The sequence below is a fragment of the Phodopus roborovskii genome, unplaced genomic scaffold, assembly GCF_943737965.1.
Source record: "Phodopus roborovskii unplaced genomic scaffold, PHOROB, whole genome shotgun sequence".
NCBI lineage: Eukaryota > Metazoa > Chordata > Mammalia > Rodentia > Cricetidae > Phodopus > Phodopus roborovskii.
This window is the reverse complement of record NW_026126585.1, coordinates 18,564,488-18,635,563: the sequence shown is the minus strand read 5'-3', so window position 1 is coordinate 18,635,563 and position 71,076 is coordinate 18,564,488. Positions and strand designations below refer to the sequence as shown.

At 52.9% G+C, this 71,076-nt stretch overlaps 2 protein-coding genes across 2 annotated transcripts; both read right to left on the bottom strand.

Moving 5' to 3' along the window:
* Positions 1–36,285: 36,285 nt before the first annotated feature.
* LOC127236434 (pleckstrin homology-like domain family A member 3) lies at positions 36,286–36,840 on the bottom strand. The gene has a single exon (XM_051204064.1). The coding sequence runs from the start codon at positions 36,727–36,729 to the stop codon at positions 36,346–36,348; it is 384 nt and encodes a 127-aa protein (XP_051060021.1). The 5' UTR covers positions 36,730–36,840; the 3' UTR covers positions 36,286–36,345.
* Positions 36,841–51,238: 14,398 nt separating this feature from the next.
* Positions 51,239–69,511, bottom strand: LOC127236408 (cysteine and glycine-rich protein 1-like). The gene is given in 6 exon segments (XM_051204026.1): positions 51,239–51,349; positions 51,709–51,802; positions 54,766–54,894; positions 56,075–56,247; positions 60,584–60,696; positions 69,353–69,511. Coding segments are annotated over 5 exon segments (585 nt in total). The 5' UTR covers position 60,696; positions 69,353–69,511; the 3' UTR covers positions 51,239–51,272.
* Between the last annotated feature and the right edge of the window lie 1,565 nt (positions 69,512–71,076).

The window sequence follows — 71,076 nt, the reverse complement described above, 5'->3', positions numbered from 1 at the left end:
ATAAAATGAGGACACGGATAAGCACCCTATGTGAAAAGCCTAAAACAGGCACATGCTTTAGCGCTCGAGAGTGGTAATACAGCTATATTTTGAGTGCTCTTTGCTGCCAGAGACATATGCTACATGTTTCCAAAATAAGGGAAGTACGTCTATGTGGACATCAAGCAGCTCTGCAAGTCGCCTTCACCCACATAAATCCCGAAGATATGAAACGCTGTGTGTCTTTCTAATCAGAGAGGCAGAGAGCCAAATTCTTTTATTTATTTATTTATTTTTGCCTTCCTTTCTTCTTCTGCTTTCTTTAGGTAATGCTTTCTCTATCTTAGCCCTGGCTGTCCTGGAACTTGATCTGTACCTCAAACCAGACATCCACCTGTCTCTGCCTCCCATGTGTGCTGGGATAAAGGCGTGATACTGCCACCCAGGGACGGACAGTCTTGAGTGACTAGATGATAAGTTTTAATAACTCTTTGTAAGTCCCTGCCAAGGCCAGTACGGTCGATCATATGTGTAATCTCAACACTCTCGGGGGCTAAGACAGGAGGCTCACACGGTGTGGGCATTCATGGGAAGGGCCTGTCTAAAGATGTTTAAGTCCCAGCCCAGTGGCACTGTCCCCAGTGGCAGAAGGTGGCAGAGCTCCCCTGCTAGCGAATGAGGCTGCGGAGGCTTGGGGAGCCCTCTATCACTCCTGGGTTTCTCCTGGCTGCTCCCATGGGGATGGCTGGCCAGGTGATGGGTGAGCCATGGCACACTGAGCGTACAACTACGGCCTGCCACAGTGGCTTATCTCTCCGTCTTTGAAAGCCCCACCCCAGGTAAGGGGGGAAATGGCCGGTTGCTGAAGCCATTTTGCAGGCCCTGGTTCACCAACACAGGCACTGCTCAGCACGAACACGCCTCTTCAGCAGAACTCAGGGTCATGAGTCACTGGAAAACATTGTCTGGAGACTGCCCAGGCCAAGTGGTCCCTCTCTCTGTGACACTTCCTCTCCACCTGAGCCAGCAGGACGCCTTTTCCTCCAGGAGTCCCCGCCCCTGGACCACAGAGTGTCCATAACCTGGGTGACCACGTCCTGGGGGACCTAAGGCCATGACCTCACGCCTCCCTCAGTGTTAGAGGATCATAGCCTTCACCTTCAGCTACAGCTTTATGCAGCTTCAGGCTTTCGACAGTCAGGGGTAGATACCCCAGGGATGGATATTAAGGGGCTTTTGAGAGAGCCCGAGGGAGAACTTTCATAGCAAAGGTATGAGAAGCCATGTGAGGATGTGGTCCCGGCCCCTCGAATGCCTGTGGGGAGCATTGTGCCCCAGAGCAGCGACTCCCTGCGTCATATACTATCCTCACTCCGGCTCCTCTTCTCTGGGGAGTTTTCTCCGCCACGGGCATCCTGCCCTCTACCTTGGCTTTGGCCAGTCTCTGCTTGCTCTTCAGGCCCACCCCACCTCCATCAGCCTGGAGACCCCAGCATCACTCCCCTCACTTTTGGGCATCCATCATAGGACGGACCGGAGGAAAGAGCAGACAGAGTGAGTAGGGCCAGATACATAGACACTGAGCAGCAACAGAACCAACAGATTTGCCGGAGAGCAGGGCACGGGTGGCAAGCTCAAACATCATGTCCGAAAAGACCTCAGCCATCAGGCGGGCCACCACTTCAGAGCTGTCAGCAAATAAGAACGTAAAAACCCGACAACCTTCTGGACTCTCGGACTCTCCTTCTGGGAGGTGTTGGTCATCATGGCTGCAGGGGCTCTAGTGGGAGGGGCCTGTAAGCTTTGACAAGAGAGCCACAGTTGAAAATGCGAGCCTTCTACCCCCTGGGCTGCATTCTCCCAGGTTGGGTGTCATCTGCCACATGCATGTGGTGTGTTAAGAAGCCTAGTGTGTCCAGCTCATTGATCAGCACTGACAAGCCAGCTCTGAAGCTCAGGCCAAACATGTCCTCCAGGCCAACCTGGGAGTGAGCCCTGCTCAGCTGAGGGAGCTTCCGGACCCTCAGGAAGAAATGCTAAAAGACACTATGAACCACCCATATCTCCACCGGGCTTTGGGGGTGGGGATAGGCTGTCCACACAGCTGCAGGCTGAGGAGTGGTGGTAAAAGAGGACATGCCTCCCAGAACCCTCTATAGGGAGAGGGGAAACTACACCCCCTTCCGGCATGGTGGTGGCAAGGCGGCACCTGAAGATACAGAGGAATCATTAGCTGGAAAAAGCTGTAGTGAGAAACACCGGACAGCAGGGGGGCCACCATGACAGATTCCAACAGGACCCCTCAGCTCTTTTGCGGAAAGAAGGATGAAACAGAATACACAGATAAAAATCTCATGTGACCTCAAAGCCTAAAATATTTTACCGATGGCAATTTGGGGAAAAAACAAGCAAAAAAAAAAACTGCTGACCGGTTGCAGAACAGAATGGAATCTGTAGACAGTGTGGTTGAAAGTAAGAATGGGACTTGGTGGAAGGGACTTAGACACGCCACAGCCACAACTAGATTCAGCCGTCGCCCGGCTTAGGATTCTTAGGGAGGTACGGGAGGACAGGGTCAGATCAAGCTGACATGCAGCGGGCAGCTGGGTGTCTTTTGAAACACAACTCCAGAAGTGCCAACCAATAAGTGCATAGCAACCCTGGGTAGATGTGAAGAAGCTCTAAGTGAAGATTCAAAGCAGGTTGGGGAAAAAATCTAGTGTGTCTTCACTTTCTTGGTCAGTTTTTCCTCTCTGCAGAGTTGGAGCCAAGTCAGAGTGCTGTGCTTCTTAATATTTTATTTGAGCTTCAGGACCTCACTTGGAGGCAAAGCAGGTGGAGTCACTAAGGCATAGGAGCCTGGCATCCTGAGAGAGAGCATGACTGGGCCGTCCCTGGGCCCAGGCCAAGGCGGGCTGCGGCCGCGTGGATTTCACCCTCTTGTCTGGGCCCTGACTTAGAGCATCGGGAGCAGGTAGATGAGGGTGAGAGAGCTCAGGGAAGCAGGAGCAGCAAGCCTGGGCAGAAATGCGTCGTTGTAGGGAGGGTCCAGGAGGCCTGAGGCGAGGTTTACAGAGGTGGCAGGCGTGAGTTCAGAGTCCCATGCTTAGGTTTGGTTCATGAACCCAGTTTGGAGCACTACAGAACCCCTACAAGGCGCCCGCCAAGAATCTCTCTCCATAGCCACAACAGCAAAACGCTAAACTCACTGACCAGACTTGGCCTCCTCTCGTAGAGCTTCGGCCTGTTCTTGAGCCTTCCCACCTAAGCCTCTGTTGTGGGAGGGTAGGCTAAGTGGGAGGTGACCCCAGGGTCTCAGCTGTCCCCATGGGGTGCAGGGGAAGGGCCTTGGGGACCATCCGTGCATTCCCAAGATGCTTAGCTGAAATTAGAGTCTATGCACAGCTGCTGGTCAAGTGCTCTGCTCTCCTGAAGACCTGGGGAAGTCCAAAGAGAAAAACACTGGCCGGCAAAGACGCCCCCTCCCAGGCCATCTGGCTCCAGGAATGCAAGCGGCAGCTGAGTAGGTCTCACATCTGTCTCCCTAGGAAGTGTTCGATCCTGGTAGGCATCAAGCCATGTCTGTCCTTCCTCCATCCCTAAGATCCCACTGCTGGTATGGGGCCCACCGCTGGGGCCAGCCTGGGCCTCCAAGCCAAGCCCAAGGGCGGTCCCCAACTGCCTCAGAGACAAATGCCAGACCCAGGGGTCTCACATCGAGCGGGGGGGAAGGGGGAGGGGCCCTGACCTGCGCTCTGACACCCACCAGGCAGCCCCCTGACAGGCTCTGTAGAAGACAAGCAGGGACCTGATTAGAAGCCAGGATGTAGATAGCAGTGAGTCTGGAGAGCCGAATTCCATCTGTGCCACAGAGGGAAACGAGGAGATAACGGAACGCGGAGCTAGAGGGAAGTCAGCAGGCTCCGGGCCGGGCTCGATGCTCACCTTCCTGGCCCTGAGGACCGTGGCTCTGAGGAAAGGCTGCGAGCTTTTCCACAGCAAGCCTGAATGTGTGTGAGTGTGCAGACCTGGGTGAGACCTGGCCCCTTGACACACCTGCCAGGGACACTCTAAGGAGACTCAAAGCTCTACCCTGGCTCCCCACCCCCGACCTTGGACCTTAGTTCAAGGGCACCCTGTGCTCCTGAGCAGGGTGTTGACCAGCTGGGATCCCAAGCCTGTGGCCAGGAAGCCCTGTGTTAGAACTCCTTTGGTTTTATGACTTCCAAACTCGGGGTAGGGGCTTCCTTTAGCTCCCCCCACTCCTCCCAACATCACAGTGTGGATATCGTCCTAGCTTAGGGGCGCACGGGCTCTTGAGCTTTCACCCCAAATGCTGTTGCCATCTGCCTCCCCCATGAGAGGACCCCCTTCTACAACCCAGAGCCAGAAGCAGCGGGGAGAACTGGCGGTCTGTCTTTACCTGCAAACGAGACAGCCAGAGAGCTAAAAGTGCCAGTCAGAGACAAAGGACACAGCAATAAAGATGTGGTCAAAAGCCCATCTGGACCTGTGTCCTGGGAGTCCTGCACGCCAGCCACCGCAGGCACTGATCACTGTCCCTACTCCCAAGGCACCTGAGTGCAGACCCTTTATCTTAACCCCGAGTCCCCAGTGCCAGCTCTGCCACCAGGAGCGGTGTCCTCCACACCACTGGCTGCAGTCCCCGTGAGAGCATAATCCACCAGGCTCTGCCTTGGGCTCCTGAGGAATGTGTTAGGCAGTTCTGTCCTTCCGGGGTTTTACTTCCCACAGCGTCTTACAGGAGAAGTAGCATCTTATGGGACATAAGGCTGGGACTAGGAGAGAGACATTCTGCCGACAAACCCTGTTTTACCCAAACAAGAAACCCTCCCAAATCTTATCTCCCCTCTAAACAAAGCTGCTCCGGTTGTGTACCCAGGCTTGCGTAGGTCCAGAGCCAGGGCTGTGGACACTTACCTAGTTTAGTCCTCGTGGAGTCAGGCTGGCCTGAGCCTCACCACAAACTGCAGACTGGGGGGGGGGAGGAACTGAGGGCAGGCTCATGAAGACTGTGGCCTCCTGGCAACTGGCCAGTAAAACTGTCCGAGACAGCCACTGCCCCTCCAGCTGCCTCTCCTTCCCACCCCCTCCCCCCGTACACACCTCACAGGGCACAGGATGCACAGGCTGAGAGACCACTGTGGGACATCAGGAGTACACACACACACACACACACTCACACACTCACACACACTCACACACACATCACATACACATACACACACTCACACACTCACTCACACACACACTCTCACACTCACACACACACACTCACACACACATACACGCACATTCACACACATACACACTCACATACACACTCACATACACACTCACACTCACACACACTCACACACATACACGCACACTCACACACATACACACTCACACACACATTCTCACACACTCTCACACACACACACTCACACACTCACACACATACACACACTCACTCACACACACATTCTCACACACACATACACACACTCACTCACACACACACTCGCACACACTCCACACACACGCACATTCACACACACACATACACACTCACACACACATTCTCACACCACTCACTCACACACATTCCTCACACACACACTCACACACTCACACACTCACTCACACACCACCACACACATACACACACACTCACACACACACACTCACACACACACACACACACATGCTGCACACACCGAGCCTCTGCCTCAGGAGGGAGGTGGAGGGTGGAGGCTGAGCAGAGACAAGGACAGGATGTGGGATGAGGGAGGTCTGGGCACTGGGAAGCCTGAGAAACCATGAGGGGATAGGGGAGGGAACCAGCACACCGACTTTGGCTCCCTTGACACCCTGTGGGCAGATCCAGCCCATGCCCCAAAACCCTCAAAAGGCCCAAACCTAATTGTCTGGCACCTGTGAGATAGGAGGCTCAGGGTTAGGGTGGCATGTTTGCGGCGCCCAGCTGAATCACAGTGGTGGCAAGGCCCGTCTTTATGCCCATGGAAGCCCGAGGACCTGAGGACATCCCATGGGAGTCTCCAGTGCCCAGGTTCCGAATAGCAGCCCAGCCTTCCATGTCTTGAACCCAGGGAGACTAACTGTCTTTTTCTTGCTTGATCTTCATGTCAGTCAGAGGCTAACTGACCCCAGGGGGGCTGGGGCTGCAGGGCAGCACCTGTTTACCGGGTATTTTTAGGACTGTTGATGGACACATAATACCCACCCTATAGTCAGAGAAAGACAATGCCTGCTATGTTAATCCTGTGGCTATTATAGTCGCTCATCTCGTGGGCCAAGATCCCAGGCTAGGCAGGACAGAGGGATCACTGACCCCTCGGGGAGGGGTCAGAAGCGGGCCCAGGGAGGTAGGGAGTTGGTGGGCAAGGCTGAGCTAAGGTGGTGCATTTCCAGTGCCCACCAAGAGAAGAAAGCCTGCCCTTGATACTCTGTTGTCCAGCAGAGATGGCTCCAAGCATGTTCTTCACAGGGCACGCTTGGAAACCTCTCGCCGGATGGCTGCCAGGGAGAAAGGACAGGGTCTAAGAAACTATGTGGCTTGTGAGGCTGGGGTAGAAAACAGACACCAATCACATGGGACAGTTGTGGCAGAGGGAGGGATCTAGGATCCTTGGGGGAAAGCCCACTGGGGTTTACTGCCTTGACTTTTTGTGAATCTTTTTTTTTTTTTTTTTTTTTTTTTTACATTTGAGGTGTATGGTGTGTGTGTTCTCATGTGTGGTGTATATATGTGTGTGTACAGAGGTATACTGGTAAATGTGTAGACTCAGAAGCCAACCTGCCTGCTGTGTTTTCTGAGACCACCCTCACTGGGGCCTGGGGTCCATTGATTCAGCTAGGCTGCCTGGCCCGAGAGCTCCCGAGAGAGCAACCTGTGTCTGCCTCCCGAGTGCTGGAGTGAGGTGCCCCGATTCTGATGTAGGTGCTAAGGGTTAAACTCAGTGCACAGTGAGCAGAACCGACCCCCGGGCACCTACAGGAAATTTCTCCTAAGACCTCACACCAAAAAATGAATTGTCTGCATGAATCGTCTTGCCTTTTGAGAAGGAAAATAAAGATAATATGACAAAGTACAAAATAGGAAAACAAAGATGACCGAAACAAACCAGAAATCAGATGGCTGTACGCTACAGCAAGCTGCTGTGAGCGTGGGCCACCCAGGAAGGTCTTGGGAAAAGCAGGCCCGGAGCCCCTTTGCTATAGGTCCCAGCTTGCTTCCCTCCACACCGTGTGGTCCCGGCAGCCAGGTCTCTCCCTCAGGCCCACCGCTCACGACCCTAGTTCTAGCTTTGCACTCTGGCCCACGCACGGACTTGTCCAGTGTCCTGATGTAACTCAGAAGTGGCCTTCAGACCTAAGTCTGTTGTGCTCTGTAGTCCAATTTCCCTGAGCAGGAAAGTGGGTTCCAGAGCCCACCACGGGCAGGCCCTGTGGTCCCCAGCAGGAGTCTCTGGCCAGCGGAGGCTCCATCCCTGAGTGGTTCTGCTCTGTTCCGCTTAATCGCTGCCCTTGCCAAGTGTGCCTGTCACTTCGTCCTGATCGACCCCCTTGCTCACAATAAAGGTCGCCACCTTTTCCACTCACATCTGTCCAGGAACAGGGTCACCCACTTCCCAGTCTGTCTCTACAGGGGCAGCTAACCCAGGGCCTTCGGGCTGTGTCTGGCTTCTCCTCAGAGTCAGAAGCAGCACTCATAGCTCTCCAGAGTCCCCGGGCAGAAGTTCCTGTGGTCACATGGACACCAACATGCCCATGTCCTAATGACAATGTAAACATGACAGTTTACATAGCAGAGGGACTGTGCATTTGTGATTTAAGATGGGAGGTTTTCCTGAGTTATCACAGGTGCCTTTTTCAAGACCGAGGCATGAGGGCTCAGGGCTGGCATGAAATGTGGCAAGCAACGCAGAGGCCAGAGGGAGAGAGACAGATGCGACACACTGTCCTCCAAGTCGGAGGAAGTGAGCCAGCCAAGGAGCACAGGTGGCCAGCTCCCAGGACAGAGGCGAGGAAATGCCTGCCTTGGCCTCCAGAAGGAAGCAGGCCCACAAACACCTCATTCCCCAGGCTGTGAGCCTGGTTTTAGGCATCAGCCCTTCAGGACTGTAAGGTAACTTGTGTTGTTTTTAATGGTTGAGCTTGTGGTAGCTTATTGTAGCAGGAACGAGAATGTAACGGGCTCTCTCCAGTGACTTGCAGGACCTCAGGCTTCATGGTCAGGTAGGCTTGGGGCCAGCCAGAAAAGCAGTGGGTTTGGCCAGGTCAGTGGGAAGAGGGTAGGTGGGGTGTACCCAAATCAAGGCAGTCTCTGACACTCTCCTGGCAGAAAACAGCCCCCTAGAGCAGCCCTGATCTACCACCCAGCCCCTCTGTCAAGGACGCTTCCCTAATGCTAGCACTGGCCTAGCTAACCCACTCTACTGCAGGGCCTCCTTCTAATCCAAGCGTACGCCATCTTTGTCTTTGACTCCCGCTAAATGACTCTGAGCAAATGAGAAGGCAGCCTCCACAAGGCCCGGCAGGCCCTGGGGCTTCTCCAGCCCAGGGTGGGACTGCAGGGGCTGGAGAAGCCCTCAGCTGCACCCATGTCCTGGCGCTAACCTGGGCCGCCATGCTCTGGTTTCCCGGGATGACCACTTGCACGGGAAATGCTGAAACTGCTCTTGTCCCAATGCCTTACCGGCTTTACCTCCTTTCTGCTGAATGAGAAGTTACGTTCATCCCCTTTCCACACCCCCCGCCCAGCATCATCCCCGACCGATGCTGACCTTTCAGAACCTAATCTAAATGTAGGTTCAAGGTTGAATGCCAGCTCCCCAGGGCCCTCTTAAAACCTTGGCTATCTATTGGTAAACTATCTTAGGGGTATGCCATGACCTGGGGGTGGGGGCTGGCTTCTACAGGGCTCCTCTTTGCGTCCTGGGCTGGGGAACCCCTGCTTAGGACAGGATGATAAACCTCCTTTAGCTTCTTTTAGAAGTCCCAGGAAAATCTTAGGTAGTGTAGGTAGGAGTTGTGCCTTGAGAGAATGGTCACGATCAGAACTTGGCCCTCAACCCAATGAGAAATTAGTAAAACCAAAGTGGTACAGGATGATGCACCCGTAATCTCCACACTTGGGACACCGAGGCATGGGGGTTGCTATGAGTTTGAGGACAGTGTTTGAGCTGGAAGGAGGGAAGGAAGAGGCACGCAGCAGTGTCCAGGGCCTTCTAGGGCGGAGACAAAGGCGGGCACTATTGGGAAAAAGACTCTGGATGGGAGTTGGCAGAAGACCCAGGTGAAGAGTGTCCAGTCTTTTGTCACACTGTTTTCCAATGCCATTACTGTCTCTCCCAGACTTAGAGAGACCATAGAGTATGGGAGGAAGGAGAGTATCAGGCCAGAAGATCTAAGCCTTACAAGGGTAGTTGAGTCAATCGTCACAAGGACAGACACCTGCCAGCCAGCCCTAGCCTTCCTGGTGTTGTTTGGGAGGCAGAAGAACCTGAAATTAGCAAATGACAAAGCCGGTTCATTTGCCCTGCCAGCCTGCCCTCAGTGACAGGCGAGCACAAGGCCCCCTCTCCACACCCACTGTACCCCATGCCAAACCTGTCTGTCCTTGCTCTGGGACCAGGTATCTACCGTAAACCCCGAGAAGGGGAGCGTGGGGGATGAAGGAAGAGAGCGTGGCCAGAACAAAGAGCAGGTGACACTCCTCAGTTTTATGCCACAGATCAGCCTGTGTCATTGGAGATAGGGCCCAGTGCAGCTGCGAGTCAACACTCAAGCTTGGAGACAACCGGCCTCACTCCCAGCAAATCTGATCTGGTGTAATCTGAGCAGTTTGACCCCTGGGAGATTCCGTTTCCTCGTCTATAAAATGGAGATAATAAAAGTGTCTACCTCAGAGGATTGCTGTGGGGCTTTGGTGAGGTAATGTGCAAAGGGATTTGGGAAGGTCTGGCGGGAGGCATGCACTTAGCCCGTGTTAAGTCCTTAGTGTATTCTGTCTGGTTTGGGTGGTGGTAGGGATTGAACCCAGGGCCTCCAATGTGCTAGAGCAAACCCTCTGCCACTGTGCGACTTCATGGCCCCTTAGTGTGTCCCCGCTGAAGTCTCAGTATCACTTTGAGGCGGTGTTATTGTTAATCCCACTGTACTGACGAGGAAAGAGAGCTCACAGTAGGAAAGCAACTCACTCAGTGACCCATGGCACGGAAGGACGAGGCCAAGTCAAGAACTATACCCCACCCCTGCTGTGAATGGTGGGTTCCTATTAGAGGTCTGTCCAGCCAGAAGTTCACCGCCTCTGTTCTCAGCCCTAAGACTCCAATGGGGACGACGTTTTCTCTGGGGGTGAGCCCTTCCAGCTCCAGCAGGTTCCAGCAGCGGCTGGGTGGGGCCCTGCAGCCTTGGGCTAGGCAGCATTTCTCCCCGCCCACGCCTGCCTGGGATTTCCTCCCACACCTCCACCCCCCCCAACTTCTCCCCGCAGCTCCTTGAGCTTGAGCCTTACTCCATCCTACACTCACCCTGCTCCTGTCTCCCTGCCGACTGCCTGCCTGCCTCCAGACATGGGCTGTGATAGACAAGGGGCTCCGTCACCCCAGGCTGCCCTTATGCCTTGAGCCTAGGGCTGGGCTGTGCCTTGGCAGGTCCCTGCACAACAGGCTGCCTGACCAGAAATCCCCATAATGAGTAGGTAGGCTTCAGGGGTGCCCCCGTGGGGCACAGGAAAGGGGTGTGGGGCATGGAAACAGAGAGAGCTAGCAACCAGGTGTGGGTCCCACCCTTCATAAACAGTCGGTGAACCTGGGAACTGGGACACTGGCTCCCAGTATGGAGATCTCCCTAATGCTGCCTCTCCCCGCCCACTGCCCATGCCCTGTGGACCCCAAGCCTGATGACTCGAGCTCCCCAGACCTCTCCTATGCCACGCCCAGCCTGCCCTGCACCCTACCCTGACCATTTGACTCTATTCACTCTGTAGAACCCTAGACCCATAGTTTCTATATCTGTGCCTTTTACACTCTCAGGCATCCAGAGCAGGGACGTTCCCCCCCCGCCCCTGCCCCACCGCAACACACACACACACATCACACACGCACACACAGACACACACAGACACACACACACAGACACACATACACAGACACACATACACACTCACACACACACACTCACACACACACAGACACACTCACACACACACACAGACACACATACACACACACATACACACTCACACATACACACACACTCACACTGACACACAGACACACACACACACACACACACCCCTCCCTCCCAGGCCTGCTTGCCTCAGCCCTGCGGCTCCTTCTGGACAAATCACGTGCTTCTAGGCTTTATGTGCCTCAGCTTTCAGGAGAGCTCAGTCAGTTGTGTCAAGGGGCCAGTGACAGGGTCTATATTCTTTATCTGCCCCTGCAGGGTTCTACTTGGTGTGTAGCAGAGTGAGCCCATGCTAGCTCACGCTAACCCAGTGGTTTTTCTAAACTGTGATACCTCAGAATGTTCCAGAAGGCTTGTCACAGCACAAGTTCTGGTCCCCAACCTCGTTTGTTTCTGCCTCGGCAGGGCTGAGTCAGGTCCAGAAATGTGTGTTTTTAACCAGGTCACCCTGGGCTCAGCAGAGTTTGAGACAAAGGTGAATATCGCTCAAAGGTCCCCTTCTGGGCAGACGCAGAATGAGGTAAAAATGTCCAAATGTGGCCTGAGCTTGTCCCAAAGCATGCAGGCCCTAGGCGTGGGTACAAGCGGAGTAGCTGCTCTGCTGCTCAGTCGTCCCCCACTACCCCCAGTTCCCACAGAATCAGGTGGGTCCCCAGGCACCCTACTTCACAGACACGCGTCCGTTCACTCAGCTGCCCTGTTAGGACTCTCTAAGAACCAGGCACTGAGTACCCCAGGAAGTCATGCCCAGACCTCCGGAGGGTCCCAGCAGGACTTGTGACCCCTTTCTTCTGCCTCCTCCAGGGGAGAAGCCAAGAGGAACATACACGATTGTCTCTTTTGCCATCAGAAGGAGCTTTGTCCTGGGACTAAAAAGCCAAGAGCAAGGAATGAGGAGGAAGGCCCCTCCCCGGGCCTTGCCACACCTGATCATCGTTTAGATGATCAAAGAGGAGGCGGCAGTAGAAGGCGCCTCCTGACTGAGGGACTGTTAGAGCCAGGTGTGGCGGCTACACTCTTAATCCCAGAACTCGGGAGGCAGAGGCAGGTGGATCTCTGATTTCAAAGCCAGCCTGGTCTACAGAGTGAGTTCCAGGACAGCCAGGGCTACGTAGGAAACCCTGTCTCAACAAAACAAAACAAGCAGACACAATTTTAAAAATAAGGAAGGAAATGGGGGAGGGAGGAAGGAAAGGAAGGGAAGGGGGAGGGCGGGGGGGGGGGGGAAGAAGGAAAGAGGAAAGGAAGAGTTAGAATCCAATTGTTGCACTAACCTGAGCGAGCGGGAGCTGGCCGACCCCGGTCTGACAGCTGGGGAACCGGGCCCCCTGATCGTGGGTGCCAGCTGGGGGGGGCGCTGGGCAGTCTATGGGGCCTCTAGCAATGGAACCAGCATTTACTCCTAGTGCACAACGTTCCCTATGGAGGGTTACTCTCAGCCTAGACACAAGGGGAGCGCCTGGGTCCTGCCCCAAACGATGTGACAGACTTTGATGATCCCCATGGGAGGCCTCACCCTCCTTGAGAAGTGGATGGGGTGGGGGGGTTGGTGGGAGCCATGGGAGGACAGGAAGGAGAGGGAACTGGGCTTGGTATGTAAATAAGATGTTTTTTAATTTAAATAAAAATTAATTTAAAAATTAAAAAAAGAGAAGACCGCAGCTGTTGCCTGGCCGCGGCCCCTGCAGCTGTCACAGATGTGGACAGGTAGGCCCTGCTGAGACAGCCCCTGAGTGTCTAGCTAACAGACTGCCAGGCACCCAGGCAAGTGAATTAATATGAAAGCAGGTATCGGTGGCCACACATCCAGCCTAAGAGTCGGAGAGCCAACTGCGAAGCCTGGGCCACCAGCTCACCTTTAGGACGGTATAAAGAGAGACACACTTTCCTCTCTTCAGGGTTCCATCCACGCTGCCTGGCCCTGAGAGGCCCCGCCACACTCTTGTCTATCTGTCTGTCCGTCTACTCGGGGCATTAACACCCCCCCCCATGAACTGCACGCTCCCAATAGTCTGTGTCCCTCCTGAATCGCTGCCTGGGGCCTTCCACTGGCCGCCACCCTCACTCAGGCATTTGCAAGCCCTCTTCACCCACTAGTTTCAGTGTGATTCCTGTGACTCCCGTGTCTGCCCCCTAACCTGTCCCCTCTGTCCTCCAGGTCACAGGGAGGCATGGCAACCACCCCTGCGCCTCTCCCCACAGCCAGCTGAGCCCTGGGGCATGCCCTGAGGTGTCTGATCCGCAGTGACCCCATCGCCCCTCTGTTTTGGCCATAGCCAGCATCACCAAGGCTCCCTGGCTGCTCTCCCAGCTGCTAGAAGGACTTGATGCGGCTACGGAATGAGTCCACCCTCCTCCTGGCTTCCCTGGGGTCCTGCTCCCCCAGCTCCAGCCACAGGCATTACCTTCAGGGACTCCTTCCCTCCACCGTCCCAGTCTGCCCACCCCCCACCCGACCGACCGTGTTAGGTGCTGCTCCCTCCCTGGCCCCCGCAGGCCCTGCCGCCCATCTTTACCCCCACACCAGCATCATGTTTCCTTCTCTGGGAGGAATTGGGGTGTGGATCCCAGTCCCCATTCTTTTGTACCCTCTCCCCTCAGGGGTGCACACACAGGTGCTCACAAAGGTTTGCTAAGTGGCCAGCACTGTGAGGTCACCTCTGGCAGGGACAGTGCAGGGGGGACCTGAGCCTTCCCTAGGATCCTGAAGTAAGGTCAGGGGCTCACAACTAAGAGAGCGGCTGGGAAGCCACCTTATCCAACTGCCTCCTGCCAAGGGGAGGGGCAGCCTGGCCCTGCTCTGTCCTGACACAGGTGGTGCCCTCCAACAATGTGCTCGGATGCACAGAGACAAGAGCTGGCGACCTGGGCCTCTGCTGCTGCTGTCATACTTAGCGCCTAAGCAATGACCCATCTCTGCCCCACGGCGAGGCTAGGACCAGGTATACCGGGAAGCACAAGCAAAGGCCCTGCCCGTGTGCCTGCCCGTGTGCCTGCCCGTGTGCGAGCCCGTGTGCGAGCCCGTGTGCGAGCCCGTGTGCCTGCCCATGTGCCTGCCCGTGTGCGAGCCCGTGTGCCTGCCCATGTGCCTGCCCGTGTGCGAGCCCGTGTGCGTGCCGGCCACTCAGCCGTCTCCCCACACCCTCTCCATTGCCCTCCAAGCCCAATGCCTTTCCTCTCTGCGCAACTCCACTCTCCTGTTTTAAGTACCTGGGCAGGGAGGTGCTGCATCTGTCAGAGCTTCTAATGAAGTCCCTTCAAGACTCCAGCCAGGAAGACGGCGTCTTCCAAACTCCTCTTGGAAGTGGGCTTCCATGGGGCCCGACTCCTTCCACGCGGGGGCAGCTGCTGCACCCTTCTGCAGAGGAAAGAGGAGTCATCTCCTCCCTCAACACAGACCCCCACCCCGTCATCTCTTCACTCTTTGTCAGATCCCCAGGGGCAGAGCTGCTAACACGAGGCCCTGCTTGCAAGTGTGTGGGCAGCAGGGGGCGCAGCCCTGCAGGCAGAAGGGCACCCAGCGTGGCCACCATAGGGGCAGGGACAGGACATAGAGGACAGGAGGCCTTGGAGGTGACGTTGGCCATTTTGAGACAGTTTCTTCCTCGCTGAGGCCATCCTGAGAAAAATCTATGGCAGTGTTTGTCACAGCACGGCCTGTTGGACCTGGGCTACACGGGTGGCCTTTTATACTGTGCCGGCATTTCCATAGAAGGCACCAGTCCAACGGTGGGTAAATCCACCAGTGCCTTGCCTCGAATCACGGTCGTGGGGCCAAAGTGAGCTAAGGGTGACCCTGACCCTGTGCTTGGACAGTTTTCCTCACCAGCACTCACACAGGGGAAAGCTGGTTTTTCTTAAGTATATCCTAGATGAATCAGGAAAATGTTCCTTCTACCATGAATAGATGGATGGATATAGATAGATAGATAGATAGATAGATAGATAGATAGATAGATAATAGTTAGGATATAACATAATCAAGACAATAAAGTGCATTTTTTAGTTCTGAAAAGAACCATTCAGTAACAAAAATCAACCAAGGCATTTAAAAATTTTACACACACACACACCACCACCACCACCACCACCACCACCACCACCACGTGGGTCCCAGAGCTTGAATTCAGCCAGGGTTGCCCGGCAAGCATTTTTGCCTGCTGAGCCATCTTTCTGGCCCCAAGGAATTGTTTTCAATCCAAGTCATTCCGAACAGGCTTGCCCGTTGCTAGCGAGCTCCTTGCGTCTTGTGGTTAAATAAAATAACCCAAAGGTAGTGAGTGAGGCAATTGATTGTGGAGACGTGATTTCGTTGCTGTGGTTTGTCTGTATTGTAGTCCTCTGTGAGTATCTAGACACAGAGAGGTCCCTGGAGAAGGAGATGAAGTTCTCCTTGCTGCCTGAGGGACATCGAAGGACTGTGATACAGAATATGTGAGTGACCTATGGAAGCTTCCATGCAACTGGCTGCGATAAGACTGTTCCATCTCCCATTCCGATCCCTCCTCCTCCTGCCCCACCCAGGGGATAAGCAAGCAGATGTGTTTCCAGGCTCTGCGCTTACCCCATCCCTCCTGCATGCATTCCTTGTCCCAACGAGGTCCTCTGGATCAATACCAGGAAGGCTTGGAAAGGAAAACACAGCCTCAGGATGGACCTGTCAGCATCTACTGTAACCCCAATCCAGCATCTCTGACAATGATCATCTTTCTTAAATCGAGGTCTTCCTTGAGGCCCACCCAGGAGTTCCGTGGAAGCTCTAACCGAGTATGCTGTCCTCAACTTTTCAGGGAAAAAGCAGAGCCTTCTTCGGGAACTTCTGAAACCTAAAGCACCACATTTTTTAGAGCAATAACCTCTTACACACTCCAGTTCCAGAGGGCTCAGAGATGTCAAGGATGCATGGGGACGAGGACACCGGTACTGTGTGCACAGATGTCTCCACGGACTTAGAGAGACTTTGTGGTGCGCTGGGCAGGTACGCATACAGACAGCCCAAATTCCTTTCTCCGGACACAGCCAAGACCTGAAGGACCTCTGAGATTGCCACTAGAGGGCAGCAGGGAACAGGCGGACCTGCCTGGCTCTGTTTGGGGAGAGCCAAGGCCAGCTGAAAATTCATGCTGCTGTTTACACTGTTGAAAGACCCAGCTTTCAGTAAATTATGTTTCAAGATTATACTAATTTCAATATAGTATAGAGGTTTCAAAGTGACTCGTGGAGTCCAGGAAGCCCAGAGTTCTACACCTGGTGTCAAAAATTACATTTCTCTCCCCACCAAACCTTCCCACTTCCTAGTTTGAGTTCCTCAGACTTACTCGGGGTTCAGGCTGGACAAAAGAAACACATGCCCCATCCCCTCCTGACCCTGACTCGTGTGATTCCTTTCTTGTGATTCACACCAAACTCTAGACAGCGAGAGTAGCTTCTCCCACAGGAATCTGAAAGTTTCCCCTAAACATTCTTGACACGCATAATTATAACAGCTGCGCATTCCTGTCCCGTGAAGAAAGATGTGGCCAGGCACAGTAGCACACCTCTGTAATCCCAGAACTCAGGAGGCGGGAAGATCTTAAGTCCCGGGCTAACCTGGGCTACAAGGTGAAACTTTTATCTCAAGAAACGTCTCTTGAGATGAAACCCGCGTATCACACTGGCCGAGCATGTGCCAGGTCCTAGATTTGAGCAGAAAGGGAGGGGATAACATTATCTCAGAGGGCATACCCCCCCAGTCTAGATTCTATAGGGCACGTAAGAGCTTGTCAGACAACAGAGCCATCTGAGTGGGAAGAGAAAGGATGAGTGAGGATGCCAGGATGCAGAGGGCTCATCTGTGGACCAGCAGAAGGCCACGATGGAGCAGAGAGTGGGTGCAGAAGTCATCACAGGTGCTGGGATCACAGCCTTCCTGCATGTATACGGCACCCGTCATGTAAGCCAGGGTGACATTACAGTTCCTGTGGACAGAGAAAAGGATTGGAAGGTGAGAGAATTAGAGGCCAAGTGAGAGGCAATTGCCATTATCGCCATCCAGTCCCATGTTCCATTCCCAGCATCTGTGTGATGTAACCGCAACTGCAATTCCAGGAGACCTAACACCTTCCTCTGACCGCATCAAGTGCCAGGCACACATATGACACACTTACATACATGTAAGCAAACATTCATACACATAAAATAAAACAGATAAATCTAAAAGTTTATATTAAAAAATAAATGTATCACATGGTATAGGAATTCCACTTCTGGATATATACTCAAAGGATTCAAAAGAATGCCAGGTGGTGGTGGTGCACGCCTCTGATCCCAGCACTCGGGAGGCAGAGGCGGGCTGATCTCTGTGGGTTCGAGGCCAGCCTGGTCTTTGGAGCTAGTTCCAGGACAGCCAAGGCTGTTACACAGAGAAACCCTGTCAAAGATTCAGTTAGACATGGTGGTACACACCTGTGATCCCAGCACTCTGGGAGGGACAGGCAGGAGGATTGTGACTCTGAGGCCAGGCTGGGCTCTACAGCGAGACTGCCTCAAAAACTCAACACAAGATTTGCGCCTTGAAGAAATATTTGCACACTCCTGTTCATAGCCGAATCATTCACAGCCGCCGGAGGTCCATCGACAGAAATCGACCAACACAAAACAACATGGTGTGTGCACACAAGGGAATCAGGTTCCTCCTTGAGAAGGGATACAGGCTACAACGCGGGTGAACTATGATGATATTACTGAACGACAGTGACCACGGTCAGACTCAGAAGACAAAACACAGAGGGATGACCTCCAGGGAATAAAAGGGGTGGGTGGGGAGTGTGGGTCACCACTGCTGGTGACACCCCAGAGGGAATAGTGAGGAGACACCTAGATACGATTAACATGGGGCTACTTATTCATTTATTTGTGCATTTATTTTGAGTTGTGAGGCAGGGCCTCTTATAGCCCAGGTTAGCCCTGCTACATAGCAGAGGCTGGCCCTGAACTCACGATTTCCAGCCTTTACTTTACCCAGCTGTTGGGATTATAGGTGCAGGCCACCGTGATCAGAGGTAAATTTTACTATGCTTATCCGGTCATAACAATTTTCTTTTTTTAAGAGTGAAGCTGGAAAAAAACAAAGGCATTCCAGAATCCCAGGATGAGGAAGGTAGCCGGAGCATGGAGCATGAAGGGCATCCATATCCCAGAGGCTGTGTGACTTTCTCAGAAAGCAAAAGATAGGGGTGTGGATGAAATGGAATAAAATGGAGTGCGCTCCGCCCATGCCTGTCTCGGGGCTGCCCCGGCTTGGAAGTGTGACGATGAGAAAGGAGCATGGTCATGCATTGGGATCATAACCCCTGATGGGTGGTATAGGAGATGTGGTTGTGGGTGGTGATCGCGTCACAGGTGGAGCAAACTTGAGGAAGACCAGGCTTTTTCTTGGTTGTGTACATATAGCAAGAAGCAGTTGTGTGAAAACCAGAACAGACAGCCCTCCTCAGACAGAGCGTCCACCAGCTTCTGATCGTGGATTTCCCCGAGGGCTCTGTGGACAAGACCCTCCTGCAGGCAAAAGCCTCCCTGTTTGGTCTCGGATCCAGGAGCATCAGAACTGGTTATTAGGAGGGTGACTCTGATGATGAGGCTGGTAACTCGGAGCTTCCCGAGGGCATTGCAGGCCATGGGAGGTGGAAGGAGGGTTCAGGCGGAGGCGGAGGCGGAGGCGGAGGCGGAGGCGGAGGCGGAGGCGGAGGCGGAGGCGGAGGCGGAGGCGGAGGCGGAGGCGGGAGAATGGTTATCACTCAGCCGCTCCCAGCCAGTCTCCTTGGGGACTTCAATGCGCTCCTTCACCTTGAAGCATCAATAACAAAATCCATCTCTTCCCTCCTCCGTGATGGAAAGACAATGGAATCTGACTCCTCCGCCAACATTACTGGGCGACCTTGGGCTGCTTACTTAGCCTCTGTGAACTCCAGGCTCATCCGTAGAAAGGGAGCCGTGATGCCACCACCCTGCTATTGTTGAGAGGATCTGATGAGGTCATGGTAGTGAAAAGAGCCTTTGTGAGTCACACAGAGCTGTGCCGACCTTTGAAAGGAACCCAGTGAACCGCGTTCACGCAGGAAGTTCCGGCAGGAGCAAGGAAGCTGGGCTGGGGTGTTTGAGGATGCAAAGTTGAAGACCCCTCTTCTTGGCACTTGGGGATGGAGGCAGACAGGTGGGCACAGACATCATGGGGCAGTGGCAACTACACTACCTATGAATCCACAGTTGGTATGCTGTGAAATGACTATAGGTACTTCATATTTGCAGAAACAAAGTCTCTTGCGCACTCAATCAGCACGAAGGGACCACTTGCTCTCGGAGAAACAAGGGGTTTGGTTTCTGGAAGTCCCTGAACGCAATCTGATAACCAACCAATTCATAACATGTATTGTGGATATTTCTGCGTAAAGCCACCTTATTGAACGCATACCGCCCATTGATATTGAATTCATAGGCAGCAGCACTATAACAAACCCCTCCGTGAAAATGGTCTGTCTCCACTTTCTCCATGAGGTACATCACAGCCTTTTTGCACTTAGGAACCCCAGAGAGGATATCTAAACTATGCACGATAAGCATATTAAGATCACCAGCAGAAAGCATTAACATACTCCCTTAAAAATATAGCTCCATATAAACCTTAAGAGGACACTTGTTGGGGCTAGAGAGATGGCTCGGCAGTCAGAAGTGCTTGCAGTTCTTACAGAAGACCTCGGTTCGATTCCCAGCACCCACAAATTGATTCCAGTTAAGGGGGACACTTTCTTCTAAGCTCTACAGGCACCAGGCACTCATTGGTCACATATACACATGGGGGGGGGGGGAAACACTCATACACATAAAAGTAAATAAATCTTTTAAAAAAGCAGTACTCAGCCGGGCAGTGGTGGTGGCGCAGGCCTTTAATCCCAGCACTGGGGAGGCAGAGGCAGATGAATCTCTGTGAGTTCGAGACCAGCCTGGTCTACAGAGCAAGTTCCAAAGCCACAGAGAAACCCTGTCTTGAAAAACAACAACAACTAAGCGATACAGCAGGAGAGGCCATAGAGTCACCTCATGTGGCCCTAGCAAACCGGTGTCGCCCACAGAGTTGTACAGCACTCTGCCTGTAGCAGATGTCCCCAAGTTCCACACGTACTGACTTAGATGATTCCAAAGACACGATAACAAAGAAGACTAACTCCGAACACAGAATCCACACTAGCAAGTACCAAGGGCAGTGGCGGCCTCACTTCACAAGATGGAGAAGCTAAAGTTCATCAGTGCAACTGGCAGGCATCCCGCTAATAAATGGAAGACCTAGAATTCAAACCCTACATTCAAATGTAGGTTCAACATCAAAGGGATTTTTGTAAGAATTAGATATTGCCCTCCAGCCCACACTCATTCATTTTATAAATAAATCCTCAGGCCCAGAGAGGACGACGGGCCACACAGACACTGGGACAATCCGAGCCCAGATAGCGGGCTTGGCCAGGGAGAAGATCTTTATTTCTCACAACAGCACCCTTCTTTCATGGAGTGCCTGCCCTACCTGTGTTATTAATGCCTTTTAAGCTCCCAAAGTATTTCTCTCTCGTTGTTTCCAGGACCAGTGGGGAGTGGGTAATAAGGGATCAACATTGATGAAAAGCTCAACAGGGGAACCTGAGTGTTTACTGATTGGGCCACCAGGGGTCGCCCTTTCCCGTATGCACCCTATCCCCTGAGTCGTCCCCCACAAACTGGCCAGAGTGGTCCAAGCTGAGGCATTGAACAATAGCCTGATTGATGCAAATGGACCATGAAAGACAAATTGTTCCGATGAAGCACACATTCCAGGCCCCTGCCAGACGCCCAGGGTGTGTGGAATTTCAAGGAAAAGCTAAGTAGATTTGGGCTATCCCAGTGGCCCGGTGCCCCTCCCCCTGGACCAGCACCTCCTTTCCCTGGAATGTTGCAGGCTTGGCCTAGGTTCCCAGGAGACTGCCCTGGATGGATGGGGAGGCTAAGGAAGGGGGGATGAGAAGACCATGACCTTCACAGTAGAAGGTCCTGGTTCCCACCCCACGTGGCCTTGGGCTTCTGAACATAACGATCCTTTAGCAAACTGCCCTCTGCCCATCTCCTAACCCCACATGAGGCTACATGACCCAGAGCATCCTTTTGCCTGCCTCTAGATAGCCCTAGTGACAGCCTCTTGTCTCTTCGGCTATTTTCCCAACAGTGAAGTGTGCTTTATATCTGGAAACTTTAACATTTCTGTTCAAGGAGAGGCCACGAACCCACGCCCACCCCACCCCCAGGCTTGTTCCAATCACAGCTTGCTCCCAGCTCCATCCTGGCTCCCTGGAGACCTCCAGGTGACCCCAGTCCCAGCAGAAGTCCCAAAGCGCGAGCTTGCAGCCTCCTCAGGATCTGAACTTCCGACCACTGCCGTCCCCCCCCCCACCCCTCCCCAGGGCCAGGGAGGGTGGAGCAGGATCTGATGCTTGAGCCTACACAAGGGGTTCCTTGTCCTGCTGGGCAGCCCTGGCACTGGCTGTAGACCCTGAGAGGGCTCCTCAGAACCACTGTGTTGCTGCTGTGCTTGAGGGACGAGCAGATCACAGCTTACCAGGACCAAGCCTGGCCCACCAGGCTTACACCAGTCGATCTCTGAAGTGCCGCAATCGGGTCCCCTCAACCATACTTCTCTATGCTGTGGCTCTGGGTACTTTCCTCTTACCCTACAGTGGCCAGTCATCTATCCAGGGGTGTTTGCCCCTCTTGTTCTCACAATCCTACCCCTCCTTATTCCTTGGCTACCCTTTTCTAATTAACTACTTAGTAATTCATATCAGGTACCCAACAAAGCTCTAACCCGCATGTATATAAATATTCAATCAAATGCTTTCATTACTTATGTGTGTGGGGCTGGAAAACCAACACAGGTGAAGAAGGCTCTGTGATGTTGAAGGCCACCTGGAAGATACAAGGCCCAGGTGATAGCCTGAGTTTTCCATCCCTATACTGGGCATCTCAGAGTGGCAGGTAGCCAAATCCAGCAACATAGAAATATGATGGTAGACGAGGCAAAAAGAGCTGACAAGATGGCCCAGCAGGTAAAGGAGCTTGGCGTCCAAATTGATGACCTGAGCTTGATCCCAGGAACCCATGTGGCAGAAGAGAACCTCCTTTTGAAAGTTGTCTTTACACACACACACCGTGGCATGCCTTTGCCCATATGCCACAAACAAAAATAAATTTATGTAAATAAGTGTGAAAGAAGATGCAGAAAGGGAAGGCAAGCATGGGGCACAGTAGCAGTGCGTGTGCTCAGGCACAGGCAGTCCTGAGTTTGAGCCCCTGCACTAGGCAGGGAAGCCACTTCTTACTAAAGTGGTCTTCCTAGTGTGCGCCTCAGCCGGCAGAGGCGGGAGAACTCAGCTTTTCAAGCCAGCCTGGCTTATATGGTGAGGCAGGAAGGGAGGGTGGGAGAAAAGGAGAGGAGAAATGATTTGGGAGAGCTGGGAACCGTCAGCACCCATTGAGTCGGTGTCGGCCAAAGTCAAGAAAGCCCCTGCTCCCTGGACAGCTTCCATCCTGCTAGAAGAGGGCTAAGCAATCAGCTTTCTGTCCACAGCCCAGCCCTGAGCATGGCCATCTAGTCCAGGATGTATCCCAGAACCCTAGATGGTCTGGATCAGCACAATGGGCCTCCTGGGTGCTAGCAATAGCTCCTGCCAAGGAGGCTCCTGTGTCCCCAGGCCACACCCAACCTGCTGTGGTCTTGCCAGACATACCAAGAGTTAACTAGGCCAGCCCTTCCTGAATTCAGGCAAGAGGGTGAGTCTCAGGTCCCCTCAATAAATAGTACAGGGCCAGTTGCCAGCATCGCAGACAGCAGCAGGATCCCCTGCTTGGTCCCCAGAAGAAGCCTCTGCTTCCTTCCAACTCAGCCCAAAAGGAGCGTTCACACGCCTGGAAGGGGTTAAATCCACAGGATGGGCCCAGGACCCAGCTGTTTCCTTGGGTGTGGGTGGCTGGGCAGGGGATTTACAGCCTCCCAGCCTCCTGCACTGTGGGGCTGAGCAGCCTGGCTGTAGAGAGATGCTGTCACTCACACGGGGACAGGGAAAGCAGAGTTCTCCCTGTACCCTCAGACTCCTCTGTCTCAAAGCCAGGGCCGCCCACGCGGCACCACGGGGAAAGTGAGGGGCAGCAAAGAGGAGCCAGGGGGGCCCAGAAGGACCCTGGCTCTGGATACAAGATGGGTAAAGACAGAACTGGCCCTGCCTGTCCCGGGCTTCCACTCAGGACGGGGACAGTAGTTAGTGGCAGAGAAGTAGGTCTGGGAGTTCAAACTCCAGGCTCCAGTTCCTTATGCTGTGTGTGCCTCAGTTTCTCCCCTCTTGGCACATCCTCTGGGGCAGTGTAATGAGGGAACCCCAAATGCCCATATTCCAGCCCTTCAGACCTGTGGTCACATTAAGGGTCTCGAGGTGGTGTCTCAAGGCATTGACGGTTACCGAGGAGTGTAAATGTCACCAAAAGTGTCCTCATACGAGGAAGGCACGTGGAGACAGACCAGAAGGCACTGTGACTACAGAGGCAGGGGTTGCTAGAGCTGCACAAACGTGGCATGCCTAGGACCAGGAACTTCTCACGCGGAGGCTGCGGCAGGAGGGTTGCAGCCAGCCAGTGTCTTGAGTTTGCTCCCACAGGGTGGCTATAGCCTTTGGCCTTTGGAGCCACGAGAAACTGAACTTCCCGTGGGTAAGTCACAGTGGGGGTATGATGTCCTTCAGTAGCGGCAGGAAACCAGTGCGGCCTCCTTCCCCGAGCGAGCAGTCGACCCACAGGTTGAGAACCACCATGATAAATGACCAGAGCATTCTATGGTCCAGTGACGCCTTCCCAGTATCGTCGTCGTCACTCTCCTTTTCAAGGAGTCCCCCAACCCTGCCCTGGACTGCGCTGGCCAAGAGTATCATTCCAGCCTGGAGCCATTCCCCTGAGGTAGGAAGATAGGGCGCCTGTGCTCAGCAAGCCAGCTGGAGAGTGTTCCCTAAGGAGACAGGAGAGCCAGCCACTATCAGATCCCAGCTTCTTGGTGCCTGGTGTGTCCTCCAAGTCTACTGGGACAGGGACACAGGGCTGTAGTTGGGGGTGGCTAACACTGGCAGGACAGAAGCAGGGGAACCCAAGTCCCCCGTCAGCCTGGCCCACCCAGAGAGACCCTGTCTCAAAATACAAATGACCACTAGGGTGAGCCCCAAGTGTCTGCTCTGGGCTAGCCTGTCTGCCCAGGGGCATTTTGGAGTCTCCCAGGACTCCAAATTACAGAGAGGCCCGCACACTTTCCAAGAAGCGAGGCGGGAAAATCTGCTGGAGATCTGGGAGGTAATGGAGAAAGAGAGAGTCCTGACTCTTAACCCCTCAGCAACCGCTCACTGGACTCACACTGTGCCAGGTGCAGAGCCAGGCTCAGGAGGGTCCAGGTGAAGCAGCTCTTACCTGACGTCTGTATCATCAACACCAACCAGGGAAAGGAGTCAGAACACACAGGATGAAAGTCGCAATCTGATGGAGTCATGGGAGATATCTGATCCCCTGGAACTAGAGTTGCAGACAGCTGTGAGCTGCCATGTGCGTGCTGGGAATCAAACCCAGGTCCTTTGGAAGAGCAGACAGTGCTCTTAACCTCTCAGCCATCTTTCCAGCCCGTACTATGTGCTAAACTTGACCTTATGTACATAGTATTCCTGGGAGGAAGGATGACCCTGCTTGCTATTCTGTATTTGTGGAAACTGAGGCCCAGAGCAGTAAATGAAACCCCCTAGGGACCTTTCTTCTCCAGGGACTATTTAGATACTGGCAGGATCTGACAGAGAAAACCACAAAGACAAGCTACAGCGAAAGGAAGACATTGAAAGTGGAGGAATGATTGTCCTTGTTATTTTCGCCAGGTAGCGAAACTGACTCTGAACTGAGCTGTAAAGCTAAGCGGATGGATCAAACCTGCAGGGTGTGTGTGTGTGTGTGTGTGTGTGTGTGTGTGTGTGTGTGTGTGTGTTTAATTGAGACATGTTTCCTCTATGCAGCCCTAGATGTCCTGGAACCCTCTATGTAGATTAGGCTAGCTCCTAATTCTGTCTTCTAAGTACTTGGGACTATGCTTGGCTGTGTTGTTGGTTTTTTTTTTTTTTTTTTAACAGAGTCTCACTATGTAGCCCAGGCTAACCTCAAACTTATGATCCTCCTGCCTCAGCCTCCTGATTGCTGGGATGACAAGCATGCATGTCCAGTGGGCCGTATGCTTTTATCAAGTGCCCATTTCTGCTCATTGGCTGGATTGGTAACTACGGATTGGCTTCAATTTTATAAGAAGGGCAAGCCAGGCCAGTAGTAGGGATGTGTTTAAAGTCATAGTACCAGGAGACAGCCCAGTCAGAATGAAGACCCAGGACGTACCCACTGATGAATTCCCCCAGGCTTCATGGGCTGTGGGAGCCCAGCTCATGTCCACTCACACTCAAGGCACCTGCCCTGCGCATGCACACGCGTGTGCACGTGCGCACACACACAATCATCTATCCCTCCTCCTCCCTCCCTTCCCTCTCCCTCCCCTCCCCCCCTCCCTTTTCCTCTTCTCCCATGTACAGCTTTGTTACAGACAGCCACTGGCTTGTGAGTCCAGCAGAGAGTGCCACCAGGCATGAGGAGCCCTGGCCTCCTGCATCTTCCAGCCCAGAACAGTAAATAATTGGAGTTTTGAGGTCATTCCAGTGGCTGGGCTCTGTCCAGGGCTGTGGTCACTGCCACCAAAGGAAACCTGAAAGTCTCTCGGGCCAGCGTGGACATGGGCCATGCAGAGTAGCCGCGTGGAGGCCAGAAGGAAGTGCTGGAAGGCATCCTTCCCCTGAACTTGTGGCTGACCTTGATGCATGCAGACTGCCCTGAGTGTATTTGCCTCTGATTTCAGACCACTGCTGTTCTTTTATTACAGCTACAGGAATAAAGCTGGAGGGGGTCCCGCATGGGGGTCTCGAGGTAAGGGACCTCGAAGGAGAGCATATCAGGTTCCACAGCAGGTGAGGGTGACCGAAATGGAGGGAATAAAACGCCAGGCAGATAGAGCTTGGATGAAGAGTTTAATTTAGAAAGGGGAGTGAGGGGGAAGGGGAGAGACATAGAGACACCAGGAACAGAAGAGGAGAGAGGGGGGAGAGGGAGGAGAGAGGGGGGTAGCTGGTGGCCAACTGAATTCAGGAGAGAGAGAGAGCAAAAGAGAGCATGAGTGGGCAGGGGTCTGACTTTTAAAGGGTCCTTTGCACCTGCCTGCAGACTGGTACTCATGGAACCCTGGGCTGACCAGAGCACTGCCTGAGCCCATTCTGCCAGGTGACAGGGCAGGCCAGCGTAATGCCTGAATCCTTACCACTAGGTATTGGCTTAGAGGTCCTTTCCCAAACACAGGGAAGTCACACTGTCCCCCAGGGCTTTGGGTTTAGTGTCTTTATCAGGAAACACACCCAGGGGTAGTTGGGTAACACAATAAGACCGCATGTCAGAACTGTTGGGAGAATATAGGCCACATCTGATGGCTCTTTGAGTCAGAGCCTTAGACTGGAACATGGAAATGATAGCAAGGGTTACATGATCGAAGGCTGAAGGGGGGTGTTCTTCTAGAGACTTTTCATTTGACCCATGGGAGAAATCACACTCCCTGGGAGACCACAGGGGCTGTGGAGAATGCTAGCTGCTGGCGTGTAGCTTGTACGAAGTAAGCACAGAGTAACTTGTAAATTCAGACTGGTCATGCTACTCACGGTCTCTTCTGTGGTGGTGGGAGCTGGGAGGAAGGTGTCAGATGTGTGTGAAGGGCTCTGAGCCACACTAGACTGCAGCCCGGATGAGTGGCTGGGGAGCGGAGGCATCCTGGCTAATCTGTCTCAACTTGACACAAGCTAGAGTCGCCTAAAATAAGGGAATCTAATGGAGAAAATGCCTTCCTAAGATCTAGCTGTGATTGATGAGGGTGGGGGTTAGGGGTTCAGTCCACTGTGGGCGGTGCTGTCCCTGGGCTGGTGGTCCTGGGTTCTATAAGAAAGCAGGCTGAGCAGGCCATGACAGAATGGGCCAGGAAACAGGACATCTGGCCCCCCTGGCGCCCTGGCACCCTGGTCCCCTGGCCATCTGGCCCGCTGGCCGTCTGGCCACTGCGTCAGATCCCACCTCCATGATCCTGCCCTGGTGAGTTCCTGCCCTGACTTCCTTTAGTGTAGAACCAAAAGAGACCCTTTCCTCCCAAAGATGCTTTTGGTCATGGTGTTTCATAGCAACAATAGTGACCCTAAGACCACAGCGAAAGAGCACACAGGGCATAGGACCATTCCAGCTGAGTCCCCTCGGAGCCACCCTCTGTGGCCGGGGAATCTCAGTCCACTGCTTTAACTTCTCTGGGCATTAGCTTCACCGTCCCTAAGTGGAGGACCTCTCCTCCCCTGGAAAGATGGTTAAGTCAAGCACTGAGTGAGGGAAACTTAGAGCACACTCCGTGAAGGCCAAGCGCTGGGATTAGGCAAAAGCACTCGGTAAGTGGCACTAATTTACAGCAGTAATTACGCAGGCATGCACAATCAGGGCCAGATGACCATCAGGGCCAGATGGCCATGAGGTCCAGATGGCCATGAGGTCCAGATGGCCATGAGGTCCAGATGGCCATCAGGGCCAGGGCCAGATGGCCATAATGGCCAGGGCCACAATGGCCAGAGCCACATTGGCCAGGGCTCTAATAGCCAGGGCAACAATGGCCAGGGCCCTAATGACCAGGGCCCTAAAGGCCAGGGCCACGATGGCCAGGTGGCCAGATGGCCAGGGGGCCAGGTGGCCAGATGGACAGTTGACCAGGGGGCCAGATGGACAAATCCCAGGGGGACAGATGGCCAGGGGGCCAGGTGGCCAGATGGCCAGATCACCATGGGGCCAGATGGACAGTTGACCAGGAGCCAGATGGACAGATGGACAGATCCCAGGAGGCCAGGGAGCCAAGGGGCCAGGGGGCCAGGGGGCCCTCAGGGCCAGAGCGGCTCTCAGAATGGGGATTAGGTGGAGAAGGGCTGCTGGAAGGATTATTATACTGCTACAAAAACAAACACTTAAGGTGTGCTATCTCTGTGCTTTATCTACTTTACAGGCATTCTCCCAATTACTTCCCAAGGTGATCCTAGAAAGCAAGGCTATTAACAGCCCCATTTCAAAGGGGTGCCAAGTAACCTGCCCGTGGGAAGCATAGGGAAGACTCCCACTCAGGCCTGGGAGGTGAACTCACATTTCTCAGGGCCCCTGGGCCTCCTCTGTGCACATGACAGGGATGCACGCCTAAGTGCCTGCCTTCAGTGAGTGCCCACCAACCATCTCAGTCTTATCTTTGCTACCCAGCTCCCCTCCCCGTTCTGATGGGTCCACCAACCCCCCCCCCAATTCTAAATTGCAATGCTCAACACAGTTGCATCCACCTTCCAATGGGGACCTGGCCACTCCACCTGAGCATCACTACAGGAACACAGCAGACACAGTCATCTTAGCCTTCCACACATACCACAGAGAGAAAGGGAGAGAGGGAGGGAGGGAGGAAGGGAGGGAGGGAGGGAGGGAGGAACAATTGAAGGACTGACTCTCTAGAAATGTGATTTAGTGTTTAAGAGCACCGGCTGCTCTTCCAGGGGAACACAGGTTCAATTCCCAGAACCCACATGGTAGTTCACAACTGTCTGTAACTGCAGTTCCAGGAAATCTGACAGCCTCTTCTGGCCTCCATGGACACCCCCATACATTTGGTGCACACACATGCACGGAGACAAAACACCCATGCACATAAATAAATAAACAAACAAATAAATAAAGGGGAGACTAAGCTCTGCGGTAGGTTATTTGCCTTCCATGCACAGTGCCCCAAACTTGATCCCTAGCACCGCGGAACAGGAGGGGAGGAAGAATGAAGTATCTGGAGGCATTCGTGCAGTGCAGCACACACAGCAAAATTGTAAGTGTGCATACTACACAAGGGCGAATTATTTCATGGCTGCGTGTTAGCTGTCTGCCTAGGAATTAGCGGGGCGATGGAAGTCCATGGACAGTGCTCAGGATGAAAGCGTGAAGGTGGTAATGTTTTCTTGGGCATATTATGCACGTCGTCATTTCCCTTCAGTTAACACAGCTCATTCTGGTTTGTTGAGACTTGTTTTGTTTTTCTAGTTCTGGAAATCGAACCCAGGAGCCTTGCACAGGCTAAGCAATCTCTACCCCCAAAACCCATACCATCAGCTCTCTTTCCTTCTAAGACTAGATGCTCAGGTTGGCCTTGGATTTGTCATACACACTCACACACACACACACACACACACACACACACACCCCGTCTCAGCCTCCTGCAGTAGCTGGAATTGCAGGTGGTGTGTGTGTGGGTGTGTGTGTGTGTGTGTGTATGAGAGAGAGAGAGAGAGAGAGAGAGAGAGAGAGAGAGAGAGAGAGAGAGAGAGAGAGAGTGGCCTCACCACCTATAAACAGCGCAGTTCTGGGGGCACTCTGGGTACCCCAGCCCCTTCTGCCCGGCACTCAGCTGTCATTCCCAGGATCTTTGAAAACCTGTTTGTATCTCTCGTCTTACCTCACCCAGTCCTCAGAGTCCTCAGCGAACACCCCCTGCTCCAGCCTGCTTTTCCCTGGATACATTCTCGGTCTCGATGCCCTTGGGGCCTCCTGGAGACCAATATCTGGTCAGACCAGTAGCTTCCTCTGCAGTTGAGCTAACATATCACTGAGGCTGAGTTGAACTGACTAACTTAGCAGAGGGGCCCTGCTGGTAAGAGAACCCTGGTGAAACTCTGGCAGGCTCTTTTTCCCTGGGGCTAGAGGTTTGCTGCCCTTGGTCCGGGGAAGGTAAGAAATATTGCCAGCCTGAGCCAAAGGAGATGATGCTTCCGGGCCAAAGCCTTGTTGCCTGTGGGCTTGGATTCCCCAGAGCTGTCTGGTCACATCAAGAGGACGGGTGATGGTGGCTTCTATCTCAGGCAGTGGGTCACTGATCAGCTGTGCCACCTTGTCCAGGATTGAGGAGTCTCTCAGAATGTAGGCTGGTCAGGGCAAACGACGGAGAAACCAGGAATGTTATGCATGTTGTTTTGAGGCCCCAAGCTGGTGCCACACAGGAGATGTAGCTGCTGAATCTTGGCCTCTGTGAGCTGGGGTAACCCCGGAGTTTAGGTCCTGAGACCAAAAACATCTTAGAGCAGCTTAGGAACGATATTAGGAGCTGGGAGTCTCCTTGGGTCCGCCAGAGCTCTTGTCCCTTCCTATCTATCCTAAGGCCCCTCCATTCTTTAGACTATGGATGGCCCAGGTAACTGGGTCTTTTCCGACTGCTAGACCCCACCCTTGATGGTTTTGTTTTGTTTTAGAGTAGAGTAGGAGCTGAGGCCTCTGTGTGGCCCAGCCTGGCCTCAAGCCTGATCATCACGCCTTAGCCTCCCAAGTGCTACAATATGGAGCACTACCTCCCCCAGCTTGGTTCTGCCCTTGTTTCACCACCGGGCCCCGGTCACCTTCTGCATGGACACCCCCAGCCCAGCACCAGCTCACAGACAGTTCTCTACCCTTTGAAGAGCCCTACTCCACCGAGCTTAACACGGGGAGAGAGTCCCTTCACCTCTGAGTCCCCCCGCTCTCAGCCAAAGTGTGGCTTAAATCACTCTTGTGTGGTGGCTTTACGTCGTTCTTGTGTGCATTCACGAGAACAGAATTAATCTGCCTGGCATTGGCTAACAGCACCTGCCTTGATTCTCACCACGACTAAGTTGACTCCAGCACTTAATGAACGACAGTGCAACTCTGGATAGCCACATTGCTTGTCCGGGGTGGGGGGAGGGGGCGGGGGTCTTGGTTTCTTAACGTAAGACAAGTGCCTCTCCCATCAAGCACTGCGCTGTTGGGAGAGTTAGCACCGTAGATAGCTGCAGCTCTTGGACAATAAAGAGTAAACGTGTGCGCTACTTGCCATTATTACCATTGAGTCTACCTGGTGCCAGGTAATCTGGGACACCAGGAATACACACATGACACATCCAAGAACTAACCAGTCGAGTGGCACAGGCAGACGTATGAACCAGCAATTGCATGCAGTGTGACTAATGAAGAAGGCATGGCCACACAGCACGGAGAGTGGTTACTCAGGCGAGCCTGCAGGCAGGGCAGTCGTGGGGAGACATCTCAGAGCATGAAAGCTCGGAGCCATGGCACCAGATGTGTGGGAGGAGCTGGAGGAAATGACGTTATGGCGTGAGGTGACCTTCACTGGTACTGGAATGGGACAGTTACCTGTGGGAACTTGGATGTGCAAACTAAAAAGTGTAAAGAGAGGGCGCTATCAGGAAGGGGTCCTCCCCCATTGCAGGGGGCGAACCAATTGCGTTTTCTGTAGGCCCCTCTGGTGGACTGTGGTGGGCAAACAGGAGCAGATTGAAGGAGCACACGCCAGGGCTTTCTGCACAGCCTCGGGGCAGCCTGGCATCCAGCCGGGTGGCATCCTTGCTAGGGTCCTTGGATCCTGGCCCTGGTGGGAAAGCTGCCTTGTTGCCTTATCATTGGCTCCAGATTTCCAGTGGGCAGCATCTCACGGCCTGCGGACCCATCCTCTCTTTCTTCTGCTGTTGAGGCTCTGGCCTCTCTCTCACCTCCCAGCTTCCCCATTCTGGAACAGGCTTGCTCTTGCCAAAGCTTCAACTCCCAACCCAGCTCTCCCTCCCGGACCAGAACGAGCCCATCCCTTCTCCCCTCTGCCTTCCCACCCCACCTCGTCGGACTCCAGTTGTTCGGCTGAGACTTGCCCTGTCTCATTTTCCCATTGATGACTCATGGATCAGGCGGGGTGAGGCCCCAGCTGCCAGAGCAGGGGGAAGAGTTGGTGGCAACAGCCCCTCCCTGGCCTTGCAGTGTCCTCGGGTCCAGCTGAGCAGTCCTCTCTCTCCTGAGAGTCTGCTGGCACTGTGAGAGGTGTCTCTGTCACCAAAGGGGTTTTCCCCCTACTCAGCAGTCCAGCAGGCATTCCAAGGGTGGAGGCTTTTGCTCCTTCCTGACAGGGCACCCTTGAACTCAGAAAGCAGAGCAAACCCTTCCCTGCCAGAGACCTAAACTCCCCTAAAAGGTCACTGTCTTCTGAAGGGCGAATAGCTGTCTTTTGAATAGCACCTCTTCCGAGTGCCAGACCTCTCTACAGTGAGGGTTCTTGAGAACCCAGGGCTCCCAGAACATTGTAACTATCCATTCTGTTGTTACAGTCTCTGCCCACACACAGGTGCCAGGAGCCAAGGCCACAAGAGGGTCTCCAACGGTGCACTTTAGAGGGTCTGCGAGTCGTCTAGCAAAAAGACACAACGAAGCTGGCTTCCAGCAAGAACAAAGCACACTCGGAACCAAAGCTGAGTGTCTAAAGCCTGCCTCCACCCCAAGCACCTGCCCTCTGCCCTTGACTCTCAGAGCTGCCCCTGCTGCCCTTTGCAGCACAATGATCCCTCTCAGCTCTGCAGGGTCTACACTAAGCACCAAGGAAATACTGCCTGGTGCTTCGAGGCGGCCAGCTCTTCTGACACCAGCTGCTATTGGTTTGTCTCCCACCAAACTCGGACCTCCTAGGGCGGAGACTGGGTCATCTTTTTTGTCCCTCCACGTCCACTGGAAAGCAGAGTACCTGTCCCAGCGGGCATTGTTTGATGAATGATCGCACCTTGATCCCAAAGCCATCCACACAGAAACCTTTCTTCCTCCATCTCTGAATGCTTGATGCCTCATTTCTTCAAGCCCACATCTCCACCCCAGCGATTCCTGGGCTTGATTGGAATAGTCTGGAGACATGCTGTTTCATAAGCATTTGGAAGCTAACCCTTTGCTATTAAAGCTACATCAAGGCAGGAATGGCAAGCCTCTTCTCCTTTCCTGACGCATGAAACTGCTGACTCCTCACCCACAGAAGACATCATCAATTGATGTCAGCACCCTGGCTTGGACCTTGCCTATACAGCATCGATCTAGGTTGGCCCTGAAGATGATGTTTTTGACCTGGTGGGATGAAGCTATCTGTAGGGTGCATAGACTAATGAGATAGATAGCAAATGGACAGTTGCTTTGTAACTACCACACTCATACTCAACTGTAAGATGTAGCTCTCATCCTACATAGGAGGTACCTCTAAGGGCTGAGGGACATGGCCAGGAAAAAAGAAAATTTTGATTAGGAAACAAGAGAAGTTCCAGAACAGCTAGGGCTACACTGAGAAACTGTGCCTCGGAAAACCAAAAGCAAAAAGAGAGAGAGAGAAATCTGGAAGAGTGAAACATTAGAAAAACGAGGAGGTTATTAAAGAGATTTCAAATTATTAAGGAGTTCCCTTGGCCCCATCGTCCCTCCCAGAGACTCTGAAGCAGGCTCCTCTTGTTATACTGGGAGGGGTCAGAGGGGTCAGCCTGATTCAAGGCCACGATCATTCTGCTTCCTCCGGTGAAGGAATGATCCCCTAAAGCCAGCTACTAAGGAAGACTTCCTCTATTAGCGTGTACAAGTAACAGGAGAGAAGCCTGCCCAGCAATCAGAGCAACTTCCCGTGTTAGCACAGGCAAAGCAACCTCCTACAGAATCAGCATCTATAGGACTGTGACATTCTTCAGTCACAGTAAGACCCTTCCCTCCCTAAGGCCCATGACGCCATGTCTACTAGGGGTACAGTGCCTGCACCCCTCAAGTAGTGTATTTCAGAGGGCCTATAAGTTGGGGAAAGAAGGGGTGCTCCAAGCTCTAGGTGTCTGTGGTTGAAAGAATTTCACTCAACGGACAATGCGGTTACCGCCCACACACTGGGCATCTTCATTCTGGAATAGGCATGAAATGGTAATGGCCAAATCCTTACCCCACCCCCACCACCTCCAGGCCCATCACCAAAGTGAGGGGAGGACCACAGAGGTAAAGGAGGAAGTGTGCAAGAGAGGGTGTGGATGGGGGGGGTCCCAAAAGGACCTAAGCAGCAAGAGACCCCCAGACACAGGCCTCATGCCCAGCAGATCCCCGCCTGCAGGCTAAGTCCAGCAGCTGTCCATCTTCTGGATCCCAGGCTGTCCTCCTGAGTTCTGAGGCCTTGGCTTAGCACACCATGAGGAGCTGCTTTCCTCTGGGCAAGTCTCAAGGCTAGGGCCCAAACAGTAGTCTGCAGAAGCCAGGACCAAGGTCAGGATCAGTGGGAGGGGCCTTGATGCCAGGCAAGCCCCAGGTGCTCCATCATGGCACCCGAGGCCAGGCCTGTGGCTGGGAGGTTTAACAGTCTCAGTGTCCAGGAGCTGAATCTTCATCCTCAGCCCTCATTGGATTCTGCTCTCCACCCCCGGCTGGTTGGCTCCTTCCATGATATGCTTCTTCCGACTGCTGTTAGCTTCTGCTGCATCACGCGTATTCAGGCCCCAGCCAATCAGAGTGGACAGAGAGGCTGGGAGAGAAAAGCAGTGGTTATGACATGGCAACAGTTGATTTCCTGGGAACTGGGTGCCTCACACCAGGCCTTTCCTGACCTTTCCACACCAGGACAAAGGAAGATAATGTAGCCTCTCCTGTTACCCATGGGAAATAGGTTTCAGGACGGGCCGCGGATGCTAACTGAACTCTGGGAACTTCTTTCTATGGGACAGGGTGTGGCTTTTGCATATAACCCATGCATACCTTCCATATCCTTGAAGTTGCTTTTAATACCTAACACAATGTGATGTTATATAAATAGTTATTACACTCTATTGTTTGGGAGACATTAACAAGAAAAAAAAAAGGTCTGTGAACGTTTGGATAGCATCCCCCACCCAACTATTTGTGACCAGGGATTCACTGAATCCACAGATGAGGCACAGAGGGCTGGTAACGCACTGGCCATTGCTTCCTCTAGCCCTACTCTGAGTCCTAAGGGTTCAAGGTGGACCCACCCCACCCATCCTTAGCCCAATGGGTTTACTTTTTACCCGGCTTCACTACAATGTGTGGGGGAGGGGGCAGTAAACAGGCATGCCAAAGGGGCTGCAGTATTAGGGGAACCCCCCCCCAGCTTCACCTGAACTCGGCATTCTGGAACAAGGAAGCAGAAGACAGGAGAGGAGGTGAATGGGGCACTGTGCGAGGTGCAGTTGGGTCCAGAGGGACAAAAGCTCCCACTGGAGAAGTGAAAGGCAGGGTTATATAAACCCCTCCTTGACCCAGCTCAGGTTCCCATGGGGAGGGAGTGGTATCTGGGTAAGAGGTTCTATTCCTGGTCCCTCCCTCGAGTCATTTCTACCCACAAACCAACTCTTCAGCCTTCTGTCTTGCTGCTCAAGGAGGGTTAAGCCATGGCAAATAATCCACCGCGCTAAAAGCTTTGCCTCCTCTGGCCCAGCAGACCCCGGCCAGCAAGGCACTCATGGGTAGGCACACAGTCAGGCCCATCATCCCTGGCCCCGATGGCCAGGCCACAGCCCACCTCACACATCCCTTGCTCCCTTACCCTCCCAATAGCTCAGCCCTGGGGCCCCGAATCCACAAACAAGAATGAGCTGTTGAGCGGTTGGCTCAACCCAGCCCTCCTCTGAGGTCCCACGTGGGGATCTGGGACGCCATAGTTTTGTGCCCAAGCTCTTACAGCTCCTTCGACAACTACAAGATGGTGAGTTGTCATGTCAGTTCAAAACTTAAATTCTCAGACATGCATTTATTCTGGAAGAGATAGTGTAGGGGCAGGGCACCAACATAGGATGTTGGGTGGCTCACAGGCCCACAAGTCTTCAGTGTTCAACCAGATTCTGAAAAGGCCCATCCCACCCGAGCTTCCCGGGTCGCATTAAGGAGCCCTCCGGCCTCACACCCTAGGGAAAAGGCCAACCCTGCTCACTTGGCCAGAGGCCCAGGCTTCCCAAACACACTGTCTTGGAATCCTACCCTGTCGGCTCGGCAACTTTCCCTAGGGCTCTGGGGTGGAAAACAAAACCCCCGATTTCCTATAGAGGACAAGATAGATGGTTCAGTACCCTGGGGCTTACCTGACATGTCCTGTGGGCACGGAGGTGGGGGAGAGCATGTCGATAAAATGGTATGCCTCGTGGTTTAGGACACCAGGGTCCCCGTCCCAAGACTCTGCCGGGCCCGCACAGTCTGGATGGCCTGTTGATTCTTGAACTTGACCAGGCCCAGGGTGATCTGAGCGTTCCAGCCGGGGTCTTCGAGGGGGCAGCGGAAGTCGATCTCGCCCCCGCCCTCGGTCACCAGCGTGAAGTAGATGTGGCGCCCGGTGCTCTCCACGCACTCCACGGCTTTGATGCGGGCGAAGCTGAGCTCTTTAGGCCGGCCGCCCGTGCCCTTGGCCTCGAAGAGCTGCAGCCCGCGCTCGGTGAGCACGCAGCGCTTCCGCTTCCACAGCTGCAGCAGCCCGCCGCTGCGCTTCTCCAGCACGCCCTCCTTCAGCACGGTCGCCGCCGCCGCCGCCGTCATGGGCGTCCCCGAGGTCCCCACGGCGCAGGAGCCCGCGGCGGTCCCGGCTCTCCAGCGCCGGCTTCTCGCGCCCTGGGCTTGGCTGGCCTTGCTGTCCTTCCTCCGGCGGCCGGGGACGCCTCGCGGACGGCGGCGCCCGGGAGGCGCGGGAGGATGCTGCTCGCTCTCACCGGGCCGGGGCCCCCTGCGCACCGCTCCGCCCGCCCCGAGCCTCCGCCGGGTACCCTGCGCCTCTCCGCCCGCACGATCGCTCCGCCGGGCTCCGTGTGCGCGCTGGGCGGCTGCTGGCGGGATGTGCCCTTACATGTTCCGCCGCTCGCCTCCTGCGCCCGCCCGCCGCGCATTCCTGGCCCGCTGGCCCTCCCCTCTGCGCCGCGCACCCGCCCGGACACGGCCCCGGGGGGCGGGGCCGCAGCGGGGCTCCAACGCCCTCCGCCGGCGCGGCCCCGGGAGGGGGCTGCTTACTCAACAGCTTAAAACGCCCTCCTCCCCGTATCCCGTTCCCCGGCCTCACACCCGGGACGTAGGAAGAGGGGAGGTGGGGGAGAGCCGAGAAGTGTCTGCTAGAGGAGAGGTCACTGCTGGGGGTGGGGGTGGGGTTGGGCCTGCTTGGCCAGAGCGCAGTGACATCATGGCACGGTGGGTGTCAAATACCCGCTGTGTGCTTGTCAAACCGCGGGGGAAATTACCCCCCCCCCCTCCAGCTTGTGCCAAAGGTAGTGTTGGGTTCCTCCGTCATCAGCAGATGTCTCTCTGCTGGGTTCACAGGAGGCTGGGGACAGTTTTGACAATCAACCCTCCCACGTTTACCTGCTTCGAACTTAGGGTAGACGTTAGTAAACAGCCAGCCAGGATAAAGTAGGGAGAGCTAAATCTTGATGCATCACTCACTACTTTTACCGTGGTGGGAAGTAGAGACCCGTGCTGTGGGTTTGGGGTGTCTAGGGTTCTCTCCAAGCGCCTGGAGGTGGACCAGCACTCATTTGGAGGACCAGCCCATGGCCGGGTGCAATTAGTCCTCAGCCTGTGGCATCTCTGCAGATTATTCCACTCCGGAGAATGGGCTGCCCCCTGGAGTCCAAGCTGAGGGGGGGACAGGCTTCCCCTCCATGGTTTCTCTCTTCCCTGATCGCAGTCTCTCCTACCTGGACAACAGCTCTAACCTTTCGTGTTTTCATCTATCAAATAAGATAACTAATGGACCCTGATCTAGCAGGACTGGGGTGAAGGAAGAGTAAGTTTGTGAAAGGCCCAGGACAGACCTGGCAACCGAGATAGTCCTCTCTCTTCCTACTGTCTTCCTTTAGAAGAAGAGGTCGGAGTCTGTTCGCTGAGCTTTTCTTTCTCCTAGGACCTCACCTGGCCCTCAGGGTCAACTCCTCCCTGGCCAAAGTTTCTTAAATATCTATTCATGGACAATCAATGTGTGGAAGTCATGATGCATAATACAGCAGAAAGAAGACCCTTTGTACTCACAGCTCGTTTTCTATCCTCAATGAGAAAGTATCCTGGAACCGGAGGGTCCCGCTGTGAGCCAGGGGGTACCTCCCCTGCAAAGCCAGAACAGGTGTGGGGGGAAATACCCATAGCCCTGTATGTGGAGTGGAACTACACAGTGTCTGTCTGTCTGTCCCTCCCTCCATCCTTCCAAACCCCCCATATAACACTTCAGGAGAGAAAATGGTGTCTTTGGGACCCTCTCTGCCAGCCATGCTTGTCTTTTTCCCTCTTTTCTTTTAGGGTCTCTTGAGTTCACCAATCTGGCAGAATCCTGCCTTGGCCAAACCTTTTCTCCTTTAGATGGGGGAGGGGGTGAGTGGTGGTGTCGTCATTATGTCCTGTCTCTCAACATGTCCCTCTATCTCATCCATGCTTTTTGTAGCTTCTGGATCATTCCTAGAGCCCTCTCCCAAGTTTAAATTCTCATGAGAGATAGTAAAAATTGTTTTGCTCGCTTCTTCTCATGAGGAGAAAAAAAGAAAACGAGACAGAAAAGTCAAACAGCTTAAATGGGATGAGCAGCTTTGTAAACAGTCTAGGATGTAAATGGATGAAGGCTCACAGGGACCGGGAATCTGCTGATGATGTCACACTGTCTCTCCGTAAACACTGAGCCCTTTTAATGCATGACATGGCCACCCACACTTTTTACTTACTGGCTGGAGGGCTGGAGGCTTCTAGACAGTGGAGGAAGGAAGGGAAAGGGCAGCAACATTGGGTAACAAGAGTGAGCAGAGAGGCAGGGGAAGAAACTCAGAGGGGTATACTCTACTGCTGGGAGGGTCACTGCCGGCAACACATGGTTTCCATACCAACACATGGTCCTAATGGCCAAGTCTGCAGTGCTCTGGCCTCCTGGGGTTAGAGAAGAGAATTCAGTTGCTGCAGGATTGGCATCTTTCCTGGGAGCCCCCACCTGAGGGGCCCGCAAGTCCAGGTTGGATGAATTGACTATTTGGGGGAAGATGTTTTTGAGAGCAGATGGTGCAGGATGTCATCGCTGTCGGGTTCCAGACCCTTCACCAGGAACAGAAACTACTTGTGGGTCTGCTCAGGCCACTGACTGGGGATTTTGACTGGACTCTTACCAGCTTGTTGACTCCACATGGGACAGATGGACAGAATGTCCCCTGTAGCCACCCAGAGCTGCCACCTCCCTTTGCCCACACCAAATAGAAAGCTGATCTGCCCTGTCAGGCAAGCTGAGTCCAGCTGTTTGGGACTGACTCAAAAACCCTGGGAGGAGGGGGCAGGAAGTGAGCTGAGTCTAGCTCTAGCTAGTGAATGACTCATTTTGCACACTGTAAGGGAAAGGGGGGGGGGGTTTGACCACAGTTGGGGGAAGAGCTATGAAAAAGAAACATAGGTGTTTTTATCTTTTAAATTATTTACTTATTTTGTATTTTATGTGCATTGGTGTCTTGCCTGCATGTGTGTCTGTGTGAGGGTGTTGGGAGCCAGAGAGGGTGTTCCATTTCCTGGGGAAGTTCCAGGCCCTAGTGAGCCATCTGACATGGGTGCTGGGAACCAAACTCAGGTCCTCTAAAAGAGCGCAGTGTTCTTAATGGTTGAGCATTCTTCCCAGCCCCAGAATTACTGTTTTTTCCCAGCCCCAGAATTACTGTTTTGTACAATGTTTCCTTGAGTAAATTAAGTCAGGGAGTAATACACTGCTAGGCAAAGCAACAAGGCAGTAAAGATAATTTGGTCAACGGTGTAGAATGTAGAATGTGGCAGGGTGCTGCAGACCTTAATAACTGCACTTGGGAGGTAAAAGCAGAAGAATAAAAAAATCCAAGAGGTGGTGGTGGTACACGCCTTTAATATCAGCAGAGGCAGAAGGATCTCTGTGAGTTCAAGGCCAGCCTGGTCTACAGTGTGAGTTCCAGGACAGCCAGAGCTACACAGAGAAACCCTACCCTGAAAGACCAAAATAATAATAATAATAATAATAATAATAATAATAATAATAATTCAAGGTTGTTCTTAGCTACGTAGTGAGTTTAAGACCCATTAGGATACACAAGACCAGTCTAAAACAATAAATTTAAACAATCTTTCAAAAATGGAATATACATTAACACTAAAAAACTTAAACTAACCCAGGTATTATGGTTCACACCTATGATCCCAGCACTCTAGAGACAGGAGGGATGCCACAAGTTTGAGGCTAGCCTGGTCTACATAGAAAGGCTAGCCTGGTCTACATAGAAAGGCTAGGTTGGGCTACATAGTAAGATCCTGTCTCAAAAAGAAAATAAAAATTAACAATGTAAAATGAAACTTCGTTGCTGAAGATCCATGAAAGCCTTCTCATCGCATGCATGCACATACGCATGGGCATGCACAGATGCACATGCGCATGGGCATGCACAGGGTGTGTGTGTGGGGTAGGGATGATACTAGTGACGACGCCCACCTAGCTCTAGCTTGCTGACCTCAACCTCCCTCCTCATGACCTTTGTGCTTTGCATTCTAATGGAAGGGAGCACCCACCATGTCAGCCCCTGGCTCTCCTGGCTCCTTACACTAGATTTTAGCTGAATAATGTTGATGCGCTGCATGCTTAACTAGGTTTGTAAAGGAAGCAACGTGGGCAGAGGATTGAAAATCTTGAGTACATTAGGATGAACAGTTAAAAGAAAAAAAAAATACTATTCCCCTCTTCCTGTCTTAGAGGAAGTGTTACCTGTTGAGTTTTTGTCTTTAATCTTTACATTTATGCATTCATTTGTTTTGTGAGGAGGATGAGGGAGATGTGTGAACGCCATGGTGTGTATGATGATTAGAGGTCAGAGGACAACTTGGAGGACTCAATTCTCTCCTTCCACCATGTGGATTATGGGGATCAGACTCAGGCTGTTAGGCCTGATAGCAAGCACCCTTACTGGTTGAACTACCTGGCTTTCCTTTGTTTAGGCTTTGTGAGACACATGATCATTATGTAGTCCAGGCCAGCCTTGAAGCCACTTGGCCTCAAGTTCTTGATTCTCCTGCCTCGGTCAGTAATTAAGAGCATTTACTGTTCTTGCAGGGGACCCAGGTTCAGTTCCCAGCACCCACATGGTGGGTCACCACCATCTGCAACTCCAGTTCCAGGGAACTCAACCCCTCTTCTGGCTTTCACAGGCTTTGCACATGTGTCCTACAGACGTACACTTAGACACACATGCACACACATAAAATTAGATAGATATTTTGAAATAAAACAGATAATAAGAGAGATGAGTAAAACCCATGGTTAAGCAGGGAGTATTTCAGCATTGGAAATATAACATGGCGAGAGACACGACCCCACAGGAACTGAAGCCCACCTCTGGCAAGGTCCGCACTGATAGGTGGCGGTAAGTCAGTGGGCTAACCTGAAGATGCTTGCCATTTGTTTTCCGTTTCTAGTTTTTGGAGACATGGTCTCCCTGCGTAGTTTGAGCCGGCCGAGCTCTTAAGAGCCTCCTGCCTCGGCTGCCCTGGTGTTAAAATTGCAAGCACCTGCCACTGTATCCAGCTTACACAGAGATTTCTCAATGAAACTGAAAACCCAAGGCTGGCTTGAATGCAGGGTGGATCTTGAATGCACTCTTGGAGGTTGCTGTCTTCAGGGCATCTGTGTGCTTCTCTGGGGTGGGCACAGCAGAGGCTCCTGCTGGGGGACTACTGGGGTCAAATCAGAAAGAACACGCCCCCCCAGCTTCGGGAAACATAAACAGGCAGTTTCCTCCTGCTCCTTGGGTACCTGGCCCCTGGGATTGGAAGGATTTCTTCAGATGCTAGGGATAGATGCTATTGAGTCCATAGGTCTGCTTTGGGACCAGAGAACATGCATTTCTGGTTTTTTGAGACAGGGTTTCTCTGTGTGACTCTGACTGTCCTGGAACTCACTCTGTAGACCAGGCTGGCCTCAAACTCAGAGATCCTCCTGCCTTTGCTTCCCAAGTGCTGGGATTAAAGGTGTGCGCCACCACAGCCCAGCATGTCATGCAGGGCTCAGAGCAATGGCTCTCAAAATGTCCAGGACCAGCAGCATCAGAAAAGCGAATTTCAGGCTCCATCATAGACCTGCTGAGTCAGAGCCCTGGGTTTGAGGACGAGCGCTTGCATGTAAAGGAGTACGAACCACACCAGTATAGAGGAAGGAGTACTTGGCTAGGAGGCAGGGACATGAAGATCTGCACCGGCTCAATAGCAACCAGACTGCCACCTCTCACCACAGCTCCGCGTGTCATCTGTAAAGTGAAGGCTGTCAAGCTCTGTGTTTGTGATGTTAGTAATGATTTTCAGGAAAGCCTGGTTGGTTCACAAGGGACCCAGGGACTCCCATGTAGGTGAGAGATGAGGCTCACTGTTGAACCCTCTTCAGCCAGCTCCTTTTTCCTAGTTCATCAGAAGCAGGTAGCTCCCAGAGTCCCACCCCACCCTGCCCCTCTCTCTGTGTTCACCCTCCCATTCACGGGTCCCACCCAGCTCTCCTCTCTTACTCCAGGCTTCTGATTCTCTTATTCCCCTTTGATGCACAACCCTTTCTGTTCAGGGCTTTGGGGTTTCCTCCGATCTCTGTGTTTTTTGAAAACTGGCCCAAGTTTCAAATCTCTAATGACTTGAATTTAATGGGCACTATTGCAACAGACCTCAAGTGGGCAGCAACCGTGTAGCTGACCAGCCCGGGCATGCTCCTAGGCCTGTCTCTCCTGCTGGAAATCCCCTCCCACGCTCAACCCTTTAATCACTTTCCAACCCAATAACTTTCCTGATTCACCAGGGATCCCTTTCGTCTTGAGAGCACCCACTGCCCCTCTCTGATGGGGCTGAGTCTGGACTTGAAGGCATTTGATCCCAGCTTGGGTCTGACAGAGATTGGATTTGTGGGCTCAGGGTTCAGGTTAGGACCTGCAGAATTTTCCCCTTTCCCATGCCATCTTGGCATCTGAACAGCCCATGTTGCAGAAGCAGAAAGGTTACCCCAGAATGGCCCTCCAGGACACTGGACCACAGAGCAGAGGCATTACCAGAACAAATTGTAGACCAAAGCAATGAGCTTTTCCAACCTGACAGCTGGGCAACTCTGGCCCTACCCATTGCTTTCTGTTTCTTAGCTTTCCTCTTAATAACAATAATGTGCTTTGAGTCACAGTGCCTTAAACCGTGAATCCCAACCCTATAAGGGACTGTGTAACCGTACATAGTGAACGTAGGGGTTGCGGGAAAAGTTGGTAAGAGTAAACAGTTTCTGAACATGCAGCGACCAACAGTTAACTCAAAATCAAACACGACAGGAGTCCGTGGTATAAGTGGCAGCATGCACCCATGTTGTATCGAGTAACTTCGCGACGGCCATGATCCCGAGTTTCTCACTGCCACACCATCTGCTGGAGACACACCTTGGCTCAGACTCGACATGCTCTGAATTGCAGTACTTCTTACTACAAACACTTTTCGGCTCTTATACAAAGATGGTAGCTTAACCACAAAGGCTTTTGAGCATTTTTCTGGAACAATCTTGAGCGTGCAGGTTTTTTTCCTGGTATTTCAATGGATTGTATTGTTTCAGAATGTTTGAACTTAATGATTGGCGGGGCAGGGGTGCATGTGGCTCTCTATGTGGGTTCTGGGAGTCAAACTCGGGCTATCAGGCTTGTGTGGCAAGCCCCTTTCTTATCCACTGAGCCATCTCACCAACCAGGAATGTTTGAATTTTAAAGTTACTGTTCAAGTTGCTGGCTTGAATTTCACTTTTTTTTTTTTTTTTTTTTTTTTTTTTTTTGGACTGGTCATTAAATAAATCATTAAATGCATTTCGGTTTGGGATTAGCACGGAATTTCCAAAGATTTCGAAAACGGCCCTAAACATCCTACATCATTTTGTACTGCGTGTTTACATGAAATGGTTCGAGTAGCCCTGATGATTATTGAAGCAAAATACTAGCTTCTATATGTTGACTGTGCTCTGTGCCTGCAGGTATCAAATATTCAGGCAAGACTCAGCTCCTTATGTAAAAATAAGCAGGCACACCAACCTCAAGAGACACAAGTTTGCTCTCATGTTTAATAAATGAAATGTGAACCAAAGGGTAGCTTTAAATCAATTAGTGATTTGTTATCAGTGAATATTTGATTTGTACATTTATTCTACATATCTATACACCCCTGACTGTATAAGAATGCTCAGGTGTAAAGGGGTCTTTATCAGGAAAAGGGGAAAAAGCCATCTTTTAAATCCACGTAAGAAACACATTCATGTACCGCTCAACCACAGACATTCTGAAACACATAGCTCGGTGAGCTTGTCATCACCACAGAGCACCCACTTAAGCCTGGATGCCGTCCCTCGATGCAATCAAGAGCTGAAGGAAACCCAAGATGCAGGAGGCTGCTTCTGGCAAAACAGTGTGCACTATTTTACAAGCACGTTTTGATTTTAAACATACTTCTAAGTAGGAAAAGAATTGTGCTCTACGATAGCTGTTTCAAGTGTGGCATGCTACAGCACAGTGAATACACATCGCGGCAACATGGTTGTTTATTGCCGTTGTCAAGACAGTGTCCTGTGCATAACTGTGACTACAATATTTCTGTGAGGATAGTGGGTTTGTTTCCACCGGCATCGCCACAGACTTGCAACAACAACAAAAGCCAGAGGACAGAAAAGTTTTCAGCTTTATGATAGTCTTAGTGAGATCATCATCTGTGCTCTAACACTGGTGGAAACATTGTCTTGTGATGTGTGCCTGTACTTAAATACATTTTTTTTTAATTGAAAACGTTCAAAGGATGCTACTATTTTCTCACCTTCCTCGTCCCCAGGTCTACGGCGAACAATCACTTTAGCTGGCCCTGGGTCCTACCAGACATTTGTCTTTGCCTGGGTACATGTGTACCCAGGATAGAATAAGGCACGGTACTCACTGTGGGGTTGGGATTGATGTGGGATGTGGGGTTGATGGGAGGATTTTTCTTCCAGCTCCAGAGCTCTCTGCACTAGATGATGGCTGTCTCTGTCTTTCTAGAGAGTTAAAGCTCATAGGTAGGGTTGAAACTATAGGCATGGAGGAAGGAAAATGGCATTGTCACCAGCGAGCCCTTCTAGATGAGGCCTTTCTTCGTGCCTCTGATTTTCAGATGTCTCACGAAGAGAGCTTGTAATGCTCCTGTTACTTTGGTAATAAATAATCAAGACTGAGAGGATGGCCCTGAGGTGTCCAGCCTGAGAACGGGTTGAGAAGAGATGAACACCCCTGGATGGAGGCCAAGGGGCCAGAGGGGCTCACGGGAGGGACTCAGCATCACCGAGAGCCCCTTGAAGTCGGGCTCAGGCTAAGCTCCAGGGAAATAAAATTTGAGTTCTGTTCATGAGGTCGGCTGAATGGTAATTTAGTTCATAGGCTCCGGAGCCCACACCCTCCACCTCAGCAAGGTGACCCCTCTTGAAGACACACCCCGAAGAAAACATTAGCTTCCTGTCAGTCCATTTCACTCACTTCACAGAAACATGTTTCTTAAGTCTGAACACTGTGTAAAGCCGCAGCTGACAAGGCCTGTCCACAGTCACCAGGATGGGCGGGCTGTTCATGTACCAGCACCAGTGCGCGCTGCACACGGTACCCCTGCCACAGTCCCCACTCAGGATGCCAGCGAGGGCTCTGCTCATTGTGTGTGACGCAGCAAATACAAGATCCATCTTGCGCCTGTTCCCACCCTCTTTGAAAGGCAAAAAGGGGACATAAGGAGTCACACAGTGACTCTTAAGGAGTTGTGTGAGGTGTGCATGCAAGTGTGTGTGTGTGTGTGTGTGTGTGTGTGTGTGTGAGCCAAAAGTCAGCCTGGGTGTTGTTCCTCAAGAGCCATGCATCTTGACCGTGGGACTCACTGGTCAGGCTCCCTCTCCTTAGCGAACACCAGGTATCTGCTGGTCTCTGCCTCCCCAGTGCTGATACTGTGAGTAACCACACACACGCGCGCACACACACACACACACACACGTGCACACACACGCACACGTCTATACTTCTGTGTGTTACCAGGGATCGAACACAGTATGTTACTGAGGTCTCCCAGCCCCACTCTCTAAAGAGTTCTAAGTAATCCTACAATTCCAGCACTTGGGAAGCTGAGGCAGGAGGATTGTGAGGTTAAGGATAGCCTTGACTCCACAGCAAAGCTGTGCCACAGAAACAAGCACTCTCTACAAGCTGGGCAGAGTGATGCCCACCTGTAATCTCAGCCACCCTGGAGGCTGAGGCAGGAGGATTGACCAGATTGAGCAGCATAGCAAAGCTCTGTCTCAAATGCCAGTCAAAGAAAGAGTTCTGTGCAGGAATGACACAAGTCATTTTGACCTCAGGTTAAACACCAGAGCAAGGCACATGGCCACATCTAACCTAAAGGGAAGAGGGGAACAATTGGGAGGGTGACAGTCCGTGAACAATCAAGGACTGGACAGGTGGCTATGAAACTGATGGGGAATCCCAGGAGGAGACAGGAGACAGGGAACAGGAGGGCTCAACCTGCAAACTAACCCAAGCCCTTTAACTCTGGACATGTCTGTCCAAGGTCAACAGCAGCAGTAAGGTAGGCCTAGGGGCAGACATGGAAAGTGCCCACTGAGCTCCTCGGTCAGGATAATCTACTTCCTGAGTTTTCAAGGCCTTTGGGGCGAGTCTTCCTAAGCCCATAAACTAAGAACATCAGAGTAGGGTGGGGCCCTGGAGCCTGGCTGCTCCGGTGTGGTCTCTGGATCCGCAACATCAGCACCGCCTTCCCTGGGAGCTTCTGAGAGACATCCGGTCTCAAGCCCCCACCCAAAACTACCGAACTGGAATCTGTGTTTTACAAGATTCCCCAGGAGATGCGTGTGCACATCAGAGCCTGGGAAGTACTTCCCGGCGCTAATTCAGGCCGCCAGCATTTCATTTCACACCCAGAGGGGAGGAGGCTGGCCCAAAGTCACACAGCTGGTTCTAATCCTGGCTCCACCAGTTGCCAGAGACTTTGAATAAGTCATTTACAAATGCACAGACTCTCGCTTTCCCTTTCTATAATGAAGGGCACCGCATACACTCAACTCCAAGTGCGTGTGAATGCATCAGGCAGGAAAGCACAAGGATTAGGGTTCATGAACGATGGCTGACTGCTCTAAGGCCACCCTCCCACCTCCCAACACACGGCAGCTTCTCTACAACAGTGCTGACCCAGTACTGCAGCATAGTGGTGAGTCCTGGGCCGCTGGGGTCTATGCAGACCCCTCCTCCACCATTTGACCTTGAACTAGTTCCCGAATTGTTCTCTGGTTCCTGGCTTTAGTTTAAATTCATCAGTGCCTGGACCCCGTCTCATAAGGCCATTGAAGGTCTCTGTGGTACAGAATAAACCAGAAATGACAAATGTGTGTTTCCAAACTACCCCAAAGAAGGAGGCCCGAGGGAGTCATAGGTCATTCCCAGAATGACTCATCCAAGTATCGCAAATGCCTAGGTTTCCCCCTTCCCCCTTCTGGTTCTGAGGTTTGAACTCAGGGCCTCGCACATTCTAGGGAAGTGCTCTGCCACTGAGCTATACTCTCAGGCCCTGAAAACATCTTTCTTCTTCAACTGGTGAAACTGGCTCTCAAGGCTTCCAGTGCCTTCTCTCAGGAGCCACAGAAAGGATCTGCTTAAAGAGGATGAAGGCAGACTAGATGCAGGGCAGCTGTGTTCAAGTCTCTGTAGGCCGTCAGAGGGAGAAGCTTAGACCTGGCCTCCCTGGCTCTTGGGAACGGAAACAGAATTCAGGTGGCTCCTCTCCAGTCATTACCACAGTTGGGAGAGGGTTCAGTAGCTCCGGCAGCAAGGGAGCCTCTGGGTCAGCGTTGCTGCAAGGCTGAGCAGTTCGCACGCGGTTCAGCCCAGCTGACTGTGAGTGCAGGTGTCATCAGCGCCTCTCAATACAGATTCCCAGGCCCCACCCCAACCCGATCAGAATCTCTAGGGTGGATCTGGGAATCCATTTTAAAAGCACCCCACCACCCCCACGATGGTTCTCGTAATAGGAGTGTACGTTTGGAGGCAGGACCAGGGACTGAAGAAGGGAGTCAGAAACATCCACTGACGGCTTCGAGAGGGTCATTGATCTTAGGGATTCTGGAGACTGTAACTTCACTGGGTTTCTGTTCTTCACAAAGATGTACTCTCCATCGGGGATTAAACACCTAATAGCAGATCACACACACACACACACACACACACACACACACACACACACACACACCTCTTACTTTTTGTAGCAAGATTGGTCTCGAACCTACTTTCTTCCTGCCTCAACCACAAACACAATCTCCCTCATCTCTGCAGTCTGGCTCCCTCGGAAACCACCCTCTCAGATGACCTGACTCTGGCCTTGAACGACCGAAGCCTGAGCGCCTTGGGCCTCCAGAACAGGCAGCTGCCTCCCAATACACCCTACAGGCCCAGGGCATGCCTGCAACTGCGCGTCCTTCTTTCCCCAAGGGCATCCTGGACCTCGCCTAGGTCCGCCTTGAATGGATACAAAAAGCTCTGCCCACTTTCCTCCTTTGGGTCATTCTCACGGCTCGGCAGGCCACGGGCCACTCACTCACTATTATCACACAACTCCTGCCAGGGAGATGCTACCCTTGGAGATTAGATGCCCTCGCAGAAGCAAAGGGTCGTCAACACCCACAGCAGACAGGGAGTAGCGAACACAAATATAATAAATAAGAGAAAGGGAGTGCCGCCTTTGGCCTTGACCCCACAGCGCCACCTGGTGTCTGCCGGCACAGAGCAAGCTCGGCGCCTGCGGATCCCGAGTTCCCCGCAAGCTGACCACGCATCCCCAGGGAACCGCACCACCGCGCGCGCGGTGCGTCCTGCCCCGACTGCCCATTCGCCACAGCCTTCCGCTGGTGACCCTGGCTTTATCCCAGACTTCGTGCTGCCCCTTACCACTACGTGGCTGTGGGAACCAGACGAAGTACCAGGTCCTGCCTGATGGTACTGTGCTGGGCTGGGGACACGCGCCCGTGCAGCCAGCAGAGGGCAGCCGGTTCCCACCTTCGGATCCCACTGCGCCCCTGTGGGTACTCCTGTGGGCCCCACCCAGGGAAGGAGGACCCATCTGTCCTCTGGGCACAAACGTCCCCAGAACCTCCCGTCGTCGTTAGGTCTTGACCCCCATTTGGGAGCTGCCGGTCTGAACTCCAGCGGTTGGGCCTGTGTTCATTTGCAGTTCTCTATCGTCTGCACCACTGGGATAGGTCCCACGAGGGGCATTGCTGGCCTGCCTACCTGGCTAACACACGCAACGAAATCTGCTGTTTCCTTTTTACCCGATGTTCTGAAAAAGTCCGTGTGGGTACCTCTTCCCGGGCTGACACAGAGAGGCACAGCTCTGGGGAACCAGAGCTGGGCCGAAAACGAGTAACTCCACAGTCCTTCAGACAGGCCTAAATCTGATCTCCTTCGAACCTGGTTGTGGGGCCCTAAAGGGGAAGCAGACTCCTCCCCCACCCCCACCCTTCCCAGAAGAAGTGAGGTTTCTGGGGTTGACACACAAAGTTCCTCTGGCAGAGTTTTCTCTTTGCAAGGGGCTTTCCAAGCTGATCTAATGGAGACTCTCAAAAGCCAGGACCACGAAATTCTCATGTCCTGGGGCGGGGTGGAGGGCAAACAGGCTGGGCATTGGGTTGCTTGGGTCCCTTAGATAGGAAACTACAACGTAAGCAGACCTTAGAAAACTCTTGGAGTTGAGTCCTCTTCTTGTTTGTTTTTCGAGACAGGGTTTCTCCGAACTCACTGAGACCCGCCTGCCTCTGCATCCCAAGCGCCGGGACTGAAGGCCGCTTGGGACTGAAGGCGTGGGCTGCCACTGCTCAGTTGAGTGGGTCCTCTTTGATTCATTTCGACCAGGCCCTGCTGCGAATTGTTCTGGTCCTGGCTCCAAGGCGTGGCAGGGCCCCCCAGACAGAAGATGGACACCAGCGTTCTGTTCTAAACTGCTTTATTGACCAGATGAGGGACCAGCTTCCCCATAGCCCATGCCTAGGGCCCTTGCAGCCAAGAGTTGCACACAGTGCTGTCCTGGGAGCAGCGTGGCCCAGCCCTTCCCCTACCTCCCTCTGCTCCCGCCTCGGGGCCTGGAAGCTAGTGAACATCCCTAAGAGAAGGGCGGGGTCTGGGGAGCCAGGACTGGAGGCAGAGGGAAGGTTGTTACTGAAGACAGGCTACCTCTGCCTCCATCCACATTAGAGGGAGTGGCTAGACACAGTACTACCCTGGGCTATGCAGGCACCGAGAGAAACTGTCCATCCCAGCCACCAGCCCCAGGGTTAGTTAGGACCAGAGCTGTCCACGCCAAGATCTGGACCATCCATAAATGTGAATGCATATTCAGAGTATTTCGTTAGGACCTCCCCTTCCCCATCAAACAGGGAGCTTGATGCCTAAGGGGGTCAGGCAGCCTCCACACTGTGGGGTCCTCTGACCTGGGTGGTTCTCCGTTCCCAATGGGGGATGATACCAGTTCCACATTCAAAGGCAAGAGCCCAGAGAAAGAGTTCCTTCCGGGACCCTGCCCCTCCCTACTTCCATGGGGACCCCCTCCCCCCCAAGACTGAGATGCCTCAGCCTCCTTCCCAGAGGGTGCTCTCTGCGATCCAACAAAACACAGCCCTTCCCTGGCCCAATCCTGGTCCTGTGCTGGTCCCTCTAGGTCTGTTCGTCTAGGCCCCAAAGATTGGGCTCAGATGTCCTGACCAGTGGAGGGTGGAGGGTGGGGGGAGGGACCTGTCCTCTCTAAAGGGGTGACAGAGGTCTCTTAAAGGTGGTGGTGTCAAATGCCAGGCAGGAGGAAGCCCTTAGTGGGGTGGGAGCTCAGGCAGACCCCTAAGCCGAAAGCAGCCAGATACCCAAGTCCGACATTAGTGACGTGTGCCAGGGCCGAGTGAGGGAGAGCATCTTGGAGGTGTCCAAGGCTTCTGGGGAGGGATTGATGACAGAAAGAGAAAGGGAAAAAGCACAGGAGGAAGGCAGGGGACGCGGGGGGCGGCGGCGGCGGCCTCACTCGGAGTGCACCAAAGCACCAGCTCCTTGTCCAAAGCCAAAACCTTTGGGCCCAAAGTTTTTAGCATAGCATCCTGCAGAGAGAAGAGAAGGGTAAGGATGTCTTCCTGTCCCCTTGTGCCTGGACTCGGGAGAAGGTCAGTCCACCATCGTCTACATCCTTCATTGCAACGAGGGAATGAGTCATTTGCTGAAAACCACTGGGCAGGTAGGTATCAGGATCCCAGGCCTAGGCCCTTGACCCTGCTCTATGTTCCTTCTGGCTCTGGCCAATTCTCCCTCTGGCCTGGTTCCCCATCCCTGTCATGAAGGGGGTGCTCTGGCTCTTGGAACAGATGGCCAGGACCCGGTTCATTTGGTTAGTGACATGGCGGCCACTTGGTCTCTGCCTCCTCCTGCCTTCTTCTCCCCAGAGAGAAGTAGGACTACCCACCTTTGCAGTAGATCTCACCATCCTTGTCCGCTAGGGTGGTCGACTCAAGGCCCTTGCCACATTTGGCACACCGGAAGCAGGACTTATGCCAGGACTAGGTAAGAAAGGAAATAGCATCATGGTAGTGACGAAGGCATTCCATCTAGCCCACCAACAGCTTGCCATAGTGGGCAGACATTCTGCAAGTCAGGTAGAGATACGGGAGTTGCTAGGAGAATGTGGCCCAGACACAGAGCAAAGCAGAGCAGAAGTCAAAACACACACCACTAGTATGCCACCATGAAGCGCTACAATGCCTGGTATTTCCAGCTGCACCATGGAAGGGGGTCACATCCCACCCGGGTAGCTGCAAACCCTGCAGGCTGCCAGGCAAGGCTTCTCCGCACTATTTTGCCTATAAAACTGGTGTGACTCCGAATTAGTCTCGGCTCTGTCACATGCTACTGCCCTAATGTCCTTCCCAGGACCTCTCTGTTTATCTTGTAGAGTGGATGTGAGGATTTGATGTGGAAAAGGCTGGCTCACAACCACAGAACGGGCGTTCACCAACCACTGGGCTTCTCCTGGACCAGCCCCGCCTCTGAATTGTACATCTCAGTGCCTCGGCTCAGCTCTCAGAGAGTGCTGTGGCCTTGTTCCCTTTGCTAGCCAGCTGCCAGAGTTAAATGACTTCACCAGGGTCAAGTGCTCACATGGGGCCAGGCACGGAGGAAGCCCTGAGCCAAATTTGTACGATTTTTTGAAAGGAGAATGGGTCTGTCTACAGGGTACTAAACTCAATAGGTCACAGAAGGCCCTTTGTGATTCTAAGAGATGACCTAAGCCACCATGGCACCACAGGGACAAAGAGAGACAGGAGTCAAGCTCGTGCACGGGGTATACACACACACACACACACACACACACACACACACACACACACGTACACACACGTGCACGCACAGCTACATAGCATCAGCAGTATAATCAAACTGAACGATACAACCCAGCTGAACAAGCTGAGGTGATGGCAGCATTCAGCTGGGGCAACAAAACATTGCCAGGTGATTTCCTCTTCGTAATCACCAATACCCAGGTGGGAGGGTAAGAAAAGCAGACCTCAGCACTGGACCTCACCCAAGAGACGGCAGCAGCGGTGCTCAGGGGGCTGAGGTGGGGTCAACAAATGATCTCCTTCAGTGCTCTGTGCAAACCTCTTTATATACAGGCTCCCACCCAGCGTATTCGTACTTTGCAGACACCCCCAAATACGCTCAGTCATCCCACACTAGGTACCCTTTGCGCCTCCGTGATTCTTAAGGGGCTTCCTCCTCCCCTCTCCTTTGAGCTCAAATCTCCTGATTCTGCTCCTCCGTACAATCTTCTCTCTCTCTCTCTCTCTCTCTCTCTCTCTCTCTCTCTCTCTCTCTCTCTCTCTCTATTTATTTTATGTATATGGTGCTCTACCTGCAGGGACACCTGCATGCCAGAAGAGGGCATCAGTAGTGGGATCTGATGATGGCTGTTGGGAATTGAACTCATGGCCTATGGAAGAGTGGTCTTAACCGCTGAGCTCTCTCTCCAGCCCCCTCTCAGTACAATCTTAACTTTATGCTATGCCATGGAAATAAGGGTTCCTGGGTATTTCTTTAATTATTTCCTAATCCTATAGGCAAAGGAGAAAAACTGACTTGTAATATTGATGTCTCTTTTCCCTTCCCTTCCTTTTGGGGATTCAGTCTGGGATTACAGGCATGACTGACTCCTGTTTTCATGACATTTAAGGCACAGCTTTGGTCACTATACACACATTAGCTAATGCGATCTTAGAAACATTTTGTTTGGTAGGGAGCATCATGGTTTCAGGCTGAACTGGTCCCAGCACACGTGAGTAAAGGTAAAGCTATGGTTCAAGCATATTACCGAGGGCCCAGGCAGTTCATTGACCTAGTGGGATTAACAACCCTTCCTGTCTTTGCAAATACAGAAATGTCTTTAAAGGGGTTAAGTGGCCTGTAGTAAAGTCAGCAGTAGTAAGTAGTAAGAAGCCGCTTCAGAATCAGGTACACCTGGCTGAGCTCCTGGCTCGATTTCTAGCTAGATGACATGAGCGGATCATCCATTCCTGCTGACTCTCATTTTCTTGTTCTGTGTGATGGAGATAATCCTAACAGCAACGTAGGGACTACTATGGTCCAGATTTGACCCGTGTTAGTTACCATTCCTCAAGATCACAGGGCATTCAAAGCCATGGCCCAAAGCAGAAAGAGCTGCCCATGGACTCTAGGTGCTGTGGATTCATTGGCTGGCTGTATGGTCAAACTACTCATACAGCCTGGGCCTCAGGTGAGGATCCAGAACTCCCTTCTTGAGGGACATGAGCTGTGTTCTGCTGTTAGTTTAAGACCATCCCCCCCCAGGACTCTCCTGCTGTTTCCAACCAAGGCCTGAACACCGAGGAAATGATTGCTGGGCTGTTCAGTTTGTTGGCTAGGATGATCCTCATTGGGCACTGCTGATAATCTTGCAAAGGGTAGGCATGGCTATTATAAATAGCATGGGAAAAAAACCTTCCAGCAGGCTAACAGGTCCTTGGGGTTAGATGGGTGGGTTTCGGGCAGAACATATCCCATGAAACAAAATGTGTACTTCAAGATGGTCTGTAAATGTTTCTAGAACCAAAACTCCTAAAATCTGATTAAAGTTATGAATCTTCTTCCTAGAAAGAGACACCACTGTAGAAAACCCAGCCATGTAATCTTAGTGGGTGGGCGCTTCAACAGCCATCTATATCCTTAGCATCTAGCCCTCGACTCTAGAGTAGCAGACCTCAGAACTCTATGTCCCATCTTGGAAACGCCCTACAAACTGACTACAAACTGTAGCTCTGGATGGGGATGGTACAGTTTGTGGACTAGGTGAGTTCCCTGGGGCCTGGGACAAGCAGCCCACAAGGACAAGGGTTCTCAGTTTCTGGATGGAAGCAAAGTCCAGAGCTAGAGTCATCAGTCACAAAGCTCGGTCATTCAGAAGCTCGCCCTCCCTCTTGTCTTCCTCGCCCCCAGTAAGTAATCTTACCTTCCCGGCACCAATCACTTTCTCTGCAGCATAGACTGCCTGGTTACATCGGGGACAGCGCTCAGAGCCACCAATCTTCTGGGCGAACTTGGATGCGTTGGGGTTGGTGGTCGGCCTGTGTCCGGGGGGCTCTACGTGCAGAAGTACATGAGAGGAGACAATATTGGAGGGGCAGAGCCCTTTTGCCTCGGGAACTAAAGCTAAAGTCACCCTGGCCTCTGAAATCCCAAAGCTCAGCATATTATCAAAACAACACATTTTCCTCATCACACACTTAAAGGCCCCAGAATCATTTAACACATCGTTTGCTAAGAATCCTCCCCACCTCGTTTCTGCAGCTGGTTTATTATTAGAGTCTTTTCAGGAGAAATCTGATGACAGACCATTCCCGTTCGGGCAATGACCTTGGCTGAAATTCAGTTAACTCTATGTCGTTCCGTCCACTTCCCCACCGCTGAGACGCCAGGCTGCCAGCTACCCTCCCTCTATCAGCGGGTCAGAGGCAAGAGATGACTGAGGAGACCCAGTGACCCCACGAGGCACTTCCCCTTAGCAGGGGTGAAGGGTGGTAGGACTGTGACACGCACTGTGCTTTCGGTTATAAAATGCAGAAACTGAACTATGTAATATAACTCTCGGGGCCACGCCTGGCTCTGACACTTGTAAAAGTCCAGGATGAATGGCCCAAGCAGCATTCCACATTAGTCCTCAGCTGCTACGACCACCCCACTAGGACAGCCGCTGTGTGACTTCCTTTCATTTATTTTTACTATTTGTTCATCTTTTGGTCTCTGTATTGGGTGTGGGTATGTGCGCACACGTGCACGCTCATATGAACGTGCATATGTTGTGTTCATATTTGCAGAAGCCAAGGCCAATGTTAGGCCTCCTCTGCCTTTTTTTTTTTTTTTTTTTTTTTTTTTTTTTTTAAGACAGGCCTCTCAATGTTCAGCTACACCATCTGACCAGCAAGTCTCCGCCTCTTCAACACTGGGGCTATAGGAACACATTGCCAGTACCCAGCTTCTACAAGGGTGCCTGGGGTTAAACTCCGATCTTCATGTGTATGTGGTGAGGACTTTACCTACTGAGCCATTTCTCTCCAGCCTGCTTTGTTTTTGTTCTATCACATCTCTATTTGTAGCAAGATCTTTCCGGCTCTGCCTCCCTAGGATGACAGGCAAGGCTTTCCCTTTTAAATCAAGGGCTTCCCAGACCTGCCCCCCCCCCCCACTGCTTAACCAAAAGTGTCTCATTGGTGCCCATCTCAGGGGCAGGTGAGAACTCAAGGAAAGGTAGAGAATTGTACTCACTCCGCATGCTTGATGCCCAGAGATTCCCCCTTGTCCGTGCTCAGTGTGCCTGCACCCTGCCCATAGCCATAGCCTTTTGGCCCATACTTCTTGCCATAGCACGACTTGCAATAGATCTCTTCTCCATGCACGGCCACGGTGGTGCTGTCCAGATTCTTCTTGCAGACCACTGGGGAGGAGACAAGGGAATATTGAGGAACAGTTCCGGGGCCTCCCAGGGCTTACACAGAAAAGGAGACCATGAAGGTGACCAATAGGCTGGCTTCCAGGAGTGTCTGATTCTAAGCGGTCAAGGCCCAACTTCCAGGAAGCTAGGAATGTTTCCCGCAGACCTCTGCACCCTGGTACCCATCCAAGTCTCACCGAACCCCAAGGTTCAGAAGCCAAAGCCGAGGAAGATCAGACGGAGTTTTACTTTCTAGCTAAAACAGATCGTGTGTCCCAGTGGTGGAGGAAGGCAGAGGGGAGGAAAGCAGGGTTTGACTGCCTCACACAGAGCACTGAAAGGACACATCTGGGTGTGCTGTTACCGCAGGTAAAGTGATGATAATGCCCCTAGGGGAATGAGATGCCTGTCACGGTAGTCAGAGCTCAAGTTGCAGTTTTTAGTCTTAAAAGTCACGAGTCACAGGGTGGGAGAGGCAGGAATGCCGTGAGCTAGGAGACCATCAAGCCGCCTACTCTCTTCTGTCACTGTCAGTGAGCTGTCCCAGATACCCAGCATGCGAGGGGAGAGTCCGCCTCAGATCCCAGCTCTCCAACCCATCTGGGTGGCTGGGACAAACTGTTTTGCCTTTCTAGGCTCAGTGTCCTCGTTTATGAGCGGGGATAATCAAGTCTGCCCTAAAAGGTAGTTAGGACAGTCAAGGGAGATCTTAGATGTGACATGCTCACTCGGCGCCTTCTGCACGAAGGCTCATAAATGTCACCCACCCATGTACCACGGGAGAGAGAGCACTTGATTCCATCTTCCTACCTGCCTCGCCCAGGAGACTCAATGTAATACTCCCCTGAAGACTGGAGTTGGGTCACCCTAAATCCCTAAAATACTGAAGCTGGAAGCCCAACCACACCTCAGCACCTCGGCAATGGCCTTTCCTTACAACTTGCCTTTCTCCTGCCTTTAAAGGCCTAGCCCTCCTCCAGGTCTGTTTGAGCCCCAGATTGGGGACTTCGGACTAAATAAGGACCCTCTTGTCCAGCACTTGAGATCCCTGCCTCATTCCAGCCATCCAAATATGGACCCTCCCACCCGCTCCCCTGGGGCTTGGCTCTGGGAAGAACACTAAGGCAGAGAACAACAGGCCAAGGCTCCAACATTCCCTTCTAGGGTGGGAAGTCAGGAACCAGCCTGGCCAGAACAGTTTCCCTTAGACCTACATTAAACTGGGAATTCCAAAATGGGAGGGAGGCCGAAAACACAGATAAGAGGCAAGGAGGAAAAGGCCATTTTGCTGTTGTCTCTGGCAAAAAGATGGGGGTCTTGACTCTGGAGATACCAGGGTCGGTAAGCCACACCCTGTAGATGGCTCCCCTGCGTGCTGGTCAACACCTCCTGTTCCTTTCTGCATTGCCGTGGTTTTCCCAGTGGTACAGATCCTCTTACTTTAACTCCAACATGGCCTCCTCCCCCTCCACCCAAGTGATAACAGTATGGGATTCAGCTCACTTGTGGGGTCCCCCACCCCCCGCAAAAGCTTGGCCAAGGGGAATTTTGAATATATCCTTCATTCAAGGAAGGTCTGAATAAATGTCTACTAAATCAGGTTAAGCAAAAAAATAGAAACAGAACAAAAACAAAAATCCCAGATTAGCCCATGCATTTGTTCAGAAACTGTTTGCAGATGCTACCCGGCTCTCTGGGGCTTTGCGATGCTATTTGGGGATGTGGAAAAGAGGCACCCACTCTCCACACCTGAAGACAGAGAGTAACCCTGCTTCTAGAAGGAAAACCAACACCCACAAAAACCTGCTCAGGGTCACAGAGTCTTCCAGAAGCAAGGCCAGGCCAGATCCCAGCTCTGATTTCTAATCCTGGTTTTCCGCCAGGCTGTGGTTCTTCCAGAGAGGCAGAAAGGGAAAACTGACAGCTTGGGGGTGGGCAAAGAGAATCTGAAGTTTCTCCACGTCTCCCTCCTGCTCCGCCTCTGGGCACCGCTGAGGGCCCACCAGCAGACTTCCACCATTGTCCACCATCACAGAGCTGAGACAAACAGGACGTTCTTGTCCACAGACTGGCTGCTCAGCCCAGCTCAGCCCAGAAAGGAGCTGGCTACAACTCAGAGAAGGGCACACCATCTCAGGGAAGGCTCCTATTGGGCCTGAACTCAGTCTATCGTCCATTTGCCGGCTAGTGGGAAGAGCCTTCTCTGCTTCTTTGAGGGGGCAGAGCAGACATGAGGCAGACTCTTCACAGGCCTGCCTCTCTGCCTCAGGCCAAACCCAGGAAGACGTGGTCTCTCTTATCTTTCCTATTGCCTCATCCCAGCTTCCTCGTACCTATCCTAACCCCCCAGAAAAGTGTATCCGGTGACAGACTCAGTTGAACGCACGGCCATTGGAATTAACAGCCCTCTTTTAAGGACCTGTCCTAGGCTAACTAACAAAATGGGCTCCAGCTGCCACCCAGGCCCAGAACCTGCTGGCGTTTGCTGAGGAGGAAAAGCCCTTTAATTCTATGGTTTACCACGAGTGACATGAAGGGGTAGGATGCTGACCAAGTCCCTACTGAGATCCAATCACGTGCCCTGCTGTTGGGGGGGGGGGGGAGAAGCAGTGGGGATAATGTCCCAGCATGCCTGGGCAGCACAGGGCTTCCTGGCCAGCTGGAGCTGACACCTGGGAACTAACTGCAAAGGCCCAAGATGCCACAGACACACACAACCATCCAGGAGACTCTAAGGCCTGCAGTGACAGCTGCGCAGCAGCCCCTCCTCCCCAAGTCTGACATTCCACAATCGCTTCTAATCCCCGACACCCCCTCACAGCCTGCCCCAGGCCCTGCTCCTTCCTGGACCACCCCCTGAATTCCTGACCTCCATCCACGCCTCGCCAGAAGCAGGTTCTTCACATCAGGACGTCAGCAGGAGCTCGGGACACAGCTACAGCTGGCCCCTTTTAGTCAGTGATTAAGCAACATTTGGGGGGCAGAGAGGGGCCTTACAGACCCAGAAGTCCAGACCCCCTTCCCAGCTGGCACCAAGCTGTCTCTTATTCCCTCTGGGGTGGGGGACCTAAAATCCCCTCCATGATGAGCTGCGAGGACCAGCTGCTGTCTATGGCCTCCTCCTCGGCAGGCTGGGAGCCAGCAGAGCTCCACAAAAGCTTGTCATTTATCTCACGGGGCCTGGGACTGACACCCCAGGCCTGCTGGGCAGTGTGAGGACCCTGCTGCCCCGCGCTGGGTGGCTTCAGGCTGGCCCACCCAGCAGCAGGTAGACATGCTCCTCCCTCTTTTCTGTGGCGTTCTTATCAATGAGCATGTGTGACTTTGTGTATTTATTGAACACCCATACTTCTTGAAGTGCTTCTTTATATATATATATATATATATATATATATATATATATATATATATATTTTTAAACCAACTCATTTTAGTCCTCACAGTTAACCGTACTTGGTATTGAACTTGCCCATCATCACACAAACAACACAAAGTAAACTGCATTCCCAGCCCTAATCAGGCTGGCACCGGTGACCGGGGCTTAACCAAGATATCCTACCGTCTGCCATTGGGTCTAGCTCCCCGGAGACAGCCGCTAGGGTTGGCTCTGTCTAACAACAAACGTCTGCTCTGACCACAAAGCGCCAGTCATTTAGGCATCGAGGAGGAAGGAGCTCTTCAAGTCACCTCCTCGGGTGAGTACACTCCACTGACCCAGGCGCCAGCCAAGGCAGCATCAGAGAGGTTGCTCTGCGACAAGGCATGGCTCTCTAAACCACAGAGTTGCTACAGCGGCTCACAGAGGACCTTTAGGAGGAGGTAGCTAGCAAAGAACTGGGAGCCTCTCCTTCCCTCCATATAGGGCGGGAGAGTGGCCCACTGCTGGGCCAGTGGCAGATTTAACTCTCTCCTCTCTGACCTTCACCACAGGGTTGTGGCCTCTCTCACCTAACAAGGGGTAACAACGCAAGGCTAGTGAGACTTTGGGTTGAAACCGGCTTTCTCAGAAGTGATAGGAGAGTGTGGCAGGAACATGGAATGGAAAGTTTCCCCAAGTGAGCCTTTCCAGCTTGGCTGTCAGCCCTGCCCCACCCCTACCCTGCCACACACACCCCTGCCGCCCCCCACCCCCCAGCACTGGCCAGTTCACCCCTGGGAAGACAGCTTCTGAAGGGAACAAAGAGGCCCTTAAGTGTTTCCCTCCCCAGCTGGACTTCAGCCAAATGTCAAGCTGTTTACATCCCCAGGGACCGGTTCCCTGGGGTGCCACAGGCTGAGCTTGTGGGGACAGGCCTGTCCGGGTGCCCTGGCATCAACAGCAGTCCTGGACAGTACTCACTGCAGAGGAAACAAGATTTATGGAAGCTGCTGCCCTCGCACTGGACCTCCTCAGCAAAGTAGACGGTCTTTTGGCACACCCCGCATTTCTTGCCTCCTCCCCAGTTCGGCATTCTGAAAAAGAAAAGAACATAAAAGTGAGGATGCGGGTTATGTACACAGAGATGAAAACGGACTGCCCGTGGCTGGCGGGGAGGCCTCCTAGGAAATGGCCAGCCCTGGGAGAGTACTTCTGGCTGGCGAGTAGAGGCCCCTTCCTCCTCCTTCACCCTATTTGCTGCTGTATGTGGGCTCCGTGCCGAGCACCCTACACGACAAGATCACAGGATACAACATTTGCATCAGGCGGTGGTGGCGCGCGCCTGCAATCCCAGCACTTGAGAGGCAGGCGGACCTCTGTGAGTTCGAGGCCAGCCTGGTCTACAGAGCGAGTTCCAGGATGGGCTCACAAAGAGCATGCAGGAGCAGTGCAAGTAAGCTAACCAGTGGCAGGTGTTACCAACCACAGCCCTAGTCACAGAACAGCCCCAGACGGGCAGATCAACCGGGGTTTGTAAATCTTAAAACCGGGGCAAAGTTCACAGGTAGGAAGGAACGTCACAGCCCATTGTCTCAGTCATCAGTTCCAACAGCGAAAGGACCAAGGCGAGGTGCCATCGCCTGGGAGAGCGCTAAAGCTCTAGCCAACGCTAGTTGTCTTTGACCCACACACATAGGTAGACCTTACACATTCTCTTGTTGAACCACACACATGGGCATCACACATTCTCTTGTACATAGGATAGGCAATGGGGGAAGGGTTAGGTTGGGCACAGTGATCCATGCCTATGATGCCAACACTTAAAAAGCTGAGACAAATTTGAGGCCAGCCTGAGCCACATACTTAAAGAACTTGTCTCAAACAAACAAACAAACAAACAAACAAAAACCAAAAGTTAGATGCGGTAGCACTCTGGAGTTAGAGGCAGGAAGATTGTATATTTAAGGTCATCTTTGGATGGAATGTCGTTTTGAAGCTAGTCTGGGCTACACGAGACTGCGTCTCATACAAAGAAAAACCAAACAGAAGGTTTAAGACAACACAGGAGATTTTCGGGCACACGGGGCACTGGCCTCTAGCACTGTAAAGCCAGACTGGCAGCACCACCCGCCTCTGCCCGCCGAGGCCTGGAAAGAAGGGAAATCATTGGCCCAGCCTAGGACTCTGACGCCGATGGGGACATGTTCCAGGTGTTGGTTCTGAGCTCTGGTCCTGATGCCAGGCTTTCCAGTCCAGTTTGATCCTGTCACTCACTCCCTGTGTGACCGTGGACAAGGGACTTGGACTTCTCAGACCTTGACTACTGCATCTTGAAAGTGGGGCTGAAAATAAAAAGTTCTTCGTAGACTAAGTATGGGATGTCAGAGGCCCAAAGCACACCGAGTGTGTAACTAGTAAAACATAAGTAAAAGGGACAGAGAAGAGATGCCTTTCACCCGCTCTAGGCCCGCCCCCAGGTGCCTCCATTTGCAAATGAGTCACCTGGGCTCACAGCCTCCTAACAACTGTTTCTTTTTTCCTGACTTCTCTATTTTGCTTGTGGTGACATCACCACCCTCTCTGTCTGTAAATGAACCCAGATGGGACTCATCAGTGTCTTCCCCCCATCCCCCGTGCCCCACTCCACTCCCCTTCGCTCACGGCTTATCACAGCGCTGTATACCATGCCCTTTAGATTCCACTGGCCCTTGGCACTGCGCCCTGCTCCTCTCCCCCCCCCCCTGCCCCGTTACCTTGCCTTCGCCCAGCAGTCACGGCTACCCCCAGAGGAAGATGTCTGCTACAGCCTTTAGTCCCATTTTAAGCCATGACGTGTGACTTGAGCCTAACCTAGCCAGCCAAAGTTATTGTTTAGTTGTCTGTGAGATGGATGGGATAAGAATTCGTGGGGGCTCTGGAAGAGAAAGTTATCCTGATTCCTGAGAGCTTCTTGGGGGAAAATGCCCTCCACCACCATAGGTGGCGTTGGTGGCGCACGCCTTTAATGCCAGCACTCGGGAGGCAGAGGCAGGCGGATCTCTGTGAGTTCGCGGCCAGCCTGGTCTGCAGAGCGAGTTCCAGGACAGGCTCCAAAGCACAGAGAAACCCTATCTGGGAAGGGAAAGAGAGAGAGAGGAGAGAGGAGCAGTCTAAAGAACTGATGAGATTAAGTAAATGGAGTCTTGGATGATGTCATTGAACAACAAGCTTAAGCCAAACCTATAGCTCCGTGCACTTCTGAATGTTAGTTATTATACCAACAGCCAACTCCGCATTGTTTGAGCCATCGGCAGTCACGTAACTGGTGTTCAGACTGGCCCTGACATTTCCTAACCCGTCCCCGCCCAGCAGCTCCCAGCTCTCTCACTGGAATCACCCCCTCATCGGGACACAAGGACACCCCTGCCACCAGGCATCAGAGCACTGCTCTTGGCCTTGCAGATCTCGGCCTGCCTGACCCGAGCTCATTCCTCTTGATCCACAGACCGGAAGCTGTCAATTTAGCTCTTGTTCAACTCTCTGAGCACCCAGCTCAACCTAGCATGAAGACAGACTCAGACCATGCCTTTGAGGGGAGCCGGGAGCATTGTGGTGAGGCTGAGGACGGAGGCTGGGTGTACTGCCGCCCCCCCCCCCCCAGAGAAGGCCTATCTCCTCTGCACACACCCACTTTCCTTCCTCAGAGTCCGGGACGCCACCGGCTCACGCATCCTAGAAGGCGGCTTTCTCTACCTGCCTGAGACCGCTTTGCTTCCTCAGACAACTTTGGGGCCTCTCCCCATCCCAAGCTCTCATGACCCTCCAGGGCTTAACTGAACTTTCTGAACAAGGACTCGGGGATGCAACCCCTGTAAGAAAGAGAAGCAGCAAGAACAGCTTCCCCCCTCCTTCCTTGCTCGGAGAACGCAAGTTCTGCTCAGGCAGCTATCCTCTGAGAAATGGAGAACAGATGCCCAGTTTGCAGATAAGGAAAAACCAGGTTCAGAGAGGTTGAGCAACCCGCTGATGGCACCACAGCTATGGGAGGCAGAACTGGATTCTAAGGAAGGTCCATGCGTTTCTGCCCTGTGACCCCAGTCATCAGGCTATGGGCAGAGCGTGTCTAATGGATGTATAGGGTGGGCGTGCAGTTCATCAAGACAGGGTCTCCTCTTTGACCTTTCTGTGCAACCCCCTAAAGCCACAGGGGTCACGCTTGTGTCCCTAGGGACACCCTTAAGGAAGGAACAGTCCCTTAGCCACGTGGTAGGAAGTCGTTCCAAGCAGTGTTTTGTTCAGACATGAAGCCCTTCTCCCAGAGGGGAAGACCCACAGCTCCGTACAGAGGTCCCCTTGTTCTCCCTGGCCCTGTGCCAGGGGCTGTATCCAGCAGGGCTCCAGGGAATCGGGAACAGGGGCAGGAGGGGGTTGGGGGTGAAAGCCGAGGACCGGTCAGTGCAGGAGGTCAGCTCAGGATGTCCTTTGGCTGGGTCATTCCTTGAGCTGGGAATCTGGTTGGGAACCCAGGCTTCAAGAGGAAAAGCAGAAACAATGCCACAGCCAGGAAGCATCCTCTGCCCAGAGGATGACCCCTCAGGGGACCCTGAGTGTGGAGAAGAGCCCCAGCTGGAGGGATCTGTCTACACCTCACTCCACCTCCTCTGGTCTGCCCAGCCCCTTCTTGTCAAAGCCAAATTCCACTGTGGGGAAGCTGTATTGCCTTAAAAGGAAGGCTGTCTGGGTCTGCCGAGGGCTTGGAGGGCAGTGAGGTTTATTCTCAATTGCCTTCCCAGTTCTGGGGGGACAGAAGACCTGTGGGAGGCTGTGCCCTGCCGGTGCCTAGGAAATGAGAGCTGGGGTTAAAGAGTGCAGGGTTCCTCCTCCTAGCTGAGTGGACACCTCTCGCTCTCAACTCCATTCCTTTATCCCTAAAATAACACTCCCCATATTATAATGACCAAATAAGAACGCCACAGAGAGTACACCTCTGGTTGCCACCTACCCCTCAGCCCAGATGCGGAGCCAGACAGCTGCCTTCCCTCCTTCCCTGCTGATCCTTATCTGAAAGAAGGAAGACTTGAGAAGCAACACTCATTTAGTTTTAGTTCCTCAGTGTTCCCTCCGCTACCTGCGATCTCCAGCAGGGAAGGTAGGGGAACCTTACACCAAACTTTCTGTCCTGTGGGCAAATCATTGCTGCTGGGGAAAATAGCATTTAGGTATAACATCGGCAGAGGCAGGAGGGCTGCTGTTAAGAAGGCCTGTGTGGCCTAGCTACCAAACTCACAACAAGACGATTTAAAACAGCAACTCTCTGCTGTCTTCTATAATCGTGTTATCCACACTGGGGTCATTCCGAACGTCCCCTTCCCTTTGGGACTTGCTAGCTCTGTTCTGTTCGTCCCACTTAGCTGTCTTGATCATCTCAACGAGAACAAAATCTGAATCTTCTGTTGAGTGGCTGGGCGTCTCCCTCCTATCAGCTGTCCACTTGAGATGTCCAAGGTCCTCATGGCTGCTAGGGGTTGGAAGGCAGAGATGGTCCTCTTTAGACACAGCTAATTCAAGTCTGCTGCTATACCTTGTTGCCTCATTCCCAGCCATACAGAGGATTGCAAAGGGGGGCAAGATGGCGACACACAGAAGGACAAGAGGGGGCGGGCATGGGGTACAGCAACAGAGGTGACAGATTCAGCTGGTCACGTTTCAGGCCCAGAGTATCGCCTGGGTTCTAAGCCTGCCAGCCACCTCTGCTCAGAGGAGGGCCTCCCTCATCAAACACTTGACAAGCCACCTGGCATCTTTCTCCAGTGGGGGGAAAACATCTCTCCCACGCCATAATCCCTCACACCCTCCAGCAAAAGAGGGATTGTCATAGGCTCAGAGCACACCTCCCTACCTTCTTGGTCTGATAGAGACCTGCTAGGTGTTTGCCTGGGTAGAAATGAGCTGCTAGAAGTTGCCTGAGCTCTTTGGAACCTGCCAGGTAGACAAGAGTATTGTCATCTTTTCCAACCCTGCAGCTGTCTCTTCCACGCCCCCCCCCCAAGCCCAGAGAACAGCCAGGGACAGAACCAGAGAGAGGGCCAAGTCCAGAGCCCACGGAGCCTGCATCTTCCAGGTGACACGTGACCTATCCAGAAGATAAGGGTCCCTGGTACAAAGGGTCCACCCAAAAAGTGAGCTCCACCTCGGTAGTGCAGGTCCCTTCATTAGACCCTTGCATACGGTAGTGCAGGTCCCTTCATTAGACCCTTGCATACGGCTTACCTCTGAGGAGTCAGTCAGCCAGCCCTCACTGATGCTATCATTACCCCAGGTCCCATGTTCCCCGGGATGTGACCGCACTGAACACTGCTCTTCTCCCCCTTCCCCCAAGTTCAGAAATCACACTGCCATGTGTGCAGATGGAAACAGGGACCCATGACTTCTGCTGAGCTACGTCCAGCCCTAGACTTCCTTAAGTATTTCAATATGAGTACAGGAAACGTTATAATTATGGTGCGATCAAATCAATTTGCTTTTGTCTGGGACGATGTTAAAAGCAGAGCCAGTTGGTCGTGCCCTGTGTTGAACAGAAAGGTCTGAATGCTTTTGATTAATTTCCAAAGGAGGAAAACAAGCGATCACGTAGGCCTTATAAACACATTGCTGGCAGCTGACATCTCAGGAAGATCCATCCCACGCACCCCTGTAGGAAGAATACCCAGCTCCCCCTCCCCCCTGGAGTGGGGAGTCTGCTGGGCTGCATTCCAGCTGCGAGCATTCTATTTGTTCCTCAGTCTCAGCCAGCCTGACTTTGGGGAGCAGTGGGAATACCAGAGTCTGGAAACACTAGCTGCCTGGTATTTACACACTTTACCATACATGGGAACTACTCTACACTGACGTCAGACAAATTCCTGGGGAGCTGCGTCATCCAAGCCATGTCATTACCATACAAAATCCTGACAACTGGAAACAGTAGGTGAGGCTCCTGTCAGGGCTCAGGCTGCTGCCTCTCCTTCCTCAGGCCGCAGCTCGTAATGGGGAGGGGCCGCACTCTGACAGACTGCCTTTGTCAGGACTTTCCTGAAAACATGAATGCGAAACACAGACATACTCCAAACTACACCCGGGAAGTGACTTGTAGGGTTCCCTGTGTCCTCAGCGCCCAGCAGAAAACCTAGAGGTCAGGCATTCCCACCACGAGCTCTTCCACGCTGAAGCCAGTGAAGCCCTGTCCACTTTTTAAACAACTGTCACCCCAGAGCAGCTTGTGTGACCCCCATTTCCTTAGGAGACCTGGGATGAGGACAGTAAGGGATCCACGAAAAACGGCGGGCTGCGGGAGCCAGCCAGCCTATGTTTGAGCAGCAGCTCCTTGGGGACCAGCTGTAATCTTGAGGTAGTCCCTATCATCATCTGTAGAAGTAGCCAGCATCGGCTCCCTCCTCATAAGCAGCATCCAAGACAACACTGGTGAAGGATACAGGTCCGGCTGGCAAGCAGCAGGCAGACACCTGCTTAGTGTACTCTTAAGGAAAGGCCTGCACAGACTTCTGTTTGGTGCCTCTAAGCATTTGCCAATATAGCTGCATAACGTCAAAGAGCCGAGGGGAACTTTTTGTCACGAGCATCCCGTGGGGCTTAATTCATGCCTCCTTCAGGCTTCTAACAAGCCAGCTTTGCCCAGTGAGCCCTGCTTGTATAAATAAGCCTTAGGAGCCCACCAGAAAGCATTCCCAACTAACCTGCTTTCTCCACCAGGAGACCCACAGTGGATTAAAAACTTGCAAACACTACCGTCCTGGAAAAACTAGTTGGTGATTATTTATGACTACACATACTCCATTCACTCACTTGGCATTTGATTGTTGACTGATTTCTTTTTCTTTTCTTTTCTTTCTTTTTTTTTTTTTTTTTTTTTTTTTTTTTTTGAGCTAGAGCTCCAATGTGTAGCCCAGGCTGGCCCCCAACTTGTGGTCCCTCCTGCCATCCATCTCCCAAGTGCTAGGATCACATGCGTGTGCCACCGTAGCCAGCGTCAATCACCCAGTATTGACTTACCATCAGCCAAGTGGAAACATTACCCTCTCAGTCTGTAACTGACGCAGTAAGATCTGACTGGCTCTAGAGCCTAACTGTGAATTACAAAATAGAATACCTGGGCCAAGAGGGCTGGCGCTAGCACAGACCAGAGGCAGCTCCTAGCACATTTTCCTAGCAAGCTAGTCACAGAGCGGGGGACCCTGCCCTCCAGATTCTCTCTAGCAACCCCACCCCCACCCCCAGCTCTCAGCATCTGAGCTTTGGGAACAGTTGTCCCCTCCTCCTCCTGAGGCACACCATACCATACCACACCACACCCTCTGCAGGATAAACTTCCTGTCGCGCCCCGGATATCCTTGCTAAGGCAAAGGGTCCCTGTACAGTAGTGCCAAGCTGGATTCTCCAAGGGAGCTATAACTGTTGGCTAGGGAGGGGCCTGTGCTCCTAAGCAGAGAGCTGGGGCAGAGAATCGGAGGCACAAGCAAGCCTTAGTGCCTGATCCTAAAGGAAATTCCCAACCTAGCCCTGAAGTAACAGGCCCTTAGCAGCTCTAGAACCCTGAAGGCAGGGAGTCACGGGGGGGGGGGGGGGGGGCGTGCCTAAGATATGCTCCAAGTACCGACCCAGGAGGAAAAAGTCATCTGTGTATTGTCAAATACAAGTCAAAACTCAGTCTGCTTGCCTTTCAGATACCCTGTCACCGAGATTCCAGAGTATTTTCTCATGGTAAATGGTCCACCAAAGGCAAGGGGCGGCCCTCAAGCACCATGATGGTATCCCAGAGCAGTGCTGTCTCAGGGTAAGGAGGGCCTGCCCATTCATTCACCCCAAGCACCATGATGGTATCCCAGAGCAGTGCTGTCTCAGGGTAAGGAGGGCCTGCCCATTCATTCACCCCAAGAAGCAGGAAGTGGGTGGGATGGCTCTGACTTCATTGCTCACAGTCTAGCCCTCTACCTTGATGGATCACGTCAGTACAGGACCAGAAACGTGCAGAATACACCCAGGCCTGTGCCACTTGCATAGAAACACCTGCCTGATAAGAGCTTGTTAGGTGACACTGCTGACTTGCTTAAATGTGCTCACTCTCTGGAGCCCTTTCTTGCTTAAATGTGCTCACTCTCTGGAGCCCTTTCTGCTCCCCGGCTTTCAAGAAACATTCACTGTTGGTTCTCTGAGATCTCAGTATCCGGTCCTCACCTAGCACCAAGACTTGGGCGGGGAGGAGGTGCATGAGTCTGCTTCCATCTGGTTCTTTCAGGAAAAAGAAACCCACACCAGTGCTCTACCGTCACCAAGCCAGATAGACGCAGCTCCCTCGCACTAGTGGGCGCTTTCTCCCAGGAAAAGAGAGTGAGGGAAGTTGTGGCAGGTTGTCCTCATCCCTCAGCCTTACAATGAGTGTCAGTGGCCCACAGAATCGCCGATTGTTCTGCGGGACCTGCAGGCGGTCGGGGGGGGGGGGGGGGGGAGCCGGGTCTAGAGCACGCGAAAGCCAGGCTGCCCTGGAAGTCCCGGAATGGGGACAGACGCAGCGTTTTCAGGAAAGGGAAGCGCTAAACAAGGCCACATCTCACCACTTTCCTCCTGGGGTCACTTTTCCTACAAACTTTTCTTGCAAGAGACAGGGCTGTGGCAAGATGCGGAAAGACCTACAGACGCGGGGTGCGTCCCAGGCACACACACTCGGGTGGCCGGCAGCTGCGGGGACCCAGGCGGGCGACGCGGGGACGCACTCACCTGGCAGCTGCTGGGAGGCGCACGGGTGACAGCACTCCGGGAAGCGGCGACAGTCTGCACCCGACTGCGCGCCGCCGTTTTGTTTCCCCGCTCCGGAAGGCGTTTCCCGCGCCACGCCAGCCAGTAGGCTTTGCACACTGCACCACAACTGGGCTGATGTCACAGCGCAAAGCCCCGGGAAGCTGTCCCCTCCCCCCACCCGCAGAGCCGGGAGCCCGGAGCCCGGGCGTGGCCCGAGCCCAAGCAGTGGCGTCTCTATGCACCCTGCGGCGGTCTCTGCGGGTGGGGGAAAGGTTTTCCTTGTGGGAGGGGAGCGGGGTTTAGTGGTCCTGATCTGCCTCGTAGAAAAGTGTAACTGAGAGATTAGACCAGCGATAAACTTGGGCCCCCTAGGGAACAGAGCGCAGGGGGAGGGGGGTCCTTAAATTTTCCTGTCCTGAAGGCTCGCCACAGTAAGACAAGCAAGAGTGGTCTTGCTTCTCTTCCAGCGATTGCCTTCTGCCAGACAGCTGGCTTCGGGTTCATCTGGAAAAGGAGAACGTGCCACCGAGATGTGGTGGAGGATAGACCAGGGGCCCTTTGCTGCGCCCACCGCCTCCAGCTCCAGGCTCTTGCTCTCTGGGCTTTCTCCATCTCTCCTAAGCACAAGAGACCATGCCACCAGCCCCGGAAGCGTCAGGTCCCGGGTGGACCTGTCTCTGGGTTCCTAACCCACAGGACTATGACAGACACGGGTTCAGTCCACCGGAAGCTGCCTCTGGGGTGGTGACCAATAGGTGTGACCGGCCCAACTGCTCGCACTCAGCAGAGCGCCTGCCCGGAAACCCAAGGCAGAGGTGGGCTGCCGCTCCCGGGCTCTCTGTGTGGCAGGAAGCAGAACAAGTCTTAAGAGGGAGGTCGGTTTTCCTTGGTGGTACAGACAGCTCCAAGCAAGAAGCATGGTACTTTCCCTGGGAATAACGTCCTGTAGAATCTGCAAGAGAAACTGTGTTCCTGGTAACAGAACAAAGTGGGGGTGGGTGGGGATTAGCGCCTCAAGGGAAACTGTTCTATTTTGTAGGGTAATTATTATTATTCGTCGTGTTTTGCAAATTGTTCTGTTTGAGATCGAGTCTCACTGTGTAACCCTGGCTAGCCTAGAATTCACTATGTAGACCAGGGTGGCCTTAAACTCACAGGGATTCCCCTGCCTCAGCTTCCCAAGTGCTGGGACCAAAGGACAAGTTGTTATTGTTATTATCAATATTAATATATAATTTATCCACTACAGTTCTAAGACCAAAGGGACTTGAGGACTGGCATTGCAGGTGAATTGTATTACTCTCATCAAGTGCAGACTGTTGGGAGATAAGCCAGCCACACTCAGATTTCAGTGTGACTTCTCATGCTGTGTGGGCATGCCGGTTCGGACCTTTCTGTTGCCTCTCGCCATCTACACTAGTCTCAGAGGAGATGCCCGTTGTGTTAATTGGGGGCAGTCACATTTGTTAGGCAGCTGCCCTCTGCCATCTCCTCCCATTTGTAAGTACGGCTTGCCGTATCTTTTACCCTCCATCACGAGGGCTCAGGTCTTCACGGGCTTCATTTAACGCCCCGGGCCTTGACTCTGTGGCATTAGCTCTACGGGAAGCTGACCCAAAAGTAACACAAGCACAAGGCCAGCCTGTGCTTCAGAACTGTCAAAAGGCCAGCATGAATACCTTCAGGGTGGCCTTGTCTCAGAA

What these genes read in the sequence shown, in the direction of transcription:
- LOC127236434 (XM_051204064.1), bottom strand. Translation starts at nt 36,729, where the DNA reads ATGACGGCGGCGGCGGCGGCGACCGTGCTGAAGGAGGGCGTGCTGGAG.